The 72089-nt window shown below is 44.1% G+C and overlaps 1 protein-coding gene across 14 annotated transcripts; it reads right to left on the bottom strand.

The window, feature by feature from the left end:
- Nucleotides 1-20108: 20108 nt before the first annotated feature.
- Nucleotides 20109-67127, bottom strand: TPM1 (tropomyosin 1). Of its 14 annotated transcripts, none has more exons than XM_033920175.1 (10): nt 66873-67122; nt 66094-66219; nt 65761-65886; nt 47671-47804; nt 45451-45568; nt 42391-42461; nt 41481-41556; nt 39314-39376; nt 32723-32792; nt 20116-21046 (listed from the first exon to the last, which is right to left on the bottom strand). In XM_033920175.1, the coding sequence occupies exons 1-10, from the start codon at nt 66984-66986 to the stop codon at nt 20964-20966; spliced, it is 981 nt and encodes a 326-aa protein (XP_033776066.1). In that variant the 5' UTR covers nt 66987-67122; the 3' UTR covers nt 20116-20963. The 14 variants fall into 14 exon arrangements, with proteins under 14 accessions (XP_033776060.1, XP_033776065.1, XP_033776066.1 ...); XM_033920162.1 differs by lacking the exons at nt 20116-21046; nt 65761-65886 and adding exons at nt 28881-29100; nt 30963-31041; XM_033920166.1 differs by lacking the exons at nt 20116-21046; nt 41481-41556; nt 66094-66219 and adding exons at nt 28881-29100; nt 30963-31041; nt 42010-42085 and having other exon boundaries at nt 66873-67120.
- Between the last annotated feature and the right edge of the window lie 4962 nt (nt 67128-72089).

Genomic DNA, 72089 nt, shown 5'->3' with positions numbered 1-72089 from the left:
CACCCATTTAGAGCAGCCTTCCAATCTGCATAAGTACATAGGGAAGAGCACCTTTACATCCTGTCACAGAGCAGCCTTCCCCTCTGCCACAGGCACCCTAGGTGAACGCCTTTACATCCTGCCATAGGCGCCCACTTGGAGCAGCCTTCCACTCTGCATAAGTACCTAGTGGGTGAGCACCTTTACATCCTGCCATAGGCGCCCACTTGGAGCAGCCTTCCACTCTGCATAAGTACCTAGTGGGTGAGCACCTTTACATCCTGCCATAGGCGCCCACTTGGAGCAGCCTTCCACTCTGCATAAGTACCTAGTGGGTGAGCACCTTTACATCCTGCCATAGGCGCCCACTTGGAGCAGCCTTCCACTCTGCATAAGTACCTAGTGGGTGAGCACCTTTACATCCTGCCATAGGCGCCCACTTGGAGCAGCCTTCCACTCTGCATAAGTACCTAGTGGGTGAGCACCTTTACATCCTGCCATAGGCGCCCACTTGGAGCAGCCTTCCACTCTGCATAAGTACCTAGTGGGTGAGCACCTTTACATCCTGCCATAGGCGCCCACTTGGAGCAGCCTTCCACTCTGCATAAGTACCTAGTGGGTGAGCACCTTTACATCCTGCCATAGGCGCCCACTTGGAGCAGCCTTCCACTCTGCATAAGTACCTAGTGGGTGAGCACCTTTACATCCTGCCATAGGCGCCCACTTGGAGCAGCCTTCCACTCTGCATAAGTACCTAGTGGGTGAGCACCTTTACATCCTGCCATAGGCGCCCACTTGGAGCAGCCTTCCACTCTGCATAAGTACCTAGTGGGTGAGCACCTTTACATCCTGCCATAGGCGCCCACTTGGAGCAGCCTTCCACTCTGCATAAGTACCTAGTGGGTGAGCACCTTTACATCCTGCCATAGGCGCCCACTTGGAGCAGCCTTCCACTCTGCATAAGTACCTAGTGGGTGAGCACCTTTACATCCTGCCATAGGCGCCCACTTGGAGCAGCCTTCCACTCTGCATAAGTACCTAGTGGGTGAGCACCTTTACATCCTGCCATAGGCGCCCACTTGGAGCAGCCTTCCACTCTGCATAAGTACCTAGTGGGTGAGCACCTTTACATCCTGCCATAGGCGCCCACTTGGAGCAGCCTTCCACTCTGCATAAGTACCTAGTGGGTGAGCACCTTTACATCCTGCCATAGGCGCCCACTTGGAGCAGCCTTCCACTCTGCATAAGTACCTAGTGGGTGAGCACCTTTACATCCTGCCATAGGCGCCCACTTGGAGCAGCCTTCCACTCTGCATAAGTACCTAGTGGGTGAGCACCTTTACATCCTGCCATAGGCGCCCACTTGGAGCAGCCTTCCACTCTGCATAAGTACCTAGTGGGTGAGCACCTTTACATCCTGCCATAGGCGCCCACTTGGAGCAGCCTTCCACTCTGCATAAGTACCTAGTGGGTGAGCACCTTTACATCCTGCCATAGGCGCCCACTTGGAGCAGCCTTCCACTCTGCATAAGTACCTAGTGGGTGAGCACCTTTACATCCTGCCATAGGCGCCCACTTGGAGCAGCCTTCCACTCTGCATAAGTACCTAGTGGGTGAGCACCTTTACATCCTGCCATAGGCGCCCACTTGGAGCAGCCTTCCACTCTGCATAAGTACCTAGTGGGTGAGCACCTTTACATCCTGCCATAGGCGCCCACTTGGAACAGCCTTCCACTCTGCATAAGTACCTAGTGGGGGGGAACACCTTTACATCCTACCGCATCTATCCAGCCTGCACAGGTACCTAAGGTGAACACCTTTACATCCTGCCAGAGGCACCCATTTAGAGCAGCCTTCCAATCTGCATAAGTACATAGGGAAGAGCACCTTTACATCCTGTCACAGAGCAGCCTTCCCCTCTGCCACAGGCACCCTAGGTGAGCGCCTTTACATCCTGCCATAGGCGCCCACTTGGAGCAGCCTTCCACTCTGCATAAGTACCTAGTGGGTGAGCACCTTTACATCCTGCCATAGGCGCCCACTTGGAGCAGCCTTCCACTCTGCATAAGTACCTAGTGGGTGAGCACCTTTACATCCTGCCATAGGCGCCCACTTGGAGCAGCCTTCCACTCTGCATAAGTACCTAGTGGGTGAGCACCTTTACATCCTGCCATAGGCGCCCACTTGGAGCAGCCTTCCACTCTGCATAAGTACCTAGTGGGTGAGCACCTTTACATCCTGCCATAGGCGCCCACTTGGAGCAGCCTTCCACTCTGCATAAGTACCTAGTGGGTGAGCACCTTTACATCCTGCCATAGGCGCCCACTTGGAGCAGCCTTCCACTCTGCATAAGTACCTAGTGGGTGAGCACCTTTACATCCTGCCATAGGCGCCCACTTGGAGCAGCCTTCCACTCTGCATAAGTACCTAGTGGGTGAGCACCTTTACATCCTGCCATAGGCGCCCACTTGGAGCAGCCTTCCACTCTGCATAAGTACCTAGTGGGTGAGCACCTTTACATCCTGCCATAGGCGCCCACTTGGAGCAGCCTTCCACTCTGCATAAGTACCTAGTGGGTGAGCACCTTTACATCCTGCCATAGGCGCCCACTTGGAGCAGCCTTCCACTCTGCATAAGTACCTAGTGGGTGAGCACCTTTACATCCTGCCATAGGCGCCCACTTGGAGCAGCCTTCCACTCTGCATAAGTACCTAGTGGGTGAGCACCTTTACATCCTGCCATAGGCGCCCACTTGGAGCAGCCTTCCACTCTGCATAAGTACCTAGTGGGTGAGCACCTTTACATCCTGCCATAGGCGCCCACTTGGAGCAGCCTTCCACTCTGCATAAGTACCTAGTGGGTGAGCACCTTTACATCCTGCCATAGGCGCCCACTTGGAGCAGCCTTCCACTCTGCATAAGTACCTAGTGGGTGAGCACCTTTACATCCTGCCATAGGCGCCCACTTGGAGCAGCCTTCCACTCTGCATAAGTACCTAGTGGGTGAGCACCTTTACATCCTGCCATAGGCGCCCACTTGGAGCAGCCTTCCACTCTGCATAAGTACCTAGTGGGTGAGCACCTTTACATCCTGCCATAGGCGCCCACTTGGAGCAGCCTTCCACTCTGCATAAGTACCTAGTGGGTGAGCACCTTTACATCCTGCCATAGGCGCCCACTTGGAGCAGCCTTCCACTCTGCATAAGTACCTAGTGGGTGAGCACCTTTACATCCTGCCATAGGCGCCCACTTGGAGCAGCCTTCCACTCTGCATAAGTACATAGGGAAGAGCACCTTTACATCCTGCCATAGGCGCCCACTTGGAGCAGCCTTCCACTCTGCATAAGTACCTAGTGGGTGAGCACCTTTACATCCTGCCATAGGCGCCCACTTGGAGCAGCCTTCCACTCTGCATAAGTACCTAGTGGGTGAGCACCTTTACATCCTGCCATAGGCGCCCACTTGGAGCAGCCTTCCACTCTGCATAAGTACCTAGTGGGTGAGCACCTTTACATCCTGCCATAGGCGCCCACTTGGAGCAGCCTTCCACTCTGCATAAGTACCTAGTGGGTGAGCACCTTTACATCCTGCCATAGGCGCCCACTTGGAGCAGCCTTCCACTCTGCATAAGTACCTAGTGGGTGAGCACCTTTACATCCTGCCATAGGCGCCCACTTGGAGCAGCCTTCCACTCTGCATAAGTACCTAGTGGGTGAGCACCTTTACATCCTGCCATAGGCGCCCACTTGGAGCAGCCTTCCACTCTGCATAAGTACCTAGTGGGTGAGCACCTTTACATCCTGCCATAGGCGCCCACTTGGAGCAGCCTTCCACTCTGCATAAGTACCTAGTGGGTGAGCACCTTTACATCCTGCCATAGGCGCCCACTTGGAGCAGCCTTCCACTCTGCATAAGTACCTAGTGGGTGAGCACCTTTACATCCTGCCATAGGCGCCCACTTGGAGCAGCCTTCCACTCTGCATAAGTACCTAGTGGGGGGGAACACCTTTACATCCTACCGCAGCTATCCAGCCTGCACAGGTACCTAAGGTGAACACCTTTACATCCTGCCAGAGGCACCCATTTAGAGCAGCCTTCCAATCTGCATAAGTACATAGGGAAGAGCACCTTTACATCCTGTCACAGAGCAGCCTTCCCCTCTGCCACAGGCACCCTAGGTGAGCGCCTTTACATCCTGCCATAGGCGCCCACTTGGAGCAGCCTTCCACTCTGCATAAGTACCTAGTGGGTGAGCACCTCTACATCCTGCCATAGGCGCCCACTTGGAGCAGCCTTCCACTCTGCATAAGTACCTAGTGGGTGAGCACCTTTACATCCTGCCATAGGCGCCCACTTGGAGCAGCCTTCCACTCTGCATAAGTACCTAGTGGGTGAGCACCTTTACATCCTGCCATAGGCGCCCACTTGGAGCAGCCTTCCACTCTGCATAAGTACCTAGTGGGTGAGCACCTTTACATCCTGCCATAGGCGCCCACTTGGAGCAGCCTTCCACTCTGCATAAGTACCTAGTGGGTGAGCACCTTTACATCCTGCCATAGGCGCCCACTTGGAGCAGCCTTCCACTCTGCATAAGTACCTAGTGGGTGAGCACCTTTACATCCTGCCATAGGCGCCCACTTGGAGCAGCCTTCCACTCTGCATAAGTACCTAGTGGGTGAGCACCTTTACATCCTGCCATAGGCGCCCACTTGGAGCAGCCTTCCACTCTGCATAAGTACCTAGTGGGTGAGCACCTTTACATCCTGCCATAGGCGCCCACTTGGAGCAGCCTTCCACTCTGCATAAGTACCTAGTGGGTGAGCACCTTTACATCCTGCCATAGGCGCCCACTTGGAGCAGCCTTCCACTCTGCATAAGTACCTAGTGGGTGAGCACCTTTACATCCTGCCATAGGCGCCCACTTGGAGCAGCCTTCCACTCTGCATAAGTACCTAGTGGGTGAGCACCTTTACATCCTGCCATAGGCGCCCACTTGGAGCAGCCTTCCACTCTGCATAAGTACCTAGTGGGTGAGCACCTTTACATCCTGCCATAGGCGCCCACTTGGAGCAGCCTTCCACTCTGCATAAGTACCTAGTGGGTGAGCACCTTTACATCCTGCCATAGGCGCCCACTTGGAGCAGCCTTCCACTCTGCATAAGTACCTAGTGGGGGGGAACACCTTTACATCCTACCGCAGCTATCCAGCCTGCACAGGTACCTAAGGTGAACACCTTTACATCCTGCCAGAGGCACCCATTTAGAGCAGCCTTCCAATCTGCATAAGTACATAGGGAAGAGCACCTTTACATCCTGTCACAGAGCAGCCTTCCCCTCTGCCACAGGCACCCTAGGTGAGCGCCTTTACATCCTGCCATAGGCGCCCACTTGGAGCAGCCTTCCACTCTGCATAAGTACCTAGTGGGTGAGCACCTTTACATCCTGCCATAGGCGCCCACTTGGAGCAGCCTTCCACTCTGCATAAGTACCTAGTGGGTGAGCACCTTTACATCCTGCCATAGGCGCCCACTTGGAGCAGCCTTCCACTCTGCATAAGTACCTAGTGGGTGAGCACCTTTACATCCTGCCATAGGCGCCCACTTGGAGCAGCCTTCCACTCTGCATAAGTACCTAGTGGGTGAGCACCTTTACATCCTGCCATAGGCGCCCACTTGGAGCAGCCTTCCACTCTGCATAAGTACATAGGGAAGAGCACCTTTACATCCTGCCATAGGCGCCCACTTGGAGCAGCCTTCCACTCTGCATAAGTACCTAGTGGGTGAGCACCTTTACATCCTGCCATAGGCGCCCACTTGGAGCAGCCTTCCACTCTGCATAAGTACCTAGTGGGTGAGCACCTTTACATCCTGCCATAGGCGCCCACTTGGAGCAGCCTTCCACTCTGCATAAGTACCTAGTGGGTGAGCACCTTTACATCCTGCCATAGGCGCCCACTTGGAGCAGCCTTCCACTCTGCATAAGTACCTAGTGGGTGAGCACCTTTACATCCTGCCATAGGCGCCCACTTGGAGCAGCCTTCCACTCTGCATAAGTACCTAGTGGGTGAGCACCTTTACATCCTGCCATAGGCGCCCACTTGGAGCAGCCTTCCACTCTGCATAAGTACCTAGTGGGTGAGCACCTTTACATCCTGCCATAGGCGCCCACTTGGAGCAGCCTTCCACTCTGCATAAGTACATAGGGAAGAGCACCTTTACATCCTGCCATAGGCGCCCACTTGGAGCAGCCTTCCACTCTGCATAAGTACCTAGTGGGTGAGCACCTTTACATCCTGCCATAGGCGCCCACTTGGAGCAGCCTTCCACTCTGCATAAGTACCTAGTGGGTGAGCACCTTTACATCCTGCCATAGGCGCCCACTTGGAGCAGCCTTCCACTCTGCATAAGTACCTAGTGGGTGAGCACCTTTACATCCTGCCATAGGCGCCCACTTGGAGCAGCCTTCCACTCTGCATAAGTACCTAGTGGGTGAGCACCTTTACATCCTGCCATAGGCGCCCACTTGGAGCAGCCTTCCACTCTGCATAAGTACCTAGTGGGTGAGCACCTTTACATCCTGCCATAGGCGCCCACTTGGAGCAGCCTTCCACTCTGCATAAGTACCTAGTGGGTGAGCACCTTTACATCCTGCCATAGGCGCCCACTTGGAGCAGCCTTCCACTCTGCATAAGTACCTAGTGGGTGAGCACCTTTACATCCTGCCATAGGCGCCCACTTGGAGCAGCCTTCCACTCTGCATAAGTACCTAGTGGGTGAGCACCTTTACATCCTGCCATAGGCGCCCACTTGGAGCAGCCTTCCACTCTGCATAAGTACCTAGTGGGTGAGCACCTTTACATCCTGCCATAGGCGCCCACTTGGAGCAGCCTTCCACTCTGCATAAGTACCTAGTGGGGGGGAACACCTTTACATCCTACCGCAGCTATCCAGCCTGCACAGGTACCTAAGGTGAACACCTTTACATCCTGCCAGAGGCACCCATTTAGAGCAGCCTTCCAATCTGCATAAGTACATAGGGAAGAGCACCTTTACATCCTGTCACAGAGCAGCCTTCCCCTCTGCCACAGGCACCCTAGGTGAGCGCCTTTACATCCTGCCATAGGCGCCCACTTGGAGCAGCCTTCCACTCTGCATAAGTACCTAGTGGGTGAGCACCTCTACATCCTGCCATAGGCGCCCACTTGGAGCAGCCTTCCACTCTGCATAAGTACCTAGTGGGTGAGCACCTTTACATCCTGCCATAGGCGCCCACTTGGAGCAGCCTTCCACTCTGCATAAGTACCTAGTGGGTGAGCACCTTTACATCCTGCCATAGGCGCCCACTTGGAGCAGCCTTCCACTCTGCATAAGTACCTAGTGGGTGAGCACCTTTACATCCTGCCATAGGCGCCCACTTGGAGCAGCCTTCCACTCTGCATAAGTACCTAGTGGGTGAGCACCTTTACATCCTGCCATAGGCGCCCACTTGGAGCAGCCTTCCACTCTGCATAAGTACCTAGTGGGTGAGCACCTTTACATCCTGCCATAGGCGCCCACTTGGAGCAGCCTTCCACTCTGCATAAGTACCTAGTGGGTGAGCACCTTTACATCCTGCCATAGGCGCCCACTTGGAGCAGCCTTCCACTCTGCATAAGTACCTAGTGGGTGAGCACCTTTACATCCTGCCATAGGCGCCCACTTGGAGCAGCCTTCCACTCTGCATAAGTACCTAGTGGGTGAGCACCTTTACATCCTGCCATAGGCGCCCACTTGGAGCAGCCTTCCACTCTGCATAAGTACCTAGTGGGTGAGCACCTTTACATCCTGCCATAGGCGCCCACTTGGAGCAGCCTTCCACTCTGCATAAGTACCTAGTGGGTGAGCACCTTTACATCCTGCCATAGGCGCCCACTTGGAGCAGCCTTCCACTCTGCATAAGTACCTAGTGGGTGAGCACCTTTACATCCTGCCATAGGCGCCCACTTGGAGCAGCCTTCCACTCTGCATAAGTACCTAGTGGGTGAGCACCTTTACATCCTGCCATAGGCGCCCACTTGGAGCAGCCTTCCACTCTGCATAAGTACCTAGTGGGGGGGAACACCTTTACATCCTACCGCAGCTATCCAGCCTGCACAGGTACCTAAGGTGAACACCTTTACATCCTGCCAGAGGCACCCATTTAGAGCAGCCTTCCAATCTGCATAAGTACATAGGGAAGAGCACCTTTACATCCTGTCACAGAGCAGCCTTCCCCTCTGCCACAGGCACCCTAGGTGAGCGCCTTTACATCCTGCCATAGGCGCCCACTTGGAGCAGCCTTCCACTCTGCATAAGTACCTAGTGGGTGAGCACCTTTACATCCTGCCATAGGCGCCCACTTGGAGCAGCCTTCCACTCTGCATAAGTACCTAGTGGGTGAGCACCTTTACATCCTGCCATAGGCGCCCACTTGGAGCAGCCTTCCACTCTGCATAAGTACCTAGTGGGTGAGCACCTTTACATCCTGCCATAGGCGCCCACTTGGAGCAGCCTTCCACTCTGCATAAGTACCTAGTGGGTGAGCACCTTTACATCCTGCCATAGGCGCCCACTTGGAGCAGCCTTCCACTCTGCATAAGTACCTAGTGGGTGAGCACCTTTACATCCTGCCATAGGCGCCCACTTGGAGCAGCCTTCCACTCTGCATAAGTACCTAGTGGGTGAGCACCTTTACATCCTGCCATAGGCGCCCACTTGGAGCAGCCTTCCACTCTGCATAAGTACCTAGTGGGTGAGCACCTTTACATCCTGCCATAGGCGCCCACTTGGAGCAGCCTTCCACTCTGCATAAGTACCTAGTGGGTGAGCACCTTTACATCCTGCCATAGGCGCCCACTTGGAGCAGCCTTCCACTCTGCATAAGTACCTAGTGGGTGAGCACCTTTACATCCTGCCATAGGCGCCCACTTGGAGCAGCCTTCCACTCTGCATAAGTACCTAGTGGGTGAGCACCTTTACATCCTGCCATAGGCGCCCACTTGGAGCAGCCTTCCACTCTGCATAAGTACCTAGTGGGTGAGCACCTTTACATCCTGCCATAGGCGCCCACTTGGAGCAGCCTTCCACTCTGCATAAGTACCTAGTGGGTGAGCACCTTTACATCCTGCCATAGGCGCCCACTTGGAGCAGCCTTCCACTCTGCATAAGTACCTAGTGGGTGAGCACCTTTACATCCTGCCATAGGCGCCCACTTGGAGCAGCCTTCCACTCTGCATAAGTACCTAGTGGGTGAGCACCTTTACATCCTGCCATAGGCGCCCACTTGGAGCAGCCTTCCACTCTGCATAAGTACCTAGTGGGTGAGCACCTTTACATCCTGCCATAGGCGCCCACTTGGAGCAGCCTTCCACTCTGCATAAGTACCTAGTGGGTGAGCACCTTTACATCCTGCCATAGGCGCCCACTTGGAGCAGCCTTCCACTCTGCATAAGTACCTAGTGGGTGAGCACCTTTACATCCTGCCATAGGCGCCCACTTGGAGCAGCCTTCCACTCTGCATAAGTACCTAGTGGGTGAGCACCTTTACATCCTGCCATAGGCGCCCACTTGGAGCAGCCTTCCACTCTGCATAAGTACCTAGTGGGGGGGAACACCTTTACATGCTACCGCAGCTATCCAGCCTGCACAGGTACCTAAGGTGAACACCTTTACATCCTGCCAGAGGCACCCACTTGGAGCAGCCTTCCACTCTGCATAAGTACCTAGTGGGTGAGCACCTTTACATCCTGCCAGAGGCACCCATTTAGAGCAGCCTTCCAATCTGCATAAGTACATAGGGAAGAGCACCTTTACATCCTGTCACAGAGCAGCCTTCCCCTCTGCCACAGGAACCCTAGGTGAGCGCCTTTACATCCTGCCATAGGCGCCCACTTGGAGCAGCCTTCCACTCTGCATAAGTACCTCATGGGGGAACACTTTTACATCCTACCACAGGCACCTCAGGGAGAGAAACCATCCACCCTGCACAAGTACATAGGGTGAGCACCTTTACATCCTTCCACAGGTACTACTATTTAACACTTCTATAGCACTGTACATTTTGACATTAAATAGAGCAGTGATTCCCAACCCTGTCCTGGAGGAACACCAGGCCAATCGGGTTTTCAGGCTAGCCCTAATGAATATGCATGAGAGAGATTTGCATATGATGGAAGTGATAGGCATGCAAATTTGCTTCATGCATATTCATTAGGGCTAGCCTGAAAACCCAATTGGCCTGGTGTTCCTCCAGGACAGGGTTGGGAACCACTGAAATAGAGAGTCCCTGCTCTGAAGCGCTTACAATCTAACTTGGACAAACAGACATGACAAAAAGGGTTGGGGATGCAGAACCCCACTTAAGAAGAGTTAGGAGTTGAAAGAAGTCTCAAAGAGGTGATCTTTTAACTTGGACTGGAACACTGCCAGAGACTGAGCCTGCTATAGGGATTCAGGCAGTTTGTTCCTGGCATATGTCATAGCAAGGCAGAAAGGACAGAGTCTGGAGATGACAGGAAAAAAAGGGCATAGTTAGGAGACTTACCAGTTGAGTGGAGCTCACGGAGGAGGGGAAGAGTAGAGATATAATAAGGAGCAGCTGAGTGAATGCATTTGTAGGAAGTAAGAGGAGTTTGAATTGTTTTCAGAAACAACATGGGAAGCAAATGAAGTGACTTTAGGAGAGAGGCGAGTATAGCGGCTTCTCCTGGAATTTGAGTTGTGCAGCCAAATGCTGGAGGGATTGAAGGGGAGAAATATGGAAGACCTGAGAGTGGCGAGTTGCAGTAATCTAAGTGTGAGGTGATGAGGGTGTAAATAAGGGTTAGTGTGCTTAGAAAGGAATATTATAAAGAAGCAGCAAGTTTTAGCAATATGTTGTAGCCGGGTGCAGAAGGAGAGAGAGGAGTCAAAGATGACCCTAAGATTGCGAGCAGACAGGACAGGGAGGATGAGAATGTTGTCCACAGACATAGAGAATGGAGGTAATGGGGAGGTGGGTTTAAACAAGAAGGTGAGCAGCTCCGTTTTAGCCATATTCAGTTTTAGATGGCGGTGAGACATCCAGACAGCAATGTCAGACAGACAGGCTGAGACTTGGGTTTGGGTTGCAGTAGAGATGTCCAGTACGGAGAGGTAGATCAGGATGTCATCAGCATATATGTAATACACTTCTTCCTCCCAGTTCGCGGGGGTTAGGAGCACAGCCAGCCCACGAATAGGGAAAATTTGCGAATAACTTTGGGGCCAGCTCTGACCCACCCCTGAATTTTCCTGGTGGTCTAGCGGTGACACAGGGCAGGAGCGATCTTCCTGTTGTAGTCTCATGAGACCACAGAAACTCGCAGCACGGCTCTGCACGGGGCAGGAGTGTAGGAAGATCGTTCCTGCCCAGTGTCACCGCTAGACCACCAGGTAAAGTCCGTGCTCTTGCGGCAGCTGCTCACCTCCAATGGCCCCCCTCCGCCTCCCTCCATGCCCCGATCCTAGTACCGGGGCTGGTTTTTTTTTTATGCGGGCTCCCAACGATCGTCTCTCCGGGGTGGAAAGGGGGGGGGGGGCTGGGGAAAAACCCGCAAATAATCGAAACTGCGAACAACGAAACCACGAATGGCACCTAAAAAAATTCAGTGCAAAAAATAGCACTCAATAGGTACTGTTTATAGAATAGCACTTACACTAGGACCCGCAACTAATTTTAAACATAGAAACATGATGGCAGATAAAGGCCAATGGCCCATCTAGTCTGCCCATCCACAGTAACCATTATCTCTTTCTCTCTCTGAGAGATCCCACATGCCTATCCCAGTCCCTTTTGAATTCAGACACAGTCTCTGTCTCCACCACCTCTTTTGGGAGACTGTTCCATGCATCTACTGCCCTTACTGTAAAAAAGTATTTCCTTAGATCAGTGGTTCCCAACCCTGTCCTTGAGGACCACCAGGCCATTCGGGTTTTCAGGCTAGCCCTAATGAATATGCATGTGAGAGATTTGCATATAATGGAAGTGATAGGCATGCAAATCTGCTTCATGCATATTCATTAGGGCTAGCCTGAAAACCCGATTGGCCTGGTGGTCCTCCAGGACAGGGTTGGGAACCACTGCCTTAGATTACATCAGAGCCTATCACCTCTTAACTTCATCCTATGCCCTCTCATTGCAAAGTTTCCTTTCAAATGAGAGACTTGACTCATGCGCATTTACATTACATAGATATTTAAACGTCTACATCATATCTCCCCTCTCCCGCCTTTCCTCCAAAGTAGTGGTTCCCAACCCTCTCCTGGAGGACCACCAGACCAGTCGGGTTTTCAGGATAGCCCTAATGAATATGCATGAGAAAGATTTGCATATAATGGAGGTGCCAGGCATGCAAATCTGCTCCCTGCATATTCATTAAGGCTATCCTGAAAACCCGACTGGCCTGGTGGTCCTCCAGGACAGGGTTGGGAACCACTGTTCCAAAGTATACAGATTGAGATCTTGAAGTCTGTCCCCATACGCCTTATGATGAAGACCACATACCATTTTAATAGCCTTCCTCTGGACCGACTCCATCTTTTTAATATCTTTTTGAAGGTGCGGCCTCCAGAATTGTACACAATATACTAAATGAGGTCTCAGCAAAGTCTTATAAAGGGATATCAATACCTCCTTTTTCCTACTGGCCATACCTCTCCCTATGCAACCTAGCATCCTTCTAGCATTCACAGTCACCTTTTCAACCTGTTTGGCCACCTCAAGATCATCACATACAATCACACCCAAGCCCCGCTTTTCTGTCGTGCACAGAAGGGGTGTCCTTCCTCAAGGGCCGCAATCCAGTCAAGTTTTCAGGATTTCCCCAATGAATATACATGAGATCTATTTGCATGCACTGCTTTCAATGTATGCTAATAGATCTCATGCATATTCATTGGGGAACAGTCAAAGGCTAAAATCTAAATATACCACATCTAGTGCAAATCCTCTATCCAATTCTCTGGTCACCCAGTCAAAGAAATTGATCAGATTTGTCTGACAGGACCTACTTCTAGTGAATCCATGTTGCCTCTGTTCCTGTAATCCACAGGATTCCAGAAACTTAACCATCCTCTGTTTTAAAAGTTTCCATTAATTTGCTTACCACAGAAGTCAGACTTACCAGCCTGTAATTCCCTATTTCTTCCTTACTTCCACTTTTGTGGAGATGGAGCACATCCGCCCTTCTTCTGTCCTCTGGTACCACTCCCGTCTCTAGAGACTCGTTGAAAAGGTCAGTCTGCGGAGCTACCAGAACTTCCCTATGTTCCTTCAGCACCCTAGGATGTACACTATCCGGCCCCATTGCTTTGTCTACCTTTATTTTAGCTAGCTCTTCATGAACACAACCCTCTGAAAATCGATCAGGGTCTATTACTCCTCCATCCCTATTCACATTTGTCTTCTGCGGACCCACTCCTGACACTTCAGCCGTGAACACAGAACAGAAATCTTTGTTAAGCAATTCGGCCTTTTCTTTACCAGCTTCTACATATTCCTCCCCTTCACCTTTGAGTCTCACAATGCCACTTTTGCACTTCTTCCTATCACTAATATATCTAAAAAACATCTTGTCTCCCCGTTTTACCATATCAGCTATTTTTTCTTCCATTTGCATCTTTGCTTTCCTGACTACACGACCTGCCGTGGTGTAAATCTTCACACCCATATAAATTGGAGAAACAGCACCATTTTGGACCTGCACATAAAATTTACATGCCTCAATTTCAAGTAAAGCCAATTAGCACCAATAAATGATATTTATTGGGTTTCAAAAATGTTTCCATTATTGATATTTTTTTGTCTAATGCACACAATTTTATGCATATTAACTCACCTGTTCTTTTGAAGTACATTTGCACCACCTCCTATATGTGAAAATGAGTATTTACTTTATGGAAAGAACTTTTCTAGGTAATAGCTGTATCGGAAAAAATGTGAATGTGCTCAACTGTTAACATACAAGCTTTACATATATATTCATTTTTGCATTTAATACCAAGTAAATGCAAAAACTAATGCATTGTAGCAAAAACAACTGCTCTATGTTTAGTACCCTACTAAAACTGTTGACTGTGAGATCATCCAAGATGGCCACGGCTAAGACGTGCTGAGAAGTACGCACCTGAACCGCTTAGCTCTTCCTTTCTTTTTCCTTTTCGGAGGCATTTGTGGCCCGATTTCTTCTCCAATGCTGAAGAGGAGAGGCAGGAGCACTGCTGGCATGTCGCAGTGCTCCACGGTGCCGTCTCTCGGCAACATTGAGGAGCTTCCGGAGGAGGATGCAGGGAGCTGTAATGACGTTGGCGTCTGATGTCAGCCCGCAGAGGCGCCAGGCTTGGGCAAGACCGGGGCTGCCTTTCTTGGGCCGGATGTAAGAACATAAGCAGTGCCTCTGCTGGGTCAGACCAGAGGTCTAGCATGCCAAGCAGTCCACTCACGTGGCGGCCCATCAGGTCCAGGACCTGTATAGTAATCTTCTATCCCATTTTCCTTCAGGAAATCATCTAATCCTGGACTATTGTAACATTACCCATCTGGCAATCCCCCAGAAGCAAATGCAAAGACTGCAACTGATACAAAACGCAGCAGTCAGGCTGATCTTCGGGTTGAAGAAGTCCGATCACATAACCCCTTCCTACCAACTCCTGCACTGGCTGCCAATGGAGGCACGCACGAAGTTCAAGCTGGGATGTCTCTGCTTCAAGGTATTATATGGTCTAGCCCCTAAATACATAACAGACCTCTTCTCATTCCCATCCAACAGACATGAGAGAAGTACACACCTGAAGTTCGTCTCCCCACCGGCTAGAGGATGCAAATATAAGAGATACCACCAACAACTTCTATCGTATCAAGCAGCCTTATGGGGCAAAGACTTAGAAAAACTAATTATTCACACAAATGACTATGGAGAATTTAGGAAACACCTAAAAACATACCTATTCTCGAAACACCTAGGTAATGAACCAGGACAATAGCCCCCTTCGCAATATCATTCCCAAAACTGAATTTGTAAACTGTTAACCCCCAATCACAAACTATGAATAACCCATTCAATTTATGGAATTTTTCTAATTCTTTGTTAGCCGCACGGCACTTCAAGGCCCTGCAGCATACGAACTGTTGTTATTATCATTAATGTTCCCATTATCAGATGTACACTGCTATACTCTGTAATTCGCTGTATGTACAGTTTCTCTTTATTGTAAACCGCCTAGAAGTTGCAAGATTGTTGGCGGTATATAAGAATAAAGTTATTATTATTATAATCCCTTCTTGAACTCCAATACCGTACTCTGTCCTATTACACCCTCTAAGTCCAGATGTCCGAGTACCACCCCCACAACCCCAGTCTACTAGCTCCTCGAGGGGTGAGGAAACCCCGAAGCTGGGGAAGGCACTCGCTCCTGAGGCAGGGGATATCATTACAGAGAGCATGGAGGCAGAATCCCCTTTTCAGGAAGTATCTGCAGGAGAAGCTTGAGTCGGTTCAGCAATGGGAGGTGGATTGACCCAGACAGAACAAGACCAGGGAAACTCTTCAGAGGGTGAGCATTTCTACACAAAACAAAAGTTTCCAGTTTGGGAGAAGCCCCCTCAGGTGACTTCGGACTCTCTATGGGATTCAGTTGCTAACTTTTCTAAGATTTTCAGCCCCAATTTCCAATATATAGAGAATAAATTGATTCAACACACTAAGGAGCTTAAGGATTTAAAAGAAGATCAGTCGAGGTCAAAATCTTCTATTTAAAAGCTTGATCAAGATTAAATCGCATCTAAACAACTACAAGAGACCCTAGTCAAGGATAATGTGAACCTTAGAGGGAAATTAGAAATGCTTGAGAACAATTCTCGAAATAATAACTTGAGATTTATTAACTTTCCTAGATTACCAATGGTAACTCCTAGGGAGATGCTTAAGAGATATTTGGTAGAAGTATTACAAGTTCCAGAAGAAACTTTACCTCCATTTTCTCAAGTGTATTATCTACCAAATAAAAATGGGCCTTAAGCACAGTTAAAACCAGGTCAAGCACAAATGAATGTATCTGAAATTATGGAAATGTCTGATAAGGCATTTTTCAGAAGCCGCTCTTCAAAACATTTAGGATATTTTCAATTATGCAGTACCCCTGCCTTGACAAAGCTCCGCGAAACGCGTCGGCAGAGGGGAGTACTAAGTGAATGTCGGAACATAAGACATGTTCTATCAATGCCTATAATGAATTGAAGATAAGTTCTTATAAGATAAGCCTTTTGAATATAAACATGAATATATAAAAAATTAAAAAATTATTATATATAAGAAGACAGAGGGGGATGAATGAAGAACTGCTAGACCTTTGAAAGCACTATTGCTTGGACTGGTCATATCTGACACCCCACCTCGTGAGCTTTTCACTCACTCTTTATATTTAAGTTTAGCTGTTCACTTTTTGATAAGGATATGGTAATTTCTTCCATTTTGATATTAACAGTAGTTCTCTGAATAGCTATTGAAGCTTTTCTTTAAAATAAAACAGAAGGCTTTTCTTGGATGTACAATTCAAATGTTTCCTGACCTTTCAAGAGAGACTCAAAAACATTGTTGAGAATTTCTTCTTTTGAGACTTGGGGTCATCTTATTGGGGGCTACATTTTACTTGAGACACCCTTGCAAGTGTATTATTTGCCACCGCTCAGTTAAATATGTTTTCTTTGAACCTCAGTTAACTGCTTTCTTGGCCCTGTCCCGAATGGAAGATGGAAAATCAAGTGCTCTATAGTTTAAAATGTTACTCCTACCTCAGCACTATATAGAGCATATTCTAAATAGAATTACAATTTTCCTTAATTTCTCGCTTAGGTGAAATCTTGGATCCCAATATTGAGGACTTGAATTTTGTTAGTTAAAATATATTTTATTCTTTTGTTGTAAGGAATTTTAAGGTGTAAAATGCCTTATACTTTTGAAATAGTAATGTCCTGCCTAACAAACTTTCTGTACAAGTGTATACTTGGTATGTAAATTTTAAAATTTATAAATTTAAAAAAAAATAAATAAATAAATTGAAGTGTTGACTATAAAACAAGAGAGCTGTCGGCTATATCTAGGATATTAGAGGATATTCTCTTTCCCCAGATTTGTACATAACATTACAAGGTCCTTTTTATATCTGGAGTTAAGGAAACAAATACTACAGTGATGCCTGATTGATAAAAATAGCAACCCAACCATGTCAGCATAAGTCCTCAGTCAGCCAAAACTAGTTGTTAACAGGCAGAATTGAATCGGTTCAGCGGACGGCCACCAGGATGATTTCGGGGCTCAAGGGTCTCTCGTACGAAGAGAGACTGAACAAATTGCAGCTCTACACTCTCGAGGAACGTAGGGAGAGGGGAGACATGATCAAAACATTTAAGTACCTCACATATTTTCTTTCTCAAGGGACCCTCGGCCACAAGAGGGCACCCGCTCAAACTCAGGGGCGGAAAATTTCATGGTGACACCAGAAAGTATTTCTTCACAGAGAGAATGGTTGATCATTGGAACAAGCTTCCAGTGCAGGTGATCAAAGCAGACAGCGTGCCAGACTTTAAGAATAAATGGGATACCCATGTGGGATCCCTACGAGGGTCAAGATAAGAAAATTGGGTCATTAGGGCAGACAGGGGGTGGGTAAGCAGAGTGGGCAGACTTGATGGGCTGTAGCCCTTTTCTGCCGTCATCTTCTATGTTTCTATGTTACGCTTCAGAAAAATCTGAAAACCAGTCTCAAGTTATATTAGTACAGAAGTGACTGACTGACTCTCCCAAGTTGCTAATTTTGGGGTCAGACACACTTTGCACAGTATTTTGTTTGAAGGCTTATCTTTGCTTTTCACCAGTGCCCAGGACACATGATCCTGATGACAACTGAACTGCTGAGTAGAGAATGACACGGGGATAGATTTTTCCCCATCCCTGCAGGAACTCATTTTTCCATCCCGGTGAGTTCTTTTCCTGTCCCTGCCCCATTCATGCAAGCTCTGTCCTTATCTGCACAGGCAAACACTTTAAAATCATAAGTGTTAAAGATTTGTGCAGTTAAGGCTGAGCTTACAGGAATGGGGACAGCGACAAAACTTGTGGGGATGGGATGTGGAAATTGAGTTCCTGTGGGGATGGGGAAAAATTTGTCCCCATGTCATTCTCTACTGATGAGGCCTATCTGTTCGTTTTGGCAAATACAGTGTACATGGATTTATACATTTTTATAGAGATTGGTGCAAGTCAGTATGTGCATGCAGGATTTACAATTTAAGTTCCTATTTTATAAAATATGCAGGTGTAGCGTCTGTGCCTTCAATCTAGGTATAATTTCTGCAGGATTTTCACTATTTTATAAAAGAAACCCAGGTGGCTTGCTATAGTGTTACTCTCTTTTCAGGGGAAGGAAATATCTACTGTAATTAGCCTTTAGCTCCATTTTGGACATGTACACAATTAAATTTAAAGTCCAAATCCACATAAATGCCAGCGATTTGCAGCACTAATGCCAATTGCTTGACTTTACAATTATCTGTTACAGACCAACAGGTTTCTGCATCCACATTTTGAAACTGACCAGACTATTTTACAGCAGATTTATAAGCCATCTCCAAAAATATAACTAAAGTACAGAACATTTAATGCTGATAAAGATTGTAGGACAAATGCCTGGCTTTGTTTCTCTTTCATTGTATCATTCATTCTGTTCACACCAGAAATTGAAGGTCTGATTTTTTTTTTGTATTCTTGTTTCATGGGCTACATCAAATAACCCTTTGAAGCCCAACCATTTTAAAGAGGTTGAAGTTTACTGTGGCCTAGAACGTGGGTTATCACAGTATGGGAAACAAATTGGGACAAAGTCAGTGTCTTGATTGATTACTAAATTAAACAAGACCATTTGGAATTCTTGCTGCAAAGGAGGTCATGGTTTTGGATAATTCCCAGTTAACAGCCCTCTCATAAATCAAGTGATTTTGACATCCACATTTTAGTGGAATACGTCATTCTACAAATGAATAAACTAAGCATTCCTTTTGTATTATTTTACAAAAAGAGAGACACTGAACTCTAGTGGGAATCCTTTCAATGAAAGAAAGAGGCCTGTTTCTGAAAGGAACTTAAAAAAATATCCAAAGACAAAAGTTGAAGACGAGAGACAAGCTCTGAAAAAAATGAGGGAAAATTTAGATGTTAATGAACTTCCTGTTTACATAAGCTTCCTGGTTTTGATAAAATTAATTTTCTTTCTAAAACAAACCAGTATTCATAGAAACATAGGGATCAATATTCAAACAGACTTCTACGGATATTAGCAATGAGCACCCATAAATGTACGTTTGATTTTTTTTCCCAAAACAAATTCTACTAGTGCACACTTTCCCCAACAGACAGCACTATTATCGGCAAATGCTATTTGCTGTAAATAGAGTATCCCTACTGTTTAATGGACACTATGGTCTGGATTCTATAAGTGGCGCCATCATCGACTGCCTTATCATGTATCAATCACATGACAGAGCTGTTTATGGAATCGTGGCTTCAGGAAAGGTAGGCTAACCAACCAATCCCAGAAGCATATTTTCTAAAAAAATAGAAGCATGAGCAGTGCCTTCATTTACCGTGCCAGTATTGCTTGGCACATAAGGATGCCCAAGGCTGGTGTGGGCATGGCTTGAGCCAGAAGTGGCCTTGGGCATCCTTACGTGCTGGCTTACATTTGAGGCACCAGTTTAAAAAAACAAAAAGTGAAATTCTATAATCAGCACCAGTTCGTGATTGACATGCTATCGGTGGCCGCTGATACCGGCACCGATTATAGAATTTCCCCCCCTTAGTGCTATAAACTCACCTCATTTGGTACAATGGCCATTTGGAAAGGAAGCTATTGTTTATGGCTCTCTATCATTATCCAATCAATTAGGCTTTTGTGTTCTTAGGTACAATAGGAGCATTCAGCTTCAATTCCTATTTAAAAGCAAATTACCATTCCCTACATCTTTTTCCACTCACAAACCAACTCCCAACCATTAACACAACATAAGAAATTAGCAACAAAAAAAATGCCTCACAGAAGATCATCATTTAGAAAATTTCCTAAAGTGTGCATCTTTATTCCATATCAACGTACAATGCTTGCATACAGGCATACATCTAAAACAGTGTGTAAGATATAGTGAGGCAATACCACATTTACTATCTCCCAAACTCACATCAATAAAACACATTTAACGATGTCCCCCGAGTCTGAGTTTACTTCTGAAATCACCAGGTTCATCATTTCAATTTTAAAAACAAAATGGAATGGAAATTCAAGCCTAAAATGTTATCCTACAGCTTGTAATAAGACTGCAAATCTACAGGGAGTTGGACACTGGAAGTCTTAAATAAATTGGTGTGTTGAAGAAATCATTCTAATCATGCATTATAGGCACAGAACAGTTCAAATTTTACATGACCATAAAAAACAATTGTACCTGACAAACAAAAACAATAGAATCATTGTGCTAGACAAAGACTTCGAATTAACTTAAGTTCATGCCATTGTACAACAGCCTTTTGTTTAAAGGCAGCACCAATCCATATTTGATATCAGAAAATATACTTGAAGGGAATTGGGTCGGGCTCAGGGTTCCTGGGCAGACTAGAACATGCATATTTTTTTTAAATCTGTGTGCACTGCTCAACTCCCTACAAAGTATAGGCAACATTAGAATTGGGAAATGGCACATTGAAACACAGTCATGGCTGAATCCATATATGGCTTGCCTTCAATGATCGTTCCCAACTTCTGGCTAGTATTTGGCAGATGTTTCTTGTGATTATCTGTGAAACAATTAAAAAAAAAAACAAAAAAAACCCCAAAACAACAAAACCACCTAAAGGGCATCATGGCAAGCAGGTGTAACAAAACACGGCTGCAGTTAAGGCAGTTTTCACAAGTTGTTTAACTCCAGTAAAGTCTGATCCAGCATCTGATGCATACTAAGGTTCTCTTCTTTGGCACGTGCCTCTTTCTCTGTTATAGGATTAAAAAATTAAACAAACATGAATAATGATATCTTGCCAAACCGCTTTCAAGCATTAAGACATGCACACACATTTGTTACATATGAATTTATAAAAGGGCATGCTAAAGTTGGTCCTCTCCTCCTCTTCCCCATCGATATACATAAAATAGTAATGACTACAGTAGGTGGACTAAGTTGTCATATTTGCCACCATTTCCTAGGTTCTTAATATGTGCAAGGTCCAAATAAAACTGAAAACCTCATAAAAGGGTAGTTTAACTGTACAGCAGTTTAAAAAAATGTTAAATTTGTTTTAGATAAATCATGGAACAGGAGGAGAAGGATTTTAAGCCACGTGACAATTTGCAATTACAATGTTACTTCTAAAACCAATTTTCCAAAGGACATTTCAGAATTCTTACTCTGCATCTGTAAATCCCTGCCAGAGTACTGGTTACAGTGCAGTAAAATAGCTGTTACATGCACACACTGGTAGGCATTCATGTAGCACTCTGATTTAGTAGTGTTAAGTAAAGACAAGTGCTAGCTCAACACTTCCCAATCCATGTACTTCACACAGCAATCCACAATGGCTTCAAAAACTCAATGTTCACATCTTGAGCTGCATTAAAAGCACCTTTTATTGCAACTCAAGTGAATATCAGGCTACCAAGGATAAAACAGTCCTCCCCAACTAGCTATAAATATTTCCAACTCCAATTATACCATCAGTTAGATGTATAAAAACGTAAGCCATGAAGTGTTCTATTCTAGGAAGCCACTCCAGAATGAATTTACTATCAAACTGTTGTCCCCCACCTCTGACTTGCAGGATATAAGCAGTTTACAAGCAGAGTAACTTTGGGATTTCCCCCCTCCCCCCATGATGATTAACATCCTAATTTCCATTACTGCACTAAAGCAGATACTGTATCCCTCAAACTCAGAGGACTTCTTGGGAGAACAGTATGTCAGTTAAGATACACTGTCACTGCTTATTCAAACTAAAGCTCAATCCTCATTCAGGGCCAGCTTTAGCTCGTTAGTAAGACGGCTGTTTTGCTCAAGTTGCTGGTAGAGTTGTTCTGTACAGTCAGCAAGCAGATCAGAGAGAAAAAAGAAGAAACAGAATGAGCAAAGGTTAGACACAGTAAAGCAGGGAATTAAGATAATACACCACACTATAGATACTTTTCTTAAATAAAAGAATCTTTTATTTGATTACCATTTTTAATCCCAAACATTTCTTCTGATGCTCCCTAAAAAAGTGCTTAAAGAATGGCCATTATGATCAGAAAGAAAGCAGAGAATGAGGATGAAACACCACCACCACCACCACCCAAGCATCCTTAGTCAATCAGAAAACACACACATACATATCCATAACCAATATACCAAAATGTTGACAAAATGCTGTATCACTGAAGCAAAGCATCATAAAATTATACATGTAGGAATATCTATATCTATCTATCTGAAGGGCCTGCTCCTTTCAGAATTCTATGAGTGCAGAATTCCTCACCTCTTCAGGACGCATAGAATTCAGTGCAGATGTGTGTAGTAGAGGATAAAGTGACCTGCTGCACAGCGATCACTTCCTCCTGTGCCGGTATAGACCGGATTGCTTACGTGAACTGCGATCTTGCAGATGCAGAATTCTGCCAGGAGTGGGAGGGCTTGCATACGCTCAGGACATGAGGGCAATGGTAGAGGGACCAGAGGATCATCTTTAACAATATTTCAAAAGGCCTCATACAGGAGTCCATAATATTGCTATCAGCAAGAGACCCAATATTCAGGAGGATGTGAAGTTTGCTTGTTTTTTTTTTAAATGCATGCACATACTAGGTCTTCCAATAGCTACAAAGATCACGAAGTACACTCTCCACACCAAAGGTCAGAAGAACTAGAGAGGGTTTCTTCTCTTTTTTTTTTTTTTTGGGGGGGGGAGAAGGGAGCTTATGATTTCTAACCCATTACATGCAACTCAAATATGCTGCAAGTCAAAACATATGAGCTTTTAATAACATTCCTACTTCGTTAAGGGACCTTGAGTATTGAAAACACCTGCATATTCTGTTTGAATGATTATGTGAACAATAAAAGGGATCTCAGTCTGCAAAAAAATCTACTTTTCTAATTCTAACAGCATCAGCCTTAATGTTTCTTCAAAGTCTGAAACCCCATAAATCATGCCTACTGATGTACTCACTGTACCACAGTAACCTCCTTTACTCATGCTTAATGACAACAAAATCTGATGATTTTTTTGTGTGGAAAATCAAAGATTTTACACTTAGAAAATGATGGCAGCCATCACACAACTCCGCCATCATTTTCTAAATTAAAAAAAAAAAAATTCTACAGATCGCAATTGTGTAAGTTACATCTGTAAAAACTAAAATGTATAAAGATGGCAGATTAGGAAATGGTTTATCCTATCTTCTCATGACTCTAAAGTCCTTTCCCCAGAGTCTCGCTGGCCCATGCTCATGTTTATTTTTCTTATTTACATTTGATAAACCCCTTTTTTGGTAAAACAAGGTGATATATGAAAATAATTAAATTGTTACCATATAATTAAATAACTTGAGAGAGAGCTAACTAAAAGGAAACCAAATAAAACTAAAGACGTCCACAGTTGGTTTCACCTCCATAAGCTGATGTTAAATCCACAAGTAAAGCAATACAATATTGTGCAAGCAAACTTGACTTGAGGACTTCCTGAATTTTTGTCCTGCTATATGCAGAAATACTGGAAGATTGGTTTTTTGTGTTGTTGGGGGGGTGGAAATCAACCCTGTCCTCAAAGTTAGAAACTTGTCTATGCTTTTGTTAGTTTTCTGGAATGTATACATCAGGATTTTTTTTTCTTTTTTTTTTTTTTTAGTCTCATAAACCCTAAACCTGCCAATAGTGCAGCTGTACTTCCTGCCACCTCAAGAGCCTAAAAAGAGGGGGATGTGTAGTTGCATTATTAACAGACCAGTAGTGTGGCCCATAGCCCTAGCAAAAGGGACCAACTCCCCCTGATGCCCCGCCAAGTTGTTCCTCCAGTCCCCAAATCTAATCCCTCAAATCCCTTCCTACATTTTCCAAAAGCAGCCCTCCCCTAGACCTCACAACTGCCCCTAAGATTATCCAGAGATAATCCCCAGTCCTCTAGTGACATAGTGGGGGGAGCAGTTCACCTCCACTCCACTAGGGCTCATCAGCCTCAATTTGGAACCTGAAGCAGAGAGAGGATTGCTCCCACCCTAGGCCACTAAAGGATCAGGGATTACCCCCCCCCCCCTGTTAAGCCCTAGAGGTGGCTGAGGGCCATGTAGCATCACTGTGGGTGTCTTGCATTTGACACTTGGTGCCCAGATTCCATTTAATACTTGGGCAAATAGCATTGGTAGACCTGAGCTATCCTCCAAACATGTAATGTGGTGCTTTTATGTTCTCTGTCCTGTGCAGTAAATTTTGGGCAATCTCCCTGCATTTATAATACAGCCTTTGTATTTACCACATTTTAGTAAAACAGATCTTTGGTCTTTGGAAAACAGATTTTCATTCTGGGAAATGAAAAGCACCCCCCCCCAAAAAAAAAAAAGCCAAAACAAAGCACACATAATTTTTGAGTCTCTGCTTTAGGACTCAAGACTTATTTCAGGAACCTGCAAGTTCCAAGTAATTACATGCTGAAATTCCCCTGCCACGAACAACTTAGCTGGCTGCGGCAGGCAGAAGATTCTCCCATACTCGAAATCGGCAGAAGGATTCCCACTTCCTCCTAACCAAATGACACCTCTCCCTCCCCCCCCATACCTTTACTGGAAGACCAGTAAGAGGGATACTCACTCCTTCCTGTCGGCAGATCTTTCTCTTCAAAATGGCGGACCTTCCCCTTTTCAATGCATCCTAGGATGCACTGGGAGGGGCCTAAGGACCTGATTAACCCCTAGGAGGGGCCTTAGGCAGGAGGGAGTGGGCATCCCTCCTGCCGATTGTGTGTGTGTGGGGGGGAATCTTCTGCCTGCCGCAGCCAGCTGAACTGATCATGGCAGGGGAATTCCCCCTGATTGGTCGAGCTGGCAGAACTCCCTGAAGCCACAGTTTCAGCAAGTCCTGCCAGCTCAGCTGATCGGGGATTCCCCTGCTGCGATCAGCTGATGATAAGCTGTGGTCTAGTTTCAAGATCCCCCAGCAAAGATAGGCTGTCGAAATGTAGGCCAGGGTTTTCTGGGCCTACATTTCAGCCACCTATCTTTGCATGAATCGTGCCTATGTAGGCGCTTTAGTCCACCTGATGCCACTTCCGGCGTTAGCCATGCCTACTTTGGCGGTGGCCTAACGTGCTTTCGTAGGTGCGATTCTGGCGCCTTTTATTTAGGCGCTAGTAGGCACCTCACCCTGTGCCCTTTTTAGCCGTTCCTAACAGCATTTTTCAATTAATTTATGCATCGGTAGGGCACCTACCAGCACCTTAGGTGCCAGTTTTAGAATTTCCTCCCAAGTGGTCCCAGGGTATTTGGGCAAAACAGAGGCAGAGTTGCAATTTTATGTGCATATTTCATAAAAGGTGTGTAGTTATTGCACTTATATATATATACCACATCTTCCCAAAAATTGCTTTAAAAGAAAGGAAAAGCAGCAGTCCAAAAGTACACATCCCAATTTGGGAAGAAAAATGAACCAACGATAAAAGATCTATTGGAATTAGTCCATTACAAAGTTTAAAAACAAAGCACAATATCTTAAAAGTAATTCGCTCATGCATTGGGAACCAATAAGATCGTGACAATGGGGCACTGCATGATCAAATTTTATCAGCCAACCAATGCAGAAAGGGTTTCAAGCAGGTGTGTTAATTTATGTGGAAACCTTGACCACATACCACATTACAATAATTATTAATATAGTGATTTTCTTTTTACCTTGCATAGATATGGAATAAGTATTAGCTGCACGGATAGTGTGGGAAAATTTTCACCAGGTCTGTAGTAATATTGAAGAGTTGGTTGAAAGGAAAAGTGTTTAGCAGCACCCCCCTCTCCCCCAACCAACACAACCACCCTGTCCTGGCTGCCTTTTTGCATTGACTGCCTCCATCTTCAAAAATATTTCCTTGGTAGATGAGTGGCCTGCTCTCTCTCCTCCCCAACTTCAAAAAATATTTCCCTGGTAGTCTAGTAGCTCCCCTTTCTTCTCTCTCCCCCCAACTAAAAGAGTAAATTCCTAGAATCTAGTGGCACCCTTCCATAGGCTTGCCTAAGCCCACCTACTGTACTTTTAAAGAAGAGGCAGAAATGATGCCCACTTGCTCCTGCTTGTGGCACCACCATTTTCAAAAAAATGGCAGTGCCATGCCCTGTGTGGTGCATATTATGGATGTACTGGGCAGGGCCAGTCTGTCATGGCTCTACTACAAGGCTTTTGTGTATTGGCCCCTAATCTCCCTCCAACTACCAACCCCAAACTTCTGTCCCACCTCTTCACAGCTTAGGATCTAATTATCCCTACAAATATCTATTTCACTTCAATGGGTGAGACAGAACTGCTTGAAGATTGGTACACTACAAAAAAGGGTTTTTAAGTTCCTCTTAAAGAAAACCTACAAAATTTTTGTATGCAGCTATCTATTGTGTCTGCTCAAAAGTTAATCTTTATCGCTAAATCATGGTACAACCAAACTAAACAATATACAATGTTAAAATAACTCCATAATTAAAAGTAAAGCACATACATATCAAGGTCATTCACATGTATAAAATTATTTAACAAAAGCAATAAACACTAATACAAATCAAAATCTAATGAAAATAAAACAAGTTTTTAAATTCACTTTAAACTGCTTTAAAGAAGTCTTTAGATGTAAGTGAGAAGGCAAGCCATTCCAAGTACCAGGTGCTAGAAAACAAAATGCTGAATTACTGATATGATTCAGCTTTTGAAGGGTTTTTCTTCTCAGTTTAATGTTTACAATTTTGATTAACTGCCTTTCAAGGTAAATAGATCACTGTATATAAACCAGAACTAAAAGAAAAGAAAACACACCTCAATCACAAGTATAAGAAAACAAAACCAATGCACCACAGCAAGCATTATGGAGCAGGGAGAGTGATGGCAACAAAACATTTAACTCCCATATATTTCCAAGAAAACAAAATAACTGGATGATAAAAACTGGATATACACTAAGAAATTGGACGAATTGCTTCCACAATTACAAGTTCCTAGTTCCAATATTTATAGAAAACATGAGCTCATGTGTTCAGTCCCAAGATGATAGCATGATAGCATAATTTTTCTGTATATATTTTTGCAATTTGAGGAGCTGTAGACAAGTAGCAATATTTCCGTACCATTCAGGGATAATTACGCAGCCTTCTAATATAAACACTGGTATTTCATTCAAGAGACGTAGGTTGAAGGTTCACTAATAAGGCGATTTTTCCTTAGGTTTCTAAAAAGCTTTCCAGAACTAGGTTCTGTGAAAACTGAATTTGTGTCTACCAACTGCTTCTTACCTTAGCTCCTCTAGATGTCCAGACTATTTGTGGAGAAGGCTATAACTAGTTGTGGTTTAGAACACCAATGTCCCAGGGCATGACACCCCTAGGGGACAGAAAACATGGCTGTAGGACAACAGTAGATAAAGCTAGAGTGTGAGGGGTACATACCTTTCATTTAGGATGAGGTGGGAGAAGGTGAAAGAGGGAAGAGGAAAGGAAGGTTGATTATCAGACTGGAAAAGGCGGGGTGCAAATAGATTTGCCTGCCGTGGCACTATAACATCTTATGGTCTCTACTGGTGAATATGAGACAGGGTCTTCTCTAAAGAAACTGAGAATTCCCCAAATATTTCATCTCATTAGTATTGTATAGCAATGGCATACAAAGTATAGAGAAGGACTGTAATCAGATAAAATAGATAGGACCAACAGGCCATAGGATAACTGAAGAAGAGAAACAATGTGTTTTATAGTTGACATCTCTAGAGAAATGTAAATATATATATATATATAGTAATTATATAAATATAATATATATTGTGTGTAATATTAATATATATCCACCCCAACGTAATACTATATGTATATTTATCTCTACCCCATCCCCACTTCATCTGAATTGTCTTTCATAGTTTCTGCCACCCATTTCTTCACAGAACATGCTCAGGGCTTATGGAGTACATTTTCTGGGAACTACTTCATGCTGCTGAAAGGAGGGCCCATGCAATGCAACAATCTTCACTTCCTCCCCTCCCAGGCCTAGACACATCAGTTACTTGGGAAATATACCCACTACCATGCCCACTACATTTTGGGTTTAGATAATATAGGTCAGATGTAAGGATTGGTTAAAAGTGCTAGGTTTTGTAAAGTGTGGGGTGGGGTGTGGTTGTGTCTTACTGGGTCAGACCAATGGTCCATCAAGCCCAGTAGCCCATTCTCAGTGTGGCGAATCCAGGTCCCTAGTAATTGGCCAAAACCCAAGGAGTAGCAATATTCCATGCTACTGATCCAGGGCAAGCAGTGGCTTCAGACTATGGACTTTTCCTCCAGCATACTACATGTATGAAAAACATTCTAGGATTTTTAACAGAGATTATAATCAGACACTTTAAAAGTTTTTTGGGGAGCACCAAGTCTTAAAAATAAGCATGCTAGGAAACAGGTAAGGTACCCATTCAGACAGGTGAAACAAATGTGGTAATTCAGATTGAGGGGGAGAAGGGATTGAAAAATAAGAAGTACAAACAGCAGGCAAGAATCCCTAATGCACTAAATGCAAATTATGTTTTTATTAACATTGGAATCATTCAATAAATAAAAGAAAAAAATAGCAAACAGATGACAGCTTATACATTGGGATGTTTATTTTACATTGAAAGAGTTCCTGTACAATAGAAGGCACAGTATGTATTATGGCCAGAGACAAGATACTAAACAGAAAGAACTTAAGATCAGCTGGAAAGTAGGATAAAGGACCCAGGAAACACTGAAGAGATCAGAAAAGGTGGTTATCCAGATGCATGAAGGTGTCTTTGAAGATGCGATGCTAGACAGTTTATCTGCATGAAGATAAAGTTGGGGAAAAAATGTGACTCAATAAAAGAGTCAGCAAGGAAGCAGCAACAGCCAAAGTGGAAAGGCACATGCTAAAACATGCTAAAATCTAGATTAATAACCTATCATCATACTGGCTCTAGGATGCAACTATAGGGTGCAGGGTGACCCTTATTTATACAAAAATATAATTGGCTGTATTGATAAGTCAAATGTGGTCCTGTATTAAAAAAACACCTTTTTAAGTTTAACTCCATTTATTAAGGGTAGAACTAATTGTATATACATTTAGCATTGTTAGCCTGTTTCCTCCAAATGGTAGTCAGGTCTTGCAAAATAAAATCACATTGCACTCAGATATAAGTTTAAAAAAATATAAAAAGCTCTTCCATGGCTATGTTTTTCAAATGTTTAAAATGCTCTAAAAATTAAATATCAATATTTTTAAATACTTTATATATTGGCTAGGCATAAAATTTTTATTTATTCCATTTTCTCAGTCAGGCTATACTCATGAATATACAGTACGTATTCTCTGCTTTAATGCATTTTGGTATTAACCAACACTGAAAAGTGAATGGCAGCCACCCTTATCAGTAAGCAAAAATGCCATAGAAAGAAGAACAGTTTACTAGGCTATTAAGAGTGATAAACCACAGATCTCCGAGGATCAAGCATAATATAAGCAGCAGCAAAGATGTTTGTATTAAAAAGGGAATGTATTAGAATGCAAAAAAATGGCTGAAAAATACTGGTATCAGTTTCTGGTTATAAGCAAGAGAAACAACACTTTCACTTCATGCAGTTCACATCACTGTCTCGAGCCAAACTCACAAGACTGTAAAGTTCCAAATCAAACAATGTAGATTATGGTACTTATAGATTTTGGAAAGAGCCAGTATTTTGAATTGTTCATATTAAAAATTAGTACAATTGTAAGTTTGATCAGCTTGGGGCAGATATGAAGGGGTTTAAGCACAGTTGACTTCTGTTCAGTATATTAAATCTATTGTAAAAATAACCAAAACACCCCAACTCAAACGTTAATGAGCACGTCCAGAAATTAACAAATTACTATTTCTGCATCTACATGAATTACCCACTTTCTGTCATCAATGTGGCTCTTTTACTAAATCTTAGCATGTACTAAACGCTAAGTATTACCAACACACATTCATAAGGACAATCATATAGTGTGCCACTCCCTTAGAAATTAATCAGCACAATCTATAAATGACATACACGCTAGAGTGTTAACTAGGAAATACCTAGTTTATTACAAATGATGGCATAAGTTTTCAGCATTGAATGGCTTGTTAAACTGGTAAACTGTCCAAGAGGTAGGAAAGCGCCTCATAACCCCTCCCACACTGACCAATTAAAGTGTGGAAGAACCTTACAGCCTTGTGCAATGCAGGATACTAGCATGCTAATATCATTAGCGTGCTCAGCTTTAATATAAGGGCCCTATAATAACTTACTTTCTCCTAACAACTTTGCTAACCTACTTCCAGCTAACCAATTTTGTTCTTTTGCCGAGCTACTATTTTGATGATGCTTAAATGTTTGTTTACTTGAGAACTTTTTTTTAGCAAACTTTGCATTTAAGCCAATTAGTTTTATAATAGCAGATAATTATCAATTCTCTACATCCAAGAGGAGAGGGGGATAAAGTTTAACGTGAGCCTTACTGGCTAACCCAAACAGAAGTTAACTGATTTGGGAGCGAGTGTAATAATTGAATTGATTAAAAGCAATAAGAATAGGAGAAATGAACAACTGTTTCATGGACAAAATAAAGATTAGTTTACAAAAACAAGCATGAGGCTCTAGCAGCAAGCAGGCACACAGCAGGAAAAACATTTACATTGATGTCATGTCGTTGAGAGCGTGGTCCAGCTCCTCGCTGATTGCTTTATACCTCAGTTTCTGAGAATACAACTCATCTGCATTGGTGAAGAGGAGGGCAGAGGGAAGAGGGAGGATCAGGTGATGGCGTGAAGATGGTTTGTAGCAGAAAGTGACAGTGTATAGAAGGAAAGAGTGGGGTATTCAGCCAACAAAATAAATAAAAAAAACAAATACCAACAAAACGAAAATTAGCAATAGAAAGCATCCAATGATGTGAATTAAATGTAGAAAGCTTTCCCCCTTCCACGAAATCAGACCAGTACATAAGTCATTTAAAATTGTAAGAAACATACAATATCCCACTGTCTCACATTATTCCCTTCCTGTTAAGGAGCCTGAAGAAGCTCCTCCAAATAAGATCCAATATACACAAGCTAACACTCAAAAACCATTCATGGAGATAGGATTACATCTCTTCAAACACAGATGTTCTGCCTCGCCTCAATGTAAGCAGTAAGCAAATGACTTACTTCCCTTTTTCTAACAAAAGGGCTTCTTGGAAACTTAGGGTAGGATGCACAAAGCTCTGACAACATGATAAATACCTTGTTGTGAGTAATTTTATTTTACTGGGTGATACTCAGCACAATAGCATGCAAATTATATGCATGCTATTTGTGCGGAGCAACCCCCCCCCCAGTAAAAGGGGGAGGAACTGTGCCTGGTACCTGCTCAAAAGAGCAAATCGGTAGGATTCAGCAGGCCTGTAGTTCCTGCAGATTGCTCCTTCCTTCTGCTAGTAGCCACTGCTCTCCCTTTGCCCAGCTGATCATGGCTTTGGAGCCGATCATGGCAGGATTCACTGGAGCCGCTGATCAACTGAGCCGGCATGGGGATAGCAGAGCCTTGATCAGCTGAGACGATTGAGGGAGAGGAGGGGCTGCCAGCTCAGCTGCGGTTTTCTTTTTGGCCCTAAAACGGGCACAGCTGTTGTGCTTGTGTTGTGTGAGCTGGACATGCAAGCACCCACAACAAACAGCTACCAGCACCTCCTGCCCTGCTGGAAAATTTTGCCCATAAAAAGTGGGTGTTCTGTTTTTAGCAGCACACAGTGCTCATTATAATACTAATCAGCGTCTTGTAATGCATTTGCATAGGGTTCTTGGTGGCTGCTACTGAGATCAGTAACAGCCATGGAGAATCCTTTTGTGCATCAGAGGCTAAGCTTCCTTGCAAGTAAGACTGCATGGAAAGCTTTTAGCCTTAGTATTAAGTACATATCCTAACCAAAACCTATGGAGCTCTTATTTAACCTGGCAACACAAACATGCGATTAGGTTCTGCACCAGAATTTATCTATACTCTAGAAATAGACTGCCCGGAGATGCACGATACCTTCTTTCAGGTAAACAGCTGAATCTAGCATAGTGTGAAACAGCAAAGCTCTCAAACCATTTATTTCAGGTGATTACAGTAACTTGCTGTTTTCTTAATGAAAAAGAATTACATACATTTACACCAGAAAATCTGAGCACCTAGATCACACCATACAGAACATTTTACCCACTACATGTGAATAGAATGTAGTTACACAGATGAAAAGGATAGGCTAGAAATGACAGGAGAGCAACACACAAGAGCAAAACATTGTCCACTAGATTCTAACCTTCCGACAATAAGATTTGGTCAGAAAACTAATCATGTCAAGGTTACAGAACAAAACAAAAAAATCATTTTGCTGTTCTGCAAGAAATATGAAACTCTGCTAATTCATACCTTCTAGGTCATCAATGGACTTCTCCAGCTTGGCTACTGTCCTTTCAGCAAACTCAGCACGTGTCTCTGCCTGCAATTTAGGGTTTTTGCTTTAGTGATTTTAAGGGACATTTGCATGTACAAATCAGCCTTAAAAACCCTTACCCCCCCCCCCCCCCACGCTAACAATATACCAGGTAATATATCAGTTCAGGGATAGATTCAAGAAAAAGCACTAAAATTTAGTTGCAAATAGAATATTTGCTTAGTGCTTGACTTTTACAGCAAAGCTGGGCACCGACGCTGTTCTAGAATACTAGCGTAAGTCAGTATTTGAGCACTTAACTTTAGGCGTCAACATTTATGCCATATCAAATGCTAGTGTACATGCTTGTGCTCAATACCATCAGTTGTGTGCATAACAGATAGTATTCTATGAACTTAGCATATAAAGTATCTGACATGACCCTGAGCTGCTTATGCTCCTCCACAGAGGATCTCTAATTAGAAAATGAATGGTAGAAAACAACTAAAACCAGTACTGGGCAGTCTTGCATAGTCTGTGTCCAATATATAGTGATTCAGTTTAAGATGTGCTGGGGAGGGCTTGATTTGGAACATGGAGGACAGTGCTGGGCAGACTTTATAGTCTGTATACCGCAAATAACAAGATAGTTAGAGGATAGACTGAAGTGAGTTTCTAAGGCAATACTGGTAATTGGAACCTAAAGACCGTACTGGGTAAATTTCTATTTCTATGGCCCAGAAATAAAGAAAAAAAAAAAAAGACAATTTAAACATGAATGTATAATGCAGTTATGCGCTATAAAATTTAGGCACCAAGCCTACAGAACGGCATCAAAGTGCAATTATGTGCGTAATTGCAAATTGTGCCAATTAACACTATTGTCAGTGAAAGCCTTTTTGTATATTTACAAAACTAGCAAATTTTACAAAATCTCACACATAAAGGGAGTCAATTAAGGAGCCATCCTGAAAAACTGGATGTTTGCACAGAGGTAAGCCCAGTTCCATCCTCATGCTGTCCTCTTAAGCTCTAGCAGAAAGGAGAGGTTAGTACTAGTGCTGCCCGATTCAGGGAACAATTTTTCGATTCGATTTTCCCACCCAATCATGTTTTTTTGTTTTTTTTCAAACGTCCTGGCGGGTTTATTTTATAGCCCCTTTGCCCTCTCCAACCTCACGCTGGCGCTGTAGTGTAAACAAAACAAAGAAAAAGCACACTTCCTCTCTGTTAGGTCCTAGATCATGCTCGCTGTCTAACATCATCTCAGGCAGGATACACATTTCAAATCTGACATTGTAATCACAAAATATAAAATATTTTTTCTCTACCTTCCATTGCTATATCCAACATTTCTGTTTCTTTCCCTCTTCCTTGTACCCTGGGACAAACCTCTATTCCGCTCCATTCAGCATCTCTCCCTTATCGCGTGCAACATTTCTTTCTATCTCTTTATGCATCATCTCTCCCTACCCTCCACCCTTTGTCCAACATTTCTCCTTCTCTCCTCTATGCATGTCTACCTCCCCTCTACCAGATGCAGGATTTCTCCCTCTCATCCCTTTCTACCTCTGTTGCTTCTATCCCTTCCTCACCTCCACCCTATGTCCAACAATACTTCTCCTCTCCTCTCCTCCAATCCCCCTGAGCAGCAGCTTTCCATCCCTCCCATACCCCTGAGCAGCAGCTCCCCATTGACACCCCCCTGGTGAGATTTGATACATCTCCGAACCTCCCAAAGCAGCAGCAGTGGTGTCCAGCTGGCAGAGGCAGTGCCGTGCAGGCAGCTTGTGGCCTGCCTTGTCAGGGCTTCCCTCTATCATGTCATCATTGGCGTAGCAATAGGAAGGCCCCAGTGGGGCAGACCACAAGTTTCCACTGCTGCTGCTTTAGGAGACCCAGAGGTATGTTGGGTCTCATCGGGGATTGGGGGGGGGGGGATAGGGTTTGTGAATCAGCGAGTCAAATTTTGTCATTGAACGAATCAATTCACCAAAGTGAATCAATTCGAAATCGGCAAATCAGGCAGCACTAGTTAGTACACAATTAGGGCCAGATTCTATAAGAGGTGCCTACCTTAAACCCACACCACCTTAATAGATTCAATTATAAGTTTTAGCAAGCTCATACTTGAGAAAAAAAAATTAATTGGCCAATAGGCACCTACCTATTCTATAAAAGGTAAATGCCTATCGCATGGTGCATAAGTGGGCAGTTGGAGGCAGAAACAGACATGTGAGCTGCTAGGCATGATTCTCTAAAGAACCTAGGTACATGCAATTTAGGCCAGTAAAACCATGGCCTACATTACTGGTGCCTATGATTTTTGATAGGTGCCATTAGGTGTGATTCTGTAAACGGTGCCTAAGAGTGATTAACACGCTGTCAGATGCCAATTTAGACACCCTTTACAGAATCTGGCCTTTAGTGACTGGATATAGGTACACAAACCAAAAGGAAAATCTTTCAGGATAGATAAGATTAGGTTCTTTCTTTTAGAAGACATGGGGTTCCTTATGTTAGCTGTTACTTTCCACTAATCACAAATCTGCAGAAGGGTGTCACTTTAAATCTCTGAACTCTTCCCCTTCTGCAGTGGAGAACAGCTCCCTCTTCAGTTAGTACCAAAGCAATCAAACTCCACTAAAACAGAAGAGAAGAGGAGGGGCACAGGGAGCATCCCCTGGCACAAAACCACATTCTGCTGTGACTTATGATAAAGGAAATGATTAATAAATATGTAACAATTTAGCAGTGAAAAATTACGCTAGGAACCAACCTGCTAAGTGCAACCAGTAGAGGCAATAAAACCCTCCAAAGGAGAAAGTGAGCAGGGACCCCCATGTTCCTGCAGTAATGTTTCTGCTTAATCTTAGACACAGGAGAAGAGGTCCCGAGAGGGCCACAGGCAACGTCCAAGGCAGAAATCAGGCAAATCAAAGTTCATACAGGGTTGGCCATATGGAATCTCATGTCCTCTAAAAGAAAGGAGATTAGCAAGATAAGAACCTAATCTAATATTCTTTAGTGAAGACACAGGATTCCATATGTTAGCTGACGTACCAAAGCAGTGCTAGATGTTTAGGGAGGGAAAGATGAGCCTGCCCGCAGAACAGAAGACCCAAAAGCAGCAACCTCTCGAGTCGTCACATCCACTCTGTAGAACTTGGTCTACTCTCCACACTTTTACAAAGTAGCTGCTCTACATATCTCATCAGGCAAAATAGCTAAGGACTCTGCCCAGGATACAGCCACACCTCTAGTCGAATGTGTTGTGATTGAGACAGGATGCTGTTTACTGCAGGCAATGTAGGAAAATTAAATTGCCATGCGAATCCATCTGGCAATCGAGGCCTTGGAGGCTGGTTTCCTAGTCTTGAGTGGCTGGCTAGTACAAGAAGATGATCAGAAAGCCGAGAATCATTAGTCCTCTCCAAGTAGTGCAAGAGGACTACATACATCCAGAATCCGCAAAATCCTGTCCTATGAAGTATAAAAAGTATCTGCCTGAGCCCGATTCTTTTTCAGGAACCGGTTCTATGGCATGAATGTCCAAAAGTCATTGCACATTCACTTGAACTCTGGCCTTCTTCTCCGGCTATCGAGTCAAGAAACAGATCTGGAGTGGGCCTGAGAAAACTCGATCTTGTGCCCCTCCCAGAGAATGTTCAAAACCCAACGGTTGGACGAAATCTGTTCCCATTCCTTCCAGAAAGCTGACAGCTGCCCGCCAATAAGAGGAGGGGCGGCCATCGTCCTGGCGTCATTGTTGCTTCTTGGAGGCTAAGCCACTATGGGAACCTGCCAGTTGCTGGAGCCTGTAACTGCGAAATCTCTGTCTGGAGCCCTGAAAGGGCATCTGAGAAAAGCAACTAGAGAAAAATTGATGGGATCTCCTAGAGGCATGAAAATTGCCTCTGCCGCCTCTGGCAGAATACTGGCTTCTGCTGTCCAGAAGGGATTTGAGACAGTGATCCACCACAATCGCCATGAGGTCATCCAGCCCTCTGCCAAAAAACTCTTGCCCCTTGAAGGGTAATCTGCCTGGGCCTATTAAATAGGCTTTCCATAAAAGACTGACAAGAGTTAGAAAAGCCTTGCACCAGAGGCCCCAAGGAACCCTGTAAGATCCTAGACTACAGAATCGGGCTCTCCTTCACCACCACGCACTTGCATTTCACCCCCTCATTACTCACGGTCTCCCAGCGGGATCTATTCCCCACAGACTGTGCTTTCCAGGCTTTTAGGCGTTCTAATGCACTGGATGACTGATAGAGGCCAAGCCCTAAGCGCCTGTCCCTTTCTTCCCACACCCTGCAGAACACAGCCACTCCTCAGCCAATACATCTGTGCGAAAAATGCAGGAATTGGGGCATCTATTACAGATGATCCTTAGGCAAAATGAAGGGTTTTGAGGCAGAAAAATTTTTTGCTAAAAATCCAAGATGGCCCCCAGCCAGAAAACTCATGCCCAAAACTACCTGTTGAAGACAAACCAAAAAATAAAAAATAGCGATTTAGGGATTTTGGAGGTGAGGAAACCTAACCCTAACCCCAGAAACCCTCAAAATTGGACTTTAGAGCCTCCCCTCAATTTTCTCCATAGGGAATAATGGAAGTACTCACTTTGACTTCTGGTGCCTGTAAGCTCAAATCAGGGAAAGGATTTCTGTCTCTGAGATAGCTCAGCACAAGTTTGTCGATGGCGATCTTCTGGCTGCCGGTCAGGCAGACCTCAACCATGGACTCCCATCCCCAGAGTCCTTGCGATATACTGGGGAAGAAACTTCACAGCAAGCTCCCTGATACCCAGGGTTGTTACACAGGGGTCCCATAGCCTACATAATCCTCCGATGAACCAGTAGGCGAGCAGCTCCCAGAGGAACAGACCCCGAGCTCCTGAAGGGACACAAAGCAGACTGGCTCCACAGGTATTCAATGAGATTAGCCTGGGAGCAGCAGTCCACCCATGCAGGACTGTGCTCTTTCCCCGGCGGAGTAAGCCCTAGAAGAGGACCTCTGAGCATCGAAGCCACACCGAAAAAATTTTGAAGACAAACGGCAAAATATACACCAAAAGAACAAAAAGAAGCAGAGCAGGTCAGAACACACCTTTTGAGTTTGCTTGCCAAAGGGAAACTTGAGAAAGCTGTTCTCCACTGCAGAAGGGGAGGAGTTCAGAGATTTAATACATTTCTGCAGATTCGCAATTAGTGGGAAATAACAGTTAATGTACGAAATCCCGTGTCTTTGGTAAAGAAACGTGAAATTGCTGTTCTATCATTTGTAATACATGCGTTCAAAGCCCGTGCCCTTTAAAGCTATATAGCATATAACTACAGTGGGTTGTCTAAAATCTTTACACATGCCAATCACCTCCTAAGAGTGGTAAGAGGCACTTATATATTTTTTTGCACCTAAAATCTCATAAACAGCACCCATACATTCAATTTTCCAGTTCAAGCATGACAGTTTGTTCCTGCTTGACTGCTCATACCAAACAGCAGGTGCAAAGTGTGTGGACCCTTATTATTTTACAGCTGCTAATTTTCATTTGAAAACTGGCTACCATGCTCATGAAGCAGAAGTGCCCATGCACTATGCAAATACCACAGGATAAGCCAGGTACTTGTCCGAAAACTGTTGCTCTCAGAAAGATTGAAAAATGCATGAACTTTCACAGTATATTTGTGAAGAGAACAAGCACCAGGTCTTGGGGGGGGGGGGGCTGTTTACAGTAGAAGCATATGGCAAAGTAGATAGCCACTATACACCCATAGCAATATCTAATTTCCAGGAGATAATTCCAGGATAGTTCCCCCTCTAAAAACTGGGTTGCTGAAAATGTCTTCCGGTGAAGATTAAATGAATTCCCAGTTTTTGGTAGCCATTTGACTGGTACGGTGTCAGGTCAAAAGCGCGCTGGGACAAAGGCGTGCCCAGACAATTGAGCGCAGCGCGGAGGCACACACCGCTCTAAATTACTGTTTTTAGGGCTTCGACGGGGGCGTGGGGGGGAACCCCCCAGTTTACTTAATAGACACCGCGCCGCGTTGTGGGGGTGTTGGGGGGTTGTAACCCCCCACATTTTACTGAAAACTTCACTTTTTCCCTATTTTTAGGGAAAAAGTTAAGTTTACAGTAAAATGTGGAGGGTTACAACCCCCCAACACCCCCATAACGCCGGCGCGATGTCTATTAAGTAAAGTGGGGGGGTTCCCCCCCACGCCCCCCCCCCATCGGAGCCCTAAAAACAGTAATTTAGAGCGGCACGCGCCTCCGCACTGCGCTCAATTGTCCGGGCGCGCCTTTGTCTTTCGCGCCGTTGTCTATGAACCAACTGGTACAGAGGCTAGTAATGCATCAAAAAAAGTACCTGGTTTCAAAAACATTTGCTATGAGGTCTAACTTAACTTTTAAAAAGTTTGAATTCCAGAGAGCAAAAACTTTTGGCTAGAAGGGATTTGTTTTACCATTCTACCTTCAGTCTATATGAACCAGACAAACACACACACACACAGCTGGCTTGAATGGGCATGAACAACTAAGTTGCATAACCACCAGCATGCAGAAGACCATCCTCTCACCTCCTTCAGCTTGTCAGTAAGAATCTTGATTTCTTCTTCGTATTTGTCTTCTTTCTGGGAGTACTGCAATAAGACACCACAACTGTCAGGAGATTTTCTAGATATGCATCCAAATGTGCATGGTCAAATTAGAAATGACGATCTGAATATTTAAATGAGTTAAACCTAAATGTACAATTTACTCAAATCGGAAGAGAGAATGCATTTCACTTGCTTCCTTAAACATTTGACTAAAGTGTTATTTAATGTAAAACGATGACTGATTGACAGCCATCTTGCTGTCACAAGTTGGTGAAAGCTTAGCTATCTGTTGTATTACATCTATTGCATGCATCAGCCATACAACCCCCTCCTCTCAGATTACTTCATCAAGCTAAATACATGGTCACAGCTGCCATGAAGGGGGAAGAAAGGGATGAGCTAGAATTGGTGGCTATTACTGACAGGACTTAGGGAAGGGGTTAAAGTTAAGAGACATCCCAACTGTTTCTGAACAGTTATTCACTCCTCACCCACCACTATTTGTAGTGATAAATGTCAAAGACAGAGGACTATAGTGATATAAGTGGACCTCAGAACATGGAATCAAATACAGTGGTACCTCGGTTTACGAGTGTTTTGCAAGACGAGCAAAACATTTGCAAAATTGGTGCCTCGCAAACCGAGCTTGCCTCGATGTACAAGTGCCTCCCCACCGCGAGCGAGAATCTTGGAGAGAGCGGGAACTCGAAGGCCTTGAGCATGCGCAGATGCTCAAGGCCCAGCAAAAAGGACTGCAGATCTTCGGGCACCGGCATGATCTGTGCGTTGGTGCCGGGTGCCAGATGGAGGGTAAGCGAAGTGTTCGGGTGGGTGGGGGATGCCGGATCGTGGCAAGGGGAGTGCCGAATCGCATGGGGGATGCCGGATTATGCGGGGGGAGGGCGGGGCCTTCTTGAGTGGGGGGAGCAATGCCGGTTCTCGGGGGGATAGAACAGTGCTGCTGGCCTCGGGGGGATTGGGGTGGGTGGGAACGAATCAAGTGAGTTTCCCTTACTTTCTATGAGGAAACTCGCTTTGATATACGAGCAATTTGGTTTATGAGCATGCTTCTGGAACGAATTATGCTCGTAAACTAAGGTTCCACTGTACAGTGCAATATAGCAACTTTTTTAATTTGAAAAATCTGTCAATCATTCCAAGATCTGTCAATCTGGGGGGAGGGGGAAGTGTACTACATTTTAAAAATAAGCTTATAAAAGTTCCAACTTACTTATCTTAATAGACATCCAAATAGGGTCAACATCATTCTTCACATTGTTCAAATAGCAGTAGGTAAGTGGCAAAAAACTGTTGGGCATCTCTGCATATACCCTTGGATGCTAAAAGTCACCCAAATTTGGGCATGATCTTGAGATACAAGTGCAACTTAATTGGTTAACGAGCCAACAGCAATAATTAGGCACCAACAATAACTGATTTTAATTGGCACCAATTAGGATTGGCACACACATCTGGCTAAGCAGTATTCTATATGGCAGTATGCTCTCAAAAAGTAGCATGGCCATGGGAGGGACATGGGCATGTCAGGGGCATGTGTAGTCATGGAATATAGGGTCGGTGCACTTAACTTGGGCACCAGTATTTATACCAGATTTCACCAGGCGCACGTCTGGCACCCATATTTAGGCATGACACCCGTGCTTAAGTGCTATCCTAGCAAGGGTGTGTACACTTTACAGCAGTGGTTCCCAACCCTGTCCTGGAGGAACACCAGGCCAATCGGGTTTTCAGGCTAGCCCTAATGAATATGCATGAAGCAAATTTGCATGCCTATCACTTCCATCATATGCAAATCTCTCTCATGCATATTCATTAGGGCTAGCCTGAAAACCCGATTGGCCTGGTGTTCCTCCAGGACAGGGTTGGGAATCACTGCTTTACAGAACAGCACATAGTGCCAATTTTTTTTCTAGTGCTTAATTTGGATGCACCATTTACAGAATTCAACCCATAGCAACCACTATCAAAAACTTTCCAAGTAAGTTTCTACTTACAATAATAAAAAAAAAAAGGCAGCAAGCTTATTTTTTAGTGTTCTTTGTATGTAGTGCATTATTTATGGTGTTAAATCCAGCAAACAATCCCAAAAATCTGTCTGTTCTTTTTAGATGTGCTTCTAGCCTACCTTTTCAGCCTGAGCCTCCAGGGACTTCAGGTTGTTGGTCACAGTTTTCAACTCTTCTTCAAGTTCAGCACATTTGCTGTTTATTTATTTATTTTTGTTTGTTTCAGAACAGATGTAGAAAAATAGTAAGGCAGAAGATCAACGAAGTGAAGTAAATTGACGAGGAGATGGGGGAAAAAAGATAGGGGAAAAATGAATTAGAGAAAAACAAAGGCATCCCTGAAAGCAGCTAAAATCAATCACACAAGTACTTTTAAATACTGCCAATTGTTATGTGGGTACCAGGTCTATCCCCACTTTTTTTTTTCCAGTGTGATTGTTCAGCTCCTTTTTGGTTGCTCAAGAAATCCTCTGTACAGATCAAACAAAAGTCACCAAAGCAAGCAGTAAATAAAAAAAGCAGCATTACGCATCTGTTTGTCCTGAAATGAACAAAACCAAACCAAAGCCAAGAGATCTATTTCTTTTGGTATAGAGGGAGGAAGCATGACTGCAGTTAACTGAAGGGACAGTGCATTAGTAGGAGTACCTTATCCTCTGAGGCCATTAACGTTTTCAAAGTTTGATCCATTATTCTTAACTGTTCATCCTGCTGTCGAACTTGGCTGTTAGTGAATACATGAAAATGCACAAAGCCATTCACAAAATCAGTGTGTGATAAAGCATGCAGTGAAATTAACACACATTTACTTTAATACTTAACGTATGAATACATATAGAATGCATGCAAAAGTATAGCTTGATGCAAAAAAAATAAAAAAATAAATAAAAATAATATGGAGGCCAGCATTCCATGCTTTAAATAATAATAATAATAATAATAATAAAAATCCCCCCCTGCTGTGTGCTTGCTCTACTGCACAGTGTAAGCATCCACAAAAAAGATTGGGAGAGGAGATATGTTTCTTACCTTTCTGAGAGCTCAGCACGTTCTTCAGCACGCTCCAGATCACCTTCAATGATGACCAGTTTACGTGCAACCTACACAAAGTACAAACCAAAATCTCAGACTGTAGGGATGAAAGTGCTATTTCCCACCTCCAGAGATCGTATAATAATTTTGCTTCCCTTCCCTCCAAATAACTAAGGTTCTTTATGGGAACACTGCTGTCAAGAACTTGCTTAAATAGTTTTAGTATTCTTATTGTGGGCTATAAGGGATTTTGAACGTAGTCATGTTAAACTCTCATTTTTATATTCTTCTTTTAAATAAAATGTTGCTCTTTCAATTACAGGCGGTCCCCGGGTCAGGAACGAGTTAGGTTTCTAAAGCTATTCTTAAGTTGGATTTGTACGCCAGTCAGAACTTGTAGATTTTAAGATTCTTGCTACCTCTGCTCCCAGCTGACAAAAGGGCCACCTGTCCCTACCAGTGTTCCCTTTAAGGTACAGCAGGCACCACAACTCACTGTTCTTAATTTGGCCATGCATCATTCCTGAATCTGCTACAGGAGAAGTGTAGGAGTCTAGGCCAGTGGAAACACTGCACAGTGAAATTAAATGAAGACGCAACTGCGTTTTTAAGTACGAGTTGTACTTAAGTCGGGCGTCTAACTCACAGACTGCCTGTGTCATTTACGATGGCCCAGAGGGGGTCAAAGTATTAACTTTTAGAGTTGGCAACAAAGATGGAACTAAATGCTCCTTCTCTGTTGTCCTCTGTTTTTCTTTTGTGTTCTTTTGGCTTATTTTCCTTTGTTATGGTTTTTTTTCTTCCCTCTTCCTCCCTTTCTTTTTTTCTTTCTCTCGACCCCCTTTTTCTTGCTTTTTTTTTCTCCTTACGTGTGGCTTTTCATATCTCTTTATATTCACCTTCCTCTTTCAATGCATGAAATGTTACACTCGAGATTCTATTTAGTTGCTATTTTGTTACACTCGAGATTCTATTTAGTTGCTATTTTGTTACAAAGTTATGTAGTGATACACTTGAGATTTTCTGCATTCACATTCTGTATGGTTGCCAGCTTGTTACAAAACTTGTTCTTTCAATCAAATAGCTTTTGAAGTTTGTTTTCGCAGCTACTTCTTTTGCGCCCTTTTATTGTCTTATGTAAATATTGTTATGCTGCAGTTTTTCTCCTGATGTAATATGGTATTTTGATGGTCCTATTTTTACTACACAGCTTTGTATTATCCCAGACCTGTCATCTGTGAACATATACGCCACAGGTTTGGTTTCATTTTTATGAATTTGCATAAACATTATCATATGTTTTGTCACATATATATATCTTTGACAATGTATCATCTTTGTTATATTTATATGTATTTATTTATTTATTTGATTGGCCTCTGGATTGAGGGTTACTGATAGAGAATTACTATGCAGGTCCATGGGCCGCTGCGCAAGCGGACTGCTGGGCGGGATGGACCTCTGGTCTGACCCAGCAGAGGCACTGCTTATGTCCTTATAGTATTGATTTATTTGTATGGCTTAGAAAAATTTTCTTAATTTTGATGTGATATGTTTTAATATCTTGTTTATTTCATAAAAGGACACAAGCAGAAGCTGTGGACCCGACACAGCACTGTGTTTCAGTGTCTAAGGAACGCCTGCATCAGGGAGAACTAAACATAAAAACATAACACAACTTGGTTTTACATCAGTGTTCTTCAGTGGAATGTTCATTGTCCATTCCCACTTCCTTTTGTACTGTTTTATACCCGTGGGTTCTCTGTCCTGTTGGAATTTTTAGTGTTTATCAGGTGTATGTACAGCAGACTCAGTTCTGTGTACACCCTCTGTCTTCCATGCTGGCTCAAAGATGGAGAACAGTGAAATAAAATATGGGGAGACGAGGGAAATAACAGCTAGTTTAATGAATGTTCATGGCAGTAACTATAGTTGAAGCAGGTTCTAATTGAGCTGAAAAATCATTTGTGACATCCAAGATGCAATTAAAGGCATACTATTTTTCTTTAGCTTTTTGCTCTTAACTCTCACCTTCTGTTTGCTCAATCAAACACAGACAATTTCTCCTTCTCTAGTCTTCCCGATTACATATCAATCAAATATGCTCTTTTATCCCTACCTTATTTGTTCTACTCCCTCCCCTTCCCCACCCTTTCATTTTTATTATAACCTACCCATCCTTTCCTCATATTCTCAAATTTGTTTGTTGGAATTTTGTGTTTTGTCTATTTTGTTCCCTTCCCCTTCTTATTTTGCTTTTGTTCTTATTTTGGGTTTTTTTTTTTGTTAATAACATTTTATTGTGAACTGCTCAGATTTACCCTGGTTTTATATCGAACCTGGAAGGAGCAGCGGGAAAATTCTAGGTAGCAGAGACTCTGGCCGAGTATTCACAAGATCAAAGGCTTTAAAATAGCATAGCACATAGCTTGAGTACTAAGGTGGAATGCAGAAGCATAATTCTCACCATCACACTGCAGTTCAAAGGCCCTCTTTAAAGGAAGAAAAGGTTTCACTCACCAATTGTCCACCTGCCTTACAAGATGCCACCCCAACATCCACTGAAAATTATGGATGTGAGCACATGTAAAGACAGAACAGGATTGTGAAGGTTGTGACAGAAGTATCTGCACTTTTGACCTGTCCATCAGTGGGAACAGCCTGCAGATCTGAAGGAGTTGCATGCCCAAGTGGAGGGCCCCAAGGTTTTAAAATAAAATCCCCAAGAGTAACCAGCTACGGTAGCATTCAAATGACAATTAGCACAACTGGCTTGATTCACTTCCTAGGGCAGGGGTAGGCAATTCCGGTCCTCGAGAGCAGGAGCCAGGTCAGGTTTTCAGGATATCCACAATAAATATGCATGAGACAGATTTGCATCTCAAGGAGGCAGTGCATGCAAACCCATCTCGTACATATTCATTGTGGATATCCTGAAAGCCTGACCTGGCTACGGCTCTCGAGGACCGTAATTGCCTACCCCTGTCCTAGGGGATGCTGCTCTAGTCTTTGCATGATGAGTAGGAGATCGGAGCCAACAGAGCTTCCAGCACTTACCTCTTCATACTTGCGGTCAGCCTCTTCAGCAATGTGCTTGGCCTCTTTAAGCTGGATCTCTTGAATCTCCATTCGCTCTTCATCCTTCAAGGCTCTGTTTTCAATGACCTTCATTCCTCTGAGCAAAGGGAAAGCAAATGTTAAACATTTCTGGAATGTGCAGCTTTTGCTTTCATAGTCCTATTTTTACTAACTACACACCACTCTAATCAAATGGGGGGCACTCGTGAAGTATGTCACCAGCAGTGTGGTGAAGGAAGGTGCCCAGAGTGGTGGTACCCAGTATCACCGTGCCATGCGCTCCCTGCCCTCTTCCATGCCATGGCTGCCCCCCTCCCCCTCCCCTCATTCCTTCCCCGCCAGACCTCTTCAGATGATCACCGGTGAGCAGCATGTCTAGATTGCTGCTCATGGCAGTCTCGGCTCTCCCGCTCTCCCTCCGAGATCACTTCCTAGTCCTGAGAGCCAAGGCTGGCACAAGCAGCAGGTTAAGAGATGCATCTCGCTGCTGGTGATTATTTGAACAGGTAGGTGGGTGGGAGAAGGAGAGGTGCCAGCACCCCTGCCAAGGCGGTGCTCAGACCGGTCTGCCCCACTCCCACCCCGCAACATCATTGTGTGCAACTCCTAGTTAACTTTTCCAATATGAAGTCAGAGGTGTCCAAGGAACCATCAAGTATATACTTTCACCAGTTTCAATTCTATTTATGCCGCATGGTGTGGTTTAATATTAAGACAGGCGTAGAGAGGGTTCATTCAATAGCAAAGGTGCTAGACGTTTAAAAAAAACTAACTTTGTTCAGATGGGGGATTATGTCAAGGAATTGTTGTCTGGATGGGAACATCTGGAAGTAGTACAGCTGTGCGGGTGCTGGTTATTTTCGTTGGTTGGTTAAAGCCAAGGGAGCGGCAAATTTCAGAGATGACAACCTGCATCAAAGAATGATGTAAGGCATGCATCGTGTGACTCGATGCTATGGATGCCTGCAAAGCTCATCAAAATTTCTCATGTTGAGTATGAAGATGATGCTTAAAAATGATGTCGACATCGATGTCCACTGGTACCGACATAAAATGGGATCAGTACTGAGGGAAAAATAACGAGACGCTGGAAGAGAGTACTCAAGGTCCAGGCCTAATAAAGATATATTTTTTAATTTTGATTTTTAAGCTCTGGAATATTGGGAGACTTTCCAAAAAGAAAAAGAATACAACAGAGAGAAAAAAAAACTACCGCAGCTAGGAAGAAGTTTTGAAGATCAGGAAAAAAAACGAGGGTAATGTAAAAGTTCTGCTGAAAACCTGTCGATGTGCTTGGTAAGGTTAAAGGAAGAAAAATGTCAATAGGCCAGAAATTAGAAACAGGTAAAAAAAATTTTGATACGAAATAATATTGTATAGACACTAATGTAAGGAAAGGAAATAGCAACAAGAAAGAAGAAAACTCGAAGCAGGAAGGTAAACTTGACTGGACAAAGTCCAGATACGTCTTCTTCACTCTGGAGAAAACAAAAAAACTGACTGCCTCACGAGCCAGCGTCGGGTGGGAAGGCACTCGCACCTATGCGATGTGGGCAGTCGCGTAGTTTAAAGTGACAGTTCACTTTTCACCGCCTGTATCGGGCTCTGTGGACGACATCATCCATCTGAAAATATGCCGCCTGCTTGTCCTAGGATAAAAGGAGGTATTTATGCTCCTGTATAAGACTCTGGTGAGACCTTGTTTAGAATATTGTGTATATTTCTGGAGATCGCACCTGCAAAAAGATATAAACAGGATGGAGTTGGGTCAGAGGAAGGCTACAAAAATGGTGGGTGGTCATCATAAAGTGTACGAGGACAGACTTATAAATCTCTCAATATATATACTTTGGAGGAAAGGCAGGAGAGGGGAGATATGATGGAGACGTTTAAATACCTGCATGGCATAAATGTGCATGAGGTGAGTCTCTCATTTGAAAGGAAGCACCGGAATGAAAAAGCATAGGCTGAAGTTAAGAAATGATAGGCTCGGAAGTAATCCAAGGAAATACTTTTTTTACAGAAAGGGTGGTAGATGCGTGGAATAGCGGGGACCCTCAGACAAAAGTTGTAACTGATCAGGTTTTCAATAAGAATATCTCAAAAATCTGTTCACAATGTGTGGATGGGTGGCTGCCTATCCTTGCAATGGATCGGCTCGTGTGTTGGAAAGATCTTGCACAAGCAGAAACTTCTCACCTCTCACTCTCATCCGCAGCCTTCTCAGCTTCCTCCAGTTTCTGAAGAGCTGTACTTAAACGCTCCTGAGCACGATCCAGTTCTTCCTCAACCAGCTGGATACGTCTGTTCAGAGAAGCTACATCAGCTTCAGCCTAGGGGGGCAAAGAGTAAGAAAATGAGCCTCACAATCAATCTTTTCACATGGATAGGGGGTATATAAGAGGGTAGCTGGAAGGACACACATTCTGTGAGTAAAATACCAACTTCCTTATTCTTTTGTGACTTACTTAACCCCCCTTTTATGAAGCTTTTACTGCCACGGCTAGTGATTTAAAAAAAAAAATAAAAATCCTAATGCAGCATTAAAAAAGGGGATGGGGTGAATTAGTTACTAGCTTTTCTTTGGATAAAAGTAATGTGGTAGCTGTGTTAAGTCCATGTTAAAGGTCAATTTAAAAAAAAAATAAGGTAGTACCTTTTATTGGAATAACTTAATACATTTTTGATTACATTAAGGTCATCAGGTCAGGACAGTGTGAAGAAAAGAATGTCAAGGGGAAAGATAAGGAGCAATGGAGAGATGGAAGCACGATCAAAAGGTCACAAAGCACTGCAACTATCACTTTATAAACCACAGTATAGCTCTATTTTTTTTTTAAATCACTTTCTGATGACCCATCCATTCTTCTCTTCTGTCCTCCTTCATTCCCCTCTCGAGACTTCACTGGAATGCTTTCATTTCACTTATATCATCATTCTCATACTGTCCAGACCTGAGAAAAGTGGCTCTGGCCATTGGAAGCTAATCAAGAAATGTTTAAAGGTATACCAATAAAAAAGTTATTCTCCATTTTTTTTTTTTTTTTTTTTTTTAGTTTCCTTATAAGACTTTCATACAGTCCCAATCTGGCAGTAAGTAAGTTACACCTCAGAATGGTTTATGTAATTCATGACTAAAACCTGCAAGCATGTCTTTTCCCTCTTTCTCCATGCTCTGGAACCCTCTCAAGAGACCAGGCGAGATTCTAACCTACTGATATTCTGTTGCAAGGTACAATCCTGGCCCTTCTGTCAAGCCCACTTGTTTAATCCAGAAACCCCTGCTGATAGCCTTATAGAATCTCAAGCTACTCCTCTGAAAGTTAAAGTGGCACACAGATCTTTTTTTTTATACATTTATTTTAAAAACTACGATGATCTCTTAGGGCTAGATTCTCAAAAATCTTCATTAAAAACTGATGGGCCACTATCGCAGCCTTTATTGTAGTGATTTTTAAAAAAGCATGCTCCAAACATCGCTCATGCAAATGAGGTTGATGGAGAGTAGTGAAGATTAGCTAAATCTGCATTTGCCCATCGCTGGTGATAGCAATGGGCACATGCACAAAACACAATCACCCCCTTTTAAATCTCAAAACAGCACGTTACACTAAGGTTACTGTCTAGCACAGTGTGCACTTATGTAATTGTGCATAAAATGAACTCAATGTAGCCTTTGAGTAGTTGACAAAGAAAATGTGTTAAATGCTTTGACCTTGGTTGATAAGGCAGTAAATCAAATGAAATAAACTTTAACTATCCTACAATTTTTCCAGGAGAGTTTTGCAAAAAAAAAAAAAAAAAAAAAGAAGGGGTGGGGGAAGAGATTTAGCACTATCCCTTCCCTTCTTGGCTTTCAACTCTTCTTACATCTTTCAGGTCTCACCTACCCTGCCCACAATTTTTCATATTACTATCTTTCTATAAGAACATAATAATAGCCATAGTGGGTCAGAATAAAGGTCCATGTAGCCCAGAATCCCGCTTCCAAAGGTGGCTAAATCCAGGTCACAAGTACCTGGCAAAATTCCAAGCAGTAGCAACATTCCATCTATTGATGCCAGGACAAGCAGTGGCTTCTCTATGTCTGTCTCAATAGCAGACTATATTGTCTCATCTCTTCCAAGGCTCTAAGAGGGTACATTTTGCAGTAGCCATGTGGACTACAAGAGGCTGTGTCTGACGTAGCTTGTACAAGAGAGGACAGGCGGAGAAAGAGAAGGCCTGTGTGGAAGAGAGGAGAGAGTTGGGCCTATTTAGGTAAGGTTGAAGGGAAAAAGAAAAGACTAAGGACTGTAGAGGGATTGGAGAGATTGTAAAGCGCAGTCTTATGCTGTATTCCAACAATATTACTGGTAGAAGTCTGCAAAAGATAAATTCTATTATTTTTTTACTACTAAGTTTAATTTATTACACTTTAAATTACTCTGAGCAATGTACATTGTATCTTGATTAATACAAAATGCACAAGAGATTTTCTTTTAGTGTACAAGTTCTTTCAACTTTCCAAACCTGATATATTTCTATCATTAAAATGAAAAGCTCCCCAATATATTTTCCTCTCACTTCAAAGGCTCCATTTTTGCCACCTCTCTCGTTGGCCTTTCCCTCTTCACCTAATCTTCCAGAGTCCATGCAAGCTCCTCCCACTCAATCAGTCCTTTTTATCCTCTTAACCCCCATAGTTCATACTCCCTCCTCCAAATTCTCTTCCTCAAACTTGGTCCCAGAATCCTTGCTTATTTGCCCTCCCTAGAACTCTAGCTAAGTCCAACAGGGATCTTTCCCATCCTATTTCCCTGTTGCTTTCTACCTCCTTCCTCAAGTCACTCACTCTCCCATACCTAGGCCTCTTTCCCCAACCAGTTCCCATTCCCCGCCTCCATCTAGGGTCACTTTTACTTTAGCGTTCCCCCCCAAAACCAAATCAGAGTCCCTTTCATCTACCAGGCTGTGCTAATTGTCCCTCTCCTCATAATCCAAGATTTCACCCAACTCTTCACCCCATCCTTTGCTCAAACCCTACTCCCAACAAATGCCTCCTACAGTACTTCTCTTTCTCTTCTCCCCCAACACTTTTATATGCCTCTCTCCCTCCTCCCCACTCGGCATAGGCCTCTGGCTCTCCTTTCCTTTATTCTTCTTTTCCTTCACCCACATATCCCCTCAGCAGCAAGTCTTCTACGTTACTGCTCATTTCCCTTCTCTCTATAAACTATGAACAACCTCATCCCATAGGCAGGTACCAACACCAATACTGATCTCTTTCATTGTGAAATCAGCATCAGAGCCTGCCCATGTATTTTCAGCATATTTGGGGGACATGGAAATGAGCAGTAGCAAGAATCCCCATGGGTCATTAGGGTCATGCACAGTTGCAGAAGGTGGTGAAGCAAGTTTGGACATCCCCTTATAGGGAACTTTGGGAGATCCCTACTTAAATAATTTTTAAAGGAAGGGGGGAGATATTTATCTTTAGAGGATATAAAAAAAATTTAGAACTTCCCCTCACTTCTTGAAAGTCCATGTATCCATCATTTGCATTTAAACAGTCAGCCATTTTTAGGAGCTGCATATTCCCCTCACAGACTATTGACGGGGACAATCATTTTCTGTCAAGATTAGGCTGTAAACTTCAGACCACATTGGGGGCTGATGTAGTAACCTTGCGTAACTCATGTGCAATTCACAGTTTCCTAATGCAAACCTAAAGAAAATATTTTAGCATCCCAATGTAGTAAACAAATAGTATATCGAATGAGCTAGGTGCAAAAAAAATGTCACTAACAGGGTGCACACAGGATGCATACACGTCTGAGCTAGTGGTACCTATATCTTGTGCACACAACAAAAATAAATTATGGTGCCTGGAATCTGTGTATAGTTTTGCAACACCTTTGTCCCAGGTAGTAAAACCTAGGGCTCCTTTAAAAAGCTGCAGTAGCGATGAATGCCACAAGAAACATAGCCAAGCCCATTGGAAATGAATGGGCTTCAGTGCACATGCAGCATCACTACCGTGACTTCGTAAAAGGAGCCCTCAGATTGCGAGGCCACTAGGAGCAGAGAAAGTACCTGCTGACCCTTTATCAACATTTCACGACCTTAGCTGAAGAGTGGCACAACGAGGACAGGAGTCCGTCGGGTGATCAGCACCCAGGCACAGAAAATCTGTGATTGAAATAACCCGACCGCACTGGGAGCACTTCTTAAACCCGGTAAGAGGCCGGGATATAAGGGAAAAACGGCCGCGGCCACAGCGAACCGGGAGCCCCTGGTCACCGAGTCAAAAATACACGATCAAGTAGCAAAACAAAGTAACATACCACACAGTGACTCCCGAACAAAATAAAGAAGCCGCGGTGCTAGAAAGGCACTTAGAAGAATGCAGAGGAGAGAGACAGGGCTTTCTGGCTCCGCGGAAAACAAAGAACTGAAGACCACAAGGAGGGGATGCGCCCTCTAGTGGAGGAAGGCACACACATGCGTGGGCAGCACTAGCAAACTTTGAGATCTTCAAGTTTGCTTGAAAAGCTGTCCGTGACGGGGCTCCGTGGATGACATCACCCACATGTAGAGAATATGCTGCCTGCTTGTCCTGGGATAACATCGCAATGCTGTTGGCTCGCAGTTCCTTGTAATCCCATGCATGGACTAATTTCTGTCGTCTCCCTGAGAAAGCATTACTTTTGCATCTCTGCTCAAACTATGCCCTTGGATATCCTGGCAGCAATTTAAAGTAGCCTGAGCATCCGACACTTTGTTCACACTTTTTGGCATTTGGAGTGATGAACTGTAATAAATACAGTCCATGCGACAGAGTAAATGGCAGGAAATAAAGACCATAGAACATGATTGGTGTTAGTAATCCAAGAGTGGTAAAGGAGAAAGTGTCCATCACATGACTGGTTAGGACGGTGACGGGTCAAAAGCATGCGAGGACAAAGGCGCGCCGACAACCCAGCGCAGACAACTGAGCGCAGGGCTTGATTGCGCTGAAGAAAAACCGTATTTTAAAGGGCTCTGACTGGGGGTGTGGGGGGGAACCCCCCATTCTACTTAATAGGAATCACGCTGCCTCATGCTGCCATGTTGGGGGGGGGTGTGAGGGGTGTAATCCCCCCCCCCACATTATACTGAAAACTTAACTTTTTCCCTAAAAACAGGGAAAAAGTTAAGTTTCCAGAATAATGAGGGGGGTTTCAACCCCCCAAACCCCTCACAACGCCAGCGCGATCTCTATTAAGTGTGTGTGGGGGGGAGGGGGGTTCCCCACCAACACCCCCCGTCGGAGCCCTTTAAAATATGGTTTTTCTTCGGCGTGATCAAGCCCTGCGCTCAGTTGTCTGCGCTGGGTTGTCAGCGCGCCTTTGTCCTCCCGTGCTTTAGACTATGAACCGGTTAGGACGGTGGTCCTAAGAAAAGGTTTGAAGATAGGATGAAGTATTTCATATTGAAATACAGTCTGGACTGGAGTTATGAGATTGTATAGTAATGGTTTTATATTCTTTAATGTGAGAATGTTTTAGGAAGTGAGTTATGTTATAATTTATTTTCCTTTTTTTTTTTTTTAAAGCCTGTAATTCTAAGGTCGCGATTTATGTGCAGAATAGCATTCCAACACATTCTGGGTGCTAACACACACACACACAGCTCATTATCCAGTGGCATAGTAAGGGGGTGGTCCGCCCAGGGCGCCGGCACTCCTCCTACTCTCTGCCCCCTTCCCACTCCTCCCCCTGCCACAGGCGTCACCCTTCCCTTTACCGTTATAACTTTGGTGCAAGCAGTGAAAAACTTGCTGCTCACGCCAGCTTTGGAGCAAAAAAAAAAAACCCAAAGAGTAACAGCATTCCATGCTTTTGATCCAGGGCAAGCAGCGGCTTCCCCTCCTGTCTGTCTCAACAGCAGACTATGGACTTTTCCTCTAGGAGCTTGTCCAAACAATATGATCCATGTGATTTGCCTAACCTTCATCCAACCACTTGAGGTTGCAAATTCCAGCAATTAATGGAGTCTTTCACTGCATTCATTTGATGATCACAAGTTACGAGGTAACTAAACTGAATGGTACCCAGTTAACCAGTCCTACTGCACTTCAAGATCTTAGACAAGTCACTTACCATAATTCTCTTTTGCCTTAGGTACAAACTTAGGAGCCGATGCAGAAAGTTTGCATAAGAGCTGTGCAGAATGGCTTAGAGCACATCTTCACCACTTTAAGATGTGTGTGTGCACTTTCAGAGAAAGACAGCCCACAGCATGGGTGGCGAATGCAATTATTTGCTGCTAAAGAGTCCCCCCAAAAGTCTTTCTTCTTATCAGTGCATGAGCAACTATTAGCACACATATATATAAATAAAGTCAGCAGCTGTGCAAGGAATCACTCCACCCTCCCCCAAATCCCCCCATCCCTCACCCCAGAAAGGATTCTCCCTATGTCCCAATCCCTCTGCCCCTGCTCCCCCGTCACTACTCAAAAATATCCCTGACAATCTAGTGATCTAGTGCAGGAGTAGGCAATTCCAGTCCTCGAGAGCCACAGGCAGGTCAGGTTTTCAGGATATCCACAATGAATAAGTATGAGATGGATTTGCATGCACTGCCTCCTTGAGATGCAAATCTATCTCATGCATATTTATTGTGGATATCCTGAAAACCTGACCTGCCTGTGGCTCTCAAGGACCAGAATTGCCTACCCCTGATCTAGTGGAACTTCCTTCCCTTGCTACCCCTCGGGCCCCCTCCTATATATTTTGAACAGGAGGAGCAATGCCCTCTATCATCTTCCAAAATAGTGGTGCCGGTATTCTATTTATGGATTTGCACAAAGTTATCTTTTGGGGGAACACCACTGTCATGTGCCTCAAACTGTGTGCAGACATTACGCAGGTCAACATCTGCATCAGTCTCTTAGATCAGTGTTCTTCAACCGCCGGTCTGTGTACTGGTGCCGGTCCACAGAAATTTCCTGCTGGTCCACAGGGCCGGCACATGCCTGGGGCCCCAGACAGTGCTCTTTAGCCACTGGTCCATGGTGCGATTGGTAAGGTGTTGTCTTCAGGCCGGCTTCCTCTTCCTCAGTGCTGCAGTGCACAAAGCTGTGGGCAGAGGCTCCTATGTGCGTCCTGCACCTGAACCGGAAGCCTTCTCTCTGATGTTGCAACGTCAGAGGGAAGGCTTCCAGATGGAGCCGCTGCCCAAGGCTTTGTACACTGCAGCACTGAAGAAGAGGGAGCCGGCCTGAACATAACACCCCGGGGGGGAGGTGGCATAAAACAGCCAGGCAGGAGCAGGCCAGAAGGCAAGGCACAGCATGGAGGGAGGGAGACAATTTTATTTTTTAATTTAGTGATTGATTTACATCTGCTGTCTTTCAGGAAGAAATGCATTTGTTTCTTTCTTTTCCTCTGGGGTTGTACTGCATGTAGAGTCTTGCATCTTAGGGATTGTATATATTAGTACTTTTAGTTTTTGGTCCCATATTTGCATGGGGTTATCTGTGTTCTGGTAGGAATGAATATTGAGAAGCATACCGTGTGTTTTGTCTAGTTTAATTTTGTGGTTAACCATTATGTGTTGTTAATTCGATTATATTACATGTATATATGAAAAATGAATGGTAAAATGGTGTTACAATTAGTACTATTATGGGGTGGGGTCTGGGGCGGAGATTGGGTGGAGAAGGGCGGGGTCTGGCCCAAACTTAGCCCAGTATTCAACTGTGTTAGATGGCAAGCTTTCTTAAGTCAAAAAATACCTGCTGTACCTGAATGTAACTCACCTCAAACTATAGCTGAAAAAGGCGAGAACTAAATCAAAATCCCTTCCCCTTCTACGCAAGATTTTTGCAGCTTTAAAGTTCTACTATAGCCTGTATTTGTAAAGTGAAGGCAGATGAGTGTTTATCCACATGCATTCCAGCAGATAGGAATGGGAAAGTTTCAGGCTTTTCTGGAAGCTGATTAAAGCCAGATGTCTTGTGCATGAACTAAAATGCCTCTTTTCAACTTTAAAGCTGCAGTCTCATTGATCTAGTGGCAAATTTTGTTCATATTTTTTTTTTAAATTAAGATAGCCATCTTAAGTTATAATGATAAATGAAACCTTATGTGGTTATTTTGTAATGGGGAGAAGCAAGAGAAGTCTCTGAAATGCTAGTGTGCACATACCAGAAAACCAGAATAGTTCCAGGTCAGGTTATTTCCTGTTTGATGACTAGCAAGTCTGAGGTTTTACCCAGCTACCCTTACAAGGCCCAAGTCGCTGTGCAAACAGGACTCCTGCCCTTATATGGCAACAAAGAGAAAAACCTGCTGACATTGAAGGGCACTCCCCACTGCAGAGAGATAAAACTACCCTCTGCAGGACTGCCAGAAGAATCATGCACACACTCATTTGTACTGAGAGCAGGGCAATATATATATAGCCTTTGCCCTGCTTTCAGTACAATATATATACTATATATATATATATATACATATATATATATATATATATATAGTACAATATATATAGTGCTTCCAGAGAAGCAAAGTGAAACATTTGGCCCTTTTTGTTGCAATGAAATCACAGAACTAAGGAATTTTTCAGCCTATGAAACTCAGATCAAATTTTAAAAAGAGCCAAGTTATGACAGCTGTATTGCATTTTATCAGGACCAGGTCTGAAATGTGGCAATGTAGTGAGGTAGTGAGGACCGGCAGAGAGGTATAATCATGAAAGCAGCTATAACAAAGTTCACTGAAAACATGAGTGTTCTCAATCAGTATTCAGGAGCATTTTATTTAAAAAAAATAATGTACAGCTAGAAGGTGTTGCCATATGCACATTAATAATGATACATGAAAGGAGTTTTCCATGCACCATAATTAAGGAAACAGAGGATGACAGCTACTGAGTTGCTTTACTTTGGAGAGCAAACATGAAATTTTTAAGTTCTTATCCTCCATCTTTCTAAGTACTTAGGGTTCATAGCCAATCGGGATACAAGATGATTGTCCTGACATTCAGAACCAAGTTGATTCTATTAACAGCCAGACAATGAGGTCAGCTGGAGCTGGAATTTCATGCCCAAAAATATTACTGCATTGCAGAAAAGTCTGAACCAAGGTTAAAAACCATAATCATTCAGCGCATTATCGCCCAAGAAATGTCTATTGCAAAAAAAAGCATTACTACTCTTAAGTGAATTTTTGAGGCCATTTTGGGGAACTTAATACCTGCTGCAGCAATCCCAAATAATGGCTCTCACTATGCACGGTCATAAGGACCGCTGCTAGCCACGTTTTATTTGCCAGTGGGCACGATGAACGATAAGTGGAAGCCGTCTAAGACATATTTGACCCGTCTACAGAAACTGGCTACAGAAACAAATAGGGTCTCTTTTACAAAGCTACGGTAGAAACCCTGCCATGGTAAATGCACAGAAGTCCACAGGAATCGAAAGTACTACCGTGACTTTGTAAAAGGGACCCATAATAAGACTGCAAAATCCATGGCCATTTTGAATGCTTTTCCTTGTTTACAAATTCAAAGGATGTGCGTTATCTTATTTTCTACTACTTTATAGTAGCCAACTTTTCAAAATGATCAGTTTGGTTTACTCAACGGGGAACAGAGAAGGAAACCAAACCCACAGCACTGGTACCTTTTTTTTTTAACTTTTTTTATACACTGTGTGCTTTTACGAAACAATACAAATAAAACCAAAACAAAATGAACACGTTCCACCCGCATGCCCCTAATTGATCTCACTTCTGTCAGCTGGCCTCCCCCATCCTCCAAATTTTTGGTCTACTTGAATTACACAGAAATCAGAATTATAAATTCACAAGAGCAGCAGAGTAAAAATCGGGACAGGTTCAGCCCGTGAGAAGGCAAAACTAAACATCATGAAGACCAAACACTATGTACTCCTCTCAGTTACGACAACCAATCGGAAGCCTAGACTGTACTATAGAATAGCATTGCACCTCACTCAAGACCATCAAACTAGAAAATGACACGGTGACAAAATTCATCACCGTCCCCGTCCCCGCAGATAACCGCGGGAAACCATCTTCATGTCATTCTTTAAGGAGAGAGGGAAGAATCAGAGTATGAATGGCCACAACCACTGACCCGCAAGCTTTGCTTTGAAGAATGCTGGTGTAGAAGGACTGAGGTTGAGACAGACACTACAGAATGACAGTCTCTGGTATCCAGAGCAGATATTGTGATGTCATAATGCCTCATTCCACCAATGCCTAAGAGCCAATCACATCAGTGATGTCACAATGGCTTCATTATCCTTGGCTCCCATAAGAATCAGAGTATGAATGGCCACAACCACTGACCCGCAAGCTTTGCTCTGAAGAATGCTGGTGTAGAAGGACCGAGGTTGAAACAGACACTACAGAATGACAGTCTCTGGTATCCAGAACAGATATTGTGATGTCATAATGCCTCATTCCACCAGTGCCTAAGAGCCAATCACATCAGTGATGTCACAATGGCTTCATTATCCTTGGCTCACATAAGAATCAGAGTATGAATGGCCACAACCACTGACCCGCAAGCTTTGCTTTGAAGAATGCTGAAATAGACACTAGAAAATGACATGGGATTATTTCCCACGGTTATCCGCGGAGACGGGAACGGTGATGAATTTTGTCACTGTGTCATTCTCTACATCAAACATTAACTTGCAGAGACGTTGTGGACCGAAGGACTAGGACAAAGTGGTTTATTAGCAGTCGTTTAGCCTTAGTTGGAGGAGCCAAAAATAAAAAGGGCTGCAGCATCACAGCTTAGTATGGCAATTAATGTACAGACTAATAGAGTATACAGCACAGTTTAGTCACACAGCATGTAGATTTTGTCCAACAAATGGACCCAGACATCCCTTTCCCTTTTTTGTTGTCTACTCGATAGAACTCTCGGTCAGATGTAAAAGAAAAAAAAAAAAAAAAAAATTCCTCTGATTATATTTTGCATAATGTAATGGTCCCCTCTTTCTTGGGCACCAAGAAGTAAATCGAATACCGGCCGGTGCCCCAATCCGACAGAGGCGCGGGCGCTACAGCTTTGAGATCTAGCAATCTTTGAAGCGTCTGATGAAAAGCTCGCTTCTTCCAAGCCACCTGACGAGAAGAAGCGATAAAGTGATCTGGCAACGAGCAGGAAAATTCCAGAGCGTAACTGTCCCGAATCACTTCCAGGACCCACTGATCCGATGTGATCTCAGCCCACCCCCCCTGGTAAAAACCTCACCACCGAGCACCCACCGGAACCATAGGAGGCGCCAGCAAGGAGTCACTGGATGGGCCAAGTGGCAGAGGGGCCGGCGGAGGAATCATGCCCCCCTCCACCGCCCCCACCCCCAAAAGGATTGCATGCGCTGAAAGAAATGACCCCGGGACAACCCAGAGGCCGGAAAGGAAACAGCACCAATCTAGTAGGTGTTTTCCCCCTCTTTTCTAGAATTAATCCTATCTGTCCATTTGACATTCCAAAGTACATTATTAATCCAGACAGGTCTGATCACAGGATGCTATGCTGTCAGGCTTGCCTAGGTACAACTATTGCAAACTGATTCTACGGTGTCAGGTCAAAAGCGCGCTGGGACAAAGGCGCGCGCAGACAATTGAGCGCAGTGCGGAGGTGCGCGCCGCAGAAAATTACTGTTTTTAGGGCTCCGACGGGGGTGTGTGTGGGGGGAACCCACCCACTTTACTTAATAGAGATCGCGTAGCGTTGTGGGGGGCTTGGGGGGTTGTAACCCCCCACATTTTACTGAAAATTTCACTTTTTCCCTGTTTTTAGGGAAAAAGTTAAGTTTACAGTAAAATGTGGAGGGTTACAACCCCCCAAACCCCCCACAACGCCGGCACAATCTCTATTAAGTAAACTGGGGGGGCTCCCCAACAAAACCCTCCATCGGAGCCCCTAAAAACTGTAATTTTCTTCAGCGCGCACCTCCGTCTTGCGCTCAGTTGTCGGCGCGCGCCTTTGTCTTTCGCAGGGTTGTCTATGAACCGATTCTACAGATCCTTTATCAACTGATTTTGAAACTGTTCCCCCCCCAAAAAAAAAGGTAACAATTGTGTTAATTATTTTCTGTTTAAAAGGAATTTGGTATTTTTACAACACTATGTAGAAGAACAAGACTTGAAGCATCCTAATCTTTTGAGGAAAGATTAGTTAGGCCCTCCTTATCTTCCCTAAAGCAAGACTTATTACTAGTTTATTTTATGTTCAGACTGCTTTAGAATATAAGTTTAAAAGCAAAGTTTTAACTAGGTTCCCAGATTAGTACTTTGTCTTCTTTCTCCCCAGAGTACACTCCCAGGCTGTTGACTATGTTATGTGTGTGCATGTGTTGCTGGCACCTACAGGTCACAATTAGGACCGACAACTGTTAAGGTTTAAGAAGGCTGTCATTACAACTATTGCACAAAACTAGTGTGAAAAGATGAAATAGGATGAAGACATTGCTGGGTAATTACAAAGCTTCAGGCGGCTGCATATCAGCCCCACTTCTGAAGGGGTTGGAAATACAAAGGGAAGCGGAAAATGTGAGGCCCAAAACAGACAAAAGCCAATGCTTGCTCTCAAAACATTTCTAGGACAAACTAAAAGAGTCTCCTAATGAACAGGGAAAATTCCTCTGTCCCCCGAGGTTGGCAGAATTTCAGACTGCATCCTCTGATCTATAATAAGGGGACACTTGGAAAACGATAAAAGCACAGAAGTCCAAGGTGGATTGTTCAAAGGACCTGAAAACACAGAGGAAGTCCTACAAACAACTAGAAGTCAACTTGCCTCCCTCCATGTGCACAGGGCACTCTAGAGAAAAATCTCTCTGATCTATAAAATTATTTTTCTTGCTTATATAGCTTATTTGTTCTTATTCTAACCTACGAACGGTTAGGGGGTTGTTTTTTTTCCCCCTTTGCACGTGACTCTGGGTCACTGCTTTCCAGTCCCCAGATTTATGCTGATATAGCAGCGCCATAGTTAATCTCTGCACATGGAGCAGTTTGGGGACGAGGGAGCCGACTAGCTACATTTATAAGATTTAAAAAAATCATAATTTTAGTTTCAATTCATGAATAGCAACTGTAACGACGAAACCTTAAGCATTAAATCGGGGTTTCCTGGGTGGGGTTAAATTAAAACCTTCCCTATCTGATTTTGTAGATCAGCGTGTCCAAAATTCAAAGCAGGCTCAAGGCAACCCCCTCAAGTCGCCTAGCAAGAGCTCATCCATCCCACTCACAAGAGAAAATAGCCTATTAACAGCAGCAGCAGCAGCAGCGGCGGGCGCGTGCACACGGCCTCTCGCAAGGAAAGGTACTGGGCTCAGGGAACTGCGGCCCAAGAAAACTCCCCTCCCGGCCCAGACGAGACGGGAAATGAACGCCGTGGCTTACGATTTCCCTGCACTTCCTCTCCTGCTCCAGCAACTTCTGCAGCGTCTCGCCCCGCTGCTCGGCGTGGTCCACTTCATCCTGCAAGCTCTTAATTTTCCTCTTCACAGCCTCCAAGGAGGTCAACCCCGCCATGGCTCCAGAGCGCGCGCGACGCCTTCACAACCTCCCTCCCTCCCGAGCCCGGGCAGCCTCGCGCGTCGCCTGGAAGCGGAAGTGGCACGCCTTTCATAGCCTCGGCTCGCCCGCCCCGCCGAGTGTCATCGCGTCCGGAACCGAAAATGAACCCCGAGACCGAAGAATCAGCGCTTTCCGCACAAATTTTTATGATTAAAGACCACACCTAGGAGTATAGTTAACGTGGATGCGCATTCCGGAGCTAGGGGGGGAGAGGATGCTGCGCTGCCACCTGCAGGCAATCTTGGGCCTGGGCAGCCAAAAGAAAAATAATCACGTCCTCCAGCTGCTGGGCCTGTATGGGGGAAAACCTGGATAAAGTTTTTACATTATTAGTCTGGTGCAGGGGGTAGGCAATTCCAGTCCTGGAGAGCCGGAGCCAGGTCAGGTTTTCAGGATATCCACAATAAATATGCATGAGATAGATTTGCATCTCAAGGAGGCAGTACATATTCATTATGGATATCCTGAAAACCTGACCTGGCTCCGGCTCTCGAGGACCGGAATTGCCTACCCCATGTCTGGTGAAACATGTAAAGAATGTATTTTGAATGGTCGTGGTTGATCAGAACAATACAATTAAAACAACAATTCCTTTTCTGTATCAGACTATTTTAAAGGGCTCCGATAGGGGTGGGGGGGGGGGGGAGATCGCGCTGCCGTTGTGGGTGTTTTGGGGGGTTGTAACCCACCTCATTATACTTGAAACCAAACTTTTGCCTGTTTTTTAGGGAAAAAGTTCAGTTTTAAGTATAATGAGGGGGATTACAACCCCCCAAACCACCCACAATGGCAGCGCAATGTCCCCCCACCCCCATCGGAGCCCTTTAAAATAGTGCTTTTCTTCGGCACGACGTGAACCTTGTGCTCAGTTGTCGGCGCGCTGTTGTCTCACGCGATTTTGTCTACCCCTTCCCGTGCAAGAATGACTATTGATGCGCGCATGCGCGATGAGCATTCCATGATATATAAACATACCCACATAAAAATATAAATATACACAATATAAACAATTCATAGTGAATTTGGCCGATTTTTAAACTTCTACCCTCGCTTTTGTTGCGATTGTGTAGCACGCATATGGTATCGCTTGCAAAGGCAGTGACATTTACAAACACGGTCGGCACGCGCGTGAGAACCGGAAATGTAAATATCAACATACCCTATATAAACTTCATAATCAATTGTGCTGAGTTTTATGATCATACCCTCGCTTTTCTTGCGCGTGAACCGGAAATATAAATATCAACATACCCAATATAAACAGTTCATAGTCAGTTCATAGGCAATTGCGCGCACGCAAGACACAACCCTGAGTTTTATAACCATACCCTCCCTTTTCTTGCGCGTGAAGCGAAAATATAAACATACTTGTAAATGAAGGAATGTGGACGTTCGCTTTCACCAGAGGCGAGAAAAATCCCCGCAAGACAAATATTCGTTATAGATCAAGTACTAGCAAAACCAGATCTTTACCTATAACGGACACGGTCAGGCAGCGAAAGGAAGGCGGGCTGTTTGGAGGACATATATAATGTGGAAACGTAACCATAGTAACGAAAATGCATTCACGTGACTTGTATTTAAATGCTGTTCGGAGAATATATATCATGAGATAACGTAACCATGGTAACGAAAATGCATTCACGTGACTTATATTGAAAACGCAAAGAGTCAAGGGAATCATACTGAACACGCATTGACGTGTTCACGTGCTGTACGTGCGTGTGTCCTTCGATGGGCAAGCGGCCTCTAGTGGCGCACTGAATTGTCATTGCGCTGAGTTACCTTGCGCTAAATTGTCTTGTGCTGAGTTGTCGCTGCGCTCAATTGTCTTGCGCTCAAATGTCATACGCTCGGTTGTCTTTGCGCTTACTTGTCTTGTGCTCAATTGTCTTTGCGCTGAGTTGTCTGCGCAATTTTGTCCGTGCGCGATTGTCTTACGCACTTTTGTCCTGTCACCCAAGCAATAGCTTCTTTTTTGGCCTTTATTTCTATCACAACAGTGACCTTTTTTTTTTTTTTTTTTCATTTTGACAGTGAAAAGTACTGATCAGAATATGCGGATGCATTTGAAAGTAAGAACATAAGAATAGCCTTACTGGGTCAAGCCCAGTAGTCCGTTCTCACGGTGGCCAATCCAGGTCACTAGTACCTGGCGCAAACCCAAAGAGTAGCAACATTCCATGCTACCGATCCAGGGCAATCAAAAGGCAAATTTTGAACCTCAATTACATTGTTGTTCTTTCCTATTAGATCTATGGAAATCAAAAAATATATATATATCATTCAAAATAAGGAAAATTGAAGTTTGGGTTGATACATTAAAAAAAGTAAAATTGTATTCAGAGATCAGAAATGGCAAGTATTGCCCCTTCCTGAACACAGTGAAGACATTTTCCTTTCTCAATGTTTGAAGGTGGCTGACATCTCTACCAGGCAATATCAGTACATCTTCCATTATAAAAGTGAATATTGAAGTGGGAGATGCCTTGTCTAAGGACGATTGTGTCGGAGCCTTTCAAGGTTTTTCTAAACAATATCTAAACGACTGAAAAAAAAAAAATACAGACATTTTTAGATTTAACTCTTCTAGAAATCAATATCAAGGCAAAAAATTGTATTGAGAAAAATACATTAAACTTTTTATTTTAATCATGCAAAGCTGTCTTGGAGAAATTCCCCATCAGATCATGTAGCATCCTCCTGAGTTTAGTACTAGTTATATATGGTTAGTTGTTTTTTTTCCTCTCTGTCCGTTCTAACACCTGATTTATCTTTTCAGTGGTAAATGCAATTTTGACTGCTTTGCTAATTTCAGTTGTAAGTTTTATCTTTTACAAAGGGATTTAATAGCTTTCCTTCATTTACTATGCCAAAACTTGGGTGACCCGTTTCTAAATAGTCAGCATACTTTTCCTTATAAGGAATATCTCCTCCGGATCTATATGTGGCTCTCTTAACACATAAGTAAACATTCCTCTAGACTTAGAGCAAGCATCCACTCTACATTCACACAGAAAAACCTGAACAACTGTTTTAAAAAAGATCAGACTTTTTCTTTTCTAGCGGCATTTGACTTTACACACTATAAACCAGGGGTAGGGAACTCCGGTCCTCGAGAGCCGTATTCCAGTTGGGTTTTCAGGATTTCCCCAATGAATATGCATGAGATCTATTTGCATGCACTGCTTTCAATGTGGAAATCCTGAAAACCCGACTGGAATACGGCTCTTAAGGACCGGAGTTCTCTACCCCTGCTATAAACTCATACCTAATCAGTACTCGATTTCTTGGCTGGGTTGAAAGTGTTTGTATTCTGACACTGAATAGAACTCGCTGCTAATGGTTATCATGTCTGTATTTAATAGGTTTAATACTTTTAATTGAATGCAAAGGATTGGACAAACAGTTCGAAGTTTCCTCTGGAAAGCTGAACTCATTTACAAGCTGCCCAAATGTCCTGCTGAAATTCTCTTAGCAGGGGTTGAACCCAGAGCGATTTCGCTGTTTAAAGTGAGAAATGTAAAACGTGGATGCACTTCGTTCATTAATGTTTCTCAGGGGCAAACAGGTGGGAGGTAAGCCCTCACACTATACCATATAAAGCATTGAGCTATATATAAACCTAGTTGGTTCTTTGAATCTCTCCTCTCCTGCAGACTGCAAACCTAGCATGTATCATGTTCCGTCTTGCTCCTCCCTGTAAGAGTTATATTTCTCCTGGGCAGGATAATTTATTAGTCTACAAACCGTAGGGCTTCACAACTCCAATATCAACCATGAAATGAACATAGTATCCCAACAATATCTCAGAGCCTAAACATTAGGTCCAAGGCTTCAAATAGCCTAGCTACATATGAGGATAATTTCCTTGCTAACACCACTATATAAATAAAAAGGCATAGTAATTCAGAAAAAGAATATACAGTATGCATTTGCCTTCCAAACTGCACAAGAATGTGACTTGACCAGAAAAGCCAGATTGGTTGTACAGATGTAAGGTTGAAGAGAGCTCAAGTGAACCTCTAGGTTCTATGCTGTCTAGGTCTGTGAAGCATGCAGAGATGCAATATAGAGAATGACACGGTGACAAAATTCATCACCGTTCCCGTCCCCGCGGGAAACCATCTTCATGTCATTCTTTAAGGAGAGAGGGAAGAATCAGAGTATGAATGGCCACAACCACTGACCCTCAAGCTTTGCTTTGAAGAATGCTGGTGTAGAAGGACTGAGGTTGAGATAGACACTACAGAATGACAGTCTCTGGTATCCAGAACAGATATTGTGATGTCATAATGCCTCATTCCACCAGTGTCTAAGAACCAATCACATCAGTGATGTCACAATGGCTTCATTATCCTTGGCTCACATAAGAATTAGAGTATGAATGGCCACAACCACTGACCCGCAAGCTTTGCTTTGAAGAATGCTGGTGTAGAAGGACTGAGGCTGAAATAGACACTAAAAAATGACATGGGATTATTTCCCGCAGTTATCTGCGGGGACGGGAACGTTGATGAATTTTGTTACCGTGTCATTTTCTAATGCAATATTCAACCGCCAGGGAAAGGGGGGGTGGGTGGGAGGGAGTAGGTTCCTGGAGGCCTGGCCTAGTGTTCTGTGCTGGGAAGTGGGGGGGGGGGGGGGGGAAGAGGGGGAAGATTAGGGCAAAGTTATCTGATATGCTTCAACTTACGTCCATGGCCTTTTTGTCAGCCAGTTCCAACTTCTCCTGGGCATCTTTAAGGGCCTCGGAGAATTTGTCCAGCTCATCTTCAGTACCCTTAAGCTTCTTTTGCAGAGCCACCAACTCGTCCTCCAGCTGCAAATTGGTGCCAGGTACAATGCAGGCGGTGGGGAATGGGGGTGGTGGTGGTGGTGGAGGGTGGCAGCAGGCAACGTGAATGCGCAGAGGTGCACAGGAACAGACAGAGAAGCAGAACAAGAACAGGGAGCAGGAGAGAGAGAGAAAAAGAGAGAAAGGAAGTTAGACGGTGTGGCTGTCCGAGCAGGCGTGGGTCACAGATACCTTAGTAGCTTTCTCCTCTGCCGAGAGGAGACACTCCTCTGCCTTGTGGTGCTCCTCCAGCACTCTATCCCTTTCATCCTCTGCAATACGCAACTGTTTTTCCGTTTGCACAATTTCATCCTCTAACTATTCGTGTTCACATCATTTAAAGGCGAAAAAGAGAAGGAAAAAAAAAAAAAGAGAAAATACATGTTTCTTTAAGCTGTCTCTGATTTTGCTTTTTTTTTTTTCTTTCTCTCAAACTCTGTTGTATCAGTCTCATTTGCACCAGCCGAGAGAGAGCCGTATTTTTTTGTCTGTGAAGAAAACTCACTGAACAATATACATTTTTCCCCCAATTACATTAAATTACCAGTTCTGCCACTCAAAAAGAGGTGACGTTTTCTCTCTCCCCCTTTTGCTCTTCACTTTTTAAATTACTTTCAAACAGTATAAAAAGAAAAGCAACCAGAACAGCATTTCAAACCCCTCCCCCAATTTTTTTCTATTTGTGACTAGTGATTATGCCACTCATAAAATTATTGTTATATTACATGTGGATAACAACTTAACAAAATATGTTTCCACTTAGCAGTAGTTTCATTGTAGCTCTTTAGGGTTCATCAGTTTGCTTGGATGTCAATTTTCCAGTTCTTTTTTCATCACACCAGGCTGGAATACAATCGGGTCCTGAGCACAAACCCATTCGGGTCACGGATCCTTTGTATGTTGGGGGTGGGAGAGTACATGGGACGGGGGGGGGGGGGGGGAGGTCGTTAGCTATTAGTTTAAACGCAGACCTGTTTGCTTCTGTCTTCGGCCGCCTTCTTGTCCGCTTCGGCTTGCTCCGCTCTGTCCATCGCGTTTTCCTTGTCCAGTTTCAGCATCTGCATCTTCTTCTTGATAGCATCCATGGCGGCCGGCTGGGGTTAGGGGGGACCTGAGTCCGCGCGCGATAACCGGAGAGAAAAAAAGCCTCGGGACAGCGAGGAGCTGCAGCAGCGGGCCTGGACGAAGAGCTGAAGTGCAGGCTCCCCGCAGCCCGAGGCTCGCACATATGTACCGGTGCAGGGGGGGGAGGGGGGGGAGGCGAAGACATTCCTGAGGAAACCCAATAGTTTTTTTGGAAACGCTTCCCCCACCTCCCCTCCCGGTCCCTAGCCCCCCCTCTGCTTTTCGGCTTTTTTTTAATGGATCCGCTCGGCGATTCGCTGCTGCCTAACATTTGACCGTGGATATGACTATATATGGGGGCTGGCGGGCAGGGAAAGCAGAGAGTTCCTATTTCTAAACCTACAAGTTCACGAACCTTTGCCGCTGTTAAAAAAAATGATGCAAAACAGGAGAGGTGGGGGGGGGGGGGGAGGGGGTGAAATAAAGAAAAACAAATTATTCCCAGGAAGACAGATTACGCTCCGCCTCGAGGAACTGAAAAGGTGGCCGGTGAGGGGAAAGGGACATCCTTGAGGCGGAGCGGAGAAGTGGTGCTTCCACGTGGAACGCTCGATCCTGTCGTTTCGTTTCAGGCCGACTCCAGATTCACCCACGCAAACGCTAGAGCGGGAACATGGGTGACGGGGAGAATCGGGTAACGGAACCGCAGGAAAGCGAGCCTCTGACAGTTCCAGTTCGGAAAGAGCATTTTTTTTTTTGTTTTTTAGAGGTGAGCATTGGGGAGGGGGCGCTGAAGCAGTGGTCTCAAACTCAAACCCTTTGCAGGGCCACATTTTGGATTTGTAGTAGGTACTTGGAGGGCTGTCTTATTAAAGAAATTACAATTTTGCAAGAGGTAAAACTCTTTAGAGTTTATAAATCTTTCCTTTTGGCTAAGTCTTAATAATAATATTGTCATTTATAACTAAAGAGACATATGATCAGGAAACTGTTTTATTTTACTTTTGTGATTATGATAAACATACAAGAGCCTCAAAAGAGGACCTGGTGGGCTGCGAGTTTGAGACCACTGCTATAGGCTAAGGCTCTTTACACCTGCATTGTGATGTCATAGAACTTTATGGTTATAGGACCATAGTAGCTTGATAGCAGATAAAGGCTAAATGGCCCAACCGCAGCATCCACTATCTCCTCCTCTCCCTATTGGCTAAGGCTTTTAACATTTGCATCTCCTCTTCCTATAGGCCATTGGTTTCAAACTCAAACTCTTTGCAGGGCCACATTTTGTATTTGTAGGTACTCAGAGGGCCTCAGAAAAAAATAATGTCTTATTAAAGAAATGACAATTTTGCAAGAGGTAAAACTCTTTATAGTTTATAAATCTTTCCTTTTGGCTAAGTCTTAGTAATAATATTGCCATTTATAGCTAAAGAGACACATGCTCAAGAAACTGTTTTATTTTACTTTTGTGATTATGATAAACATTCCCAGTGCCTCAAAATAGTACCTGGCAGGCCACAAGTTTGAGACCATTGCGATAAAGTGAACGCAGCAGTAGTGTGGAAAGAATTTCTCCAGGGGAGGGGTGGAGCAAGGTATTTTATTTTGCATTTTAACCAACAGAGCTTTCTATGGAGCAGATAATAACAGTATGGGAGATGCAGTAGCTAGCAGCACCTGGTGGCTAAGAAGTTGGGGGGTGGGCAAATGCCCCTCTTGCCTCCTCCTCCCTACCTCACTGGTTGGCACAGCAGTTTATGGTGTAATTTTTCCTGTTTTAATCTTATTGCCAATGCAGGAAGAAAGTGTGGGAAAATCAGTGCACAGCCCCATTGTATGCAAAACACGTCCATTCCCCTGAATATTAAATTGCTTCTGGAAGTAAAATGTAAACAACTGTCCTACCCTGCAGTTTTAGCGCTGAATCTTTATGCTACCTGTCTGGACTTGGAACACTTGCCATGCTGCAGAGTTTTTGCATGTTTGATGTACTGTGCTGCTTTGTATCTTTGTGCAGACTTTTTCTGGAAATGCTAATTTTTTGGAAGACCTGTGTATGGGCTTGTTCTGGAAAAAGATGTAAGGAAGGATTATTATACACTTGGGGAACTTTTGGAACGCATACAAGGGAGAGAAGAATTATCTGAATGTGTATTAGTCAGAGAACTTCAATACAAATTGCTCACCCCGTATCTACATGCACCCTATTTGGGTAAATAAGGTATGGGCTGGATGTTCCCCTAATTGTGTGAAATGTGATGTAGTGCCAGGAACATATTACCAATGTTGGTGGGATAGCCCATTTTATTTCTGATATTTGGAACCAAGAAGTATGACAACATATTGAACCGAAGGCAGGCCATCCTATACCTCCTTATGACCCTGGGCAAGTCACCTAATCCTCCATTGCAGGTTCAAAATAAGAACCTACATGGATGTAAACTGCCTTGAGTTTGGTTGTGTAACTACAATAAGGCAATATACAGTACAAGTCCCACTCCCTTTTCCTCACTACACTGATAATAGACAGTGGAAAACTGAAACAAGAAAATTAACTCCTCCCTCCCAGATATTCTAGACCAGGGGTGCCCAAAAGGTCGATCGCGATCGACCAGTAGATCGCGAAGGCAATGCGAATCGATCGCGGAGCCCATCCCAGGCTTCCGTTGCCTTCCGTTCCACCTGCTTCCTGACCCTTTAAAGAGGACGCTGAAGCGCCGGGCCGACCAACCTTCCCCACCCGACGTCGGAGAGGAAGTTCCGGGCTAGCCAATTGCTTCCTGGCTGGCCTGGAACTTCCTTTCCGACGTTAGAATTGATGTCGGGTGGGGAAGGTTGGTCGGCCCGACGCTTCAGCATCCTCTTTATGGCAGAGGCCTGTTCCCCGATGGCGGTGGCAGTGGCGCCTGTTCCCTGATGGTAGCGGCGGTGGCTTGGGGGAGGGCAGTGAGAAAGAAAGAAAGGGGGGAGGGAGACAGACAGAAAGGGGCATGGAGAGAGAAAGACAAACAGAAAGAAAGGGGGGCAGGGAGAGAGGAAGAAAAAGTTGGAGGGAATGAGGTCTGGAGGAGAGGAAGCATATAGGAGGCTGAAAGAAGGGAAGAAATATTGGATGCACAGTCAGAAGAAGAAAGTGCAACTAGAGGTTCATGAAATCACCAGACAACAAAGGTAGGAAAAATGATTTTATTTTTAATTTAGTGATTAAAATATGTCTGTTTTGATAATTTATATCTGCTGTCTATATTTTGCACTATGGACTCCTTTTACTAAACCGCAATAGAGGTTTTTAGGGCAAGGAGATTATGAGCATCAAGAGCAGCGCAGGGCATTCAGCGCAGCTCCATGTGCTACAAACAACTATTGCGGTTTAGTAAAAAGGAAGGGGATATATTTGTCTATTTTTGTATAGTTGTTACTGAGGTGACATTGCATAAAGTCATCTGCCTTGACCTCTTTGAAGACCCGCAAAATATAAATGATAATTAACATTTTCTCTGCATACAGTGTGCTTTGTGTTTTTAAAAATTTTATTGTTGGTAGATCATTTTGACTTGGTCATTTTAAAAGTAGCTCGCAAGCCCAAAAAGTGTGGGCACCCCTGTTCTAGACATAGGGAGCTCCAAATTAGTAAGAAAGCTACAGGGAGTCAAGAGTCTTTTTCTTCAACAAGGAGAACAATTTAACATGACAAAACATTAAGCATAATATTTTGCATTTGCAGAGTCAAGGAGTCCAAGAACAGGGATCAAATCTGGGACAAACTGGGTTGTTTTTCTTTGTGCTCCGTCCGCCTAAGCTGATGCATCTGATTAAGCCACAAATATTGAGTTGGAGGCTCTTTCTGTATTCTGTGTAGCAGTATACACTTCTGATAAATAAGTGTTCATCTGTATCATTACTGTTAAACTGTTCATGTGTTGAAAATTAATAAAATTTCAAAATTTGAAAAAAGAACTATGTAAAGATGTAACTCCTGGAGCAAAGGGGGGGGGGGTCATCTGGGGTGAAGTGCTGGCACTTCACCTTAGATGAGCCAAAGATCACTGGTGACCCAGGCCCATTCTTTATGCTTCCAATATCCCCTGACTCCCAAAATATCTCTGGTGGCCCAAGTGGGTTTTCTGACCTTCAGATTCCCCCCAAATGTCCCCAGTGGCTTAAGCAGACCCTACAGTTCTCACTCCGACCACAAAACTAAACCTAGTGACCCAGTGGCCCGACACTGGCTCCTGACCCTCCCCCCTCCCTTGCCTTCCAATCTTCCTTATCTGACAGACTAATGGAGGCAGAAGCAAGTGGACATCATGCCCACCTCCCAACTTTTTAAGAGAGCATGGGAGGAGATGGGGGGGGGGGTCTGTAGTTCTAGGAAGGGGCCATTTACACTACTAGGATCATATGTGGAGTCGGGATGAGAGGTTCATGGGTCCATGTGGGCTACCAGGGATGCATTTGGTGTTCAGGGGGTCCACCTGGTTCTCCAGGATATTTTAATGGTTGGGGGGGGGGGTCCAGGAGGGCTCACTTGGGCCACCAGAGGCATAAGAGTGTCTGAGAGAGGGGAATTATCCACAAGACCTACAGTTGATATTAGTGCAGCTCCCTGTACGAATGAGTCTGGAGCACTCTAGCCTGTTAGTGCACATTTTTTATTTTCACTGGGTTAATATGCACTGCCTTTATTATATTGAGTAGGGAGCTAGATTTTTGTATTAGGCCAATGCAGAAATCTATGACAGGCAGAACATGTATAAATGAATTGTCTTATGTGCTTATTATTGGCTACATAGAGCAGAACGTTTCAATGATAAAGTAAAGTTAATTTAAATAGACAACAGCACACAGCAAATAAAAAATGCATGGTAAGGAGGCCATTAGATAATCTGCAGCGAGCAAAGCTGTGTATTGATCGTCTACTCCCGAGCATAATGCAAGAAATCCTCCACCAGGTCTAAGGTGGAGTAGAAGAGTAGGGAAAGCTCCTATGACCCAAAACCCATGCCCTTACCACAGCTTTCTGCACCAATCCTCCCTCACCAGACCCAATCGGATTCAACCTCCCAGCGTCAAACTAAAAAAACCCAAACAAACCAATCCCTGTTGTCTAGCAGTAGCACACC

The sequence above is a fragment of the Geotrypetes seraphini genome, chromosome 14 (assembly GCF_902459505.1).
Source record: "Geotrypetes seraphini chromosome 14, aGeoSer1.1, whole genome shotgun sequence".
NCBI lineage: Eukaryota > Metazoa > Chordata > Amphibia > Gymnophiona > Dermophiidae > Geotrypetes > Geotrypetes seraphini.
The sequence above is the reverse complement of the archived record's forward strand: the minus strand, read 5'-3'. Positions and strand labels throughout refer to the sequence as shown.

What these genes read in the sequence shown, in the direction of transcription:
- TPM1 (XM_033920175.1), bottom strand. Translation starts at nt 66,986, where the DNA reads ATGGATGCTATCAAGAAGAAGATGCAGATGCTGAAACTGGACAAGGAA. An exon ending in CAGAGGAGAAAGCTACTAAG is followed by an intron (nt 65,887 to 66,093) that starts GTATCTGTGACC and finishes ACCAATTTGCAG; the next exon opens with CTGGAGGACGAGTTGGTGGC. An exon ending in CGTGCTGAGCTCTCAGAAAG is followed by an intron (nt 41,557 to 42,390) that starts GTAAGAAACATA and finishes ATAAATAAACAG; the next exon opens with CAAATGTGCTGAACTTGAAG.